The following is a 71,444-nucleotide window of genomic DNA, read 5'->3' on the forward strand; positions in this document are numbered from 1 at the left end:
TCGGGATAGCCCGCCTTGAAGAGAAAGACTCCTGGCCCTGCTAAAATATTTCCTTGTGTAGAAAACAGTGGCCCTGAGAGGGAGAAAGTGCGTTCTTCCAAGCCTGAGGGACTACAGCAGCTGCAGACCCTTACATTGTCCTAACTGGCTGTGGAGAAAAGTCCTGCCCCCCTCAAGCCTCCCAAGCTGCAGAGCAGGCGGCCTTCGGGCACCCGGACCACTGTGTGGGCGTTGTCTGTTTGGATCTCAGCTCTATTCCCTACGAAAGTGGTTTTCAAAAAACTTTTTGACTGCAACCCCAAATAAGAGTTACGTTTTACACTGTGAACCATCATCTAGGCAAATACACACACACCCACATGCAAGTCTGCAGTAAGATTAATGAACTTACACTTCTCCCTGCCATGCACGGGTATTCTGCCCTTTTCAATGTCATTTTCAAATAATGCTGCTTGCAACCCACCAAACTGACTCTGTGATCCTCAAATGAGCTTCAAAGCAAAGTTTAAAAACACTGTTCAAGCTGCTTGATACAGCCAAGGAGCTATCTGTAGTTGTTTTTTTTGTTTTTTGTTTTTTTTTTTTTGACTGTGAAATTCTCCCCAGTTATGAAGGGACAAAGTAGTTAATGAGTGACGACCCCCTGAGCTGAGGTTTGGGTTCATGGTGAGGCTGCTCCCTGGATCTCAGAGGAGCCGCAGCGGCTCCTGAACTCCTGTGGTCCGTGTCCTCAACAGAAAGCCGGCTTTGCCCAGCAGCGTCCACGTGGGCCCGAGCCTCACACTGGGAGGGGCTGTCTTGGGCCCTGAGGGGGAGAACATGTATCCAGAGCACTCACGGGGCTGGGTTCAGGTGCGCGGGGCTCTGTTCTCAGCCCGGGTCGCCCAGCACTTCTAAGCCGCCAGGGCCCTTCTGTCGAGTCCCCCGCCACCTCCCAGCCCCTAACACGGTGCCTGGCGTAATGCAGGTGCACATCATGGTGACTGCGGTTACTATCAGAACACGCTCCAGGTCCCTCGCCCAGCATCCACCCAGTCCCCTCACCCAGACAGTTACATTATTAAGGGGGCTGCTGAGTGGGGGGCAAAAAAGAAGTGAGATGGGGCTCAGTGTCACGGGAGCACAAACGCCGTGGTTTTCTCCGTTAGCATGAGAAGTTCTCAAAGCAGAAAAAAGAAGTAGAGAAAAGAGCATAAACAGCTCAAATGCAGCCTAGAAGTGTCTCCTGAATCCCAGGAAGCCGGACCCGAGGGAGAGTGAGCTCCCAACCCCTGGCCAGCACCCCCAGCTCTCAGTCGCCTGAGTCCAGGGCGATCTGCTCGCGGTGGGAAACCCTGCACAGGCTGTTCGCCCTCTGCAACCCCCAAAGGTCAACAAGGACGAGGCCGGGGTAGGAGCACACAGACCCTGGGGTTGGGTGGTCTGGGCTGAACTGTCACTTCCCCTTTTATGGTGCCCTTGGACAAATTTGACTTCACTGGTCTGGGCCTCAGTTTCTACATCTGTAAAATGGAGATAGCACCACTACTCTACAGGCTTGTTGGAGGAAGAAATGGAAACTGGCCTGCATTCTGGCTGCCGCAGACTCAGGGTGCCGAGCAGAGTCCTGTCACTGTTATTACTGTACTCGGCGGCGGAGGGCGGGTCTTACCAAATCTCCATGATGCCAGTGTTACTCTGCAACGCATCCGCCAGCTGGGCGAGCCCCTTGGCCGTGATCTGATTCTGGATAAGCCTGAAATAAGAGCACACCCATGTCACATACGTACTACTGGACCAAATCTGCCCTTTGTTAGGCAGTTGGGCGGATACGGTGGGAGAAGAGGCAGGGTGGTCACGGGGAAAACTGAATCCTGTGACTTTTCATCTGGCTCAATGCGTCTGGATCAGAGTCACCAGATAAAGGACAGCTTTAGACATTTTTAATTTTTTGTATATTTTTATAGTGAACATAATATATCTGTATATTCACATGAAGATAGTGTATTAGCATGAACTGGTGTGTGTGTGTTTGACATTTCTCATTGCAGAGGTTCCCAATCAAAAATGTTTGGAGACCACCAGTCTGATCAACAAATGCAAAGAAACACATCAGCAGGGGAACAGGCAGGCTGAGGTCTCTTCCAGGTAGATAGGAAAAGGCAAGGCAGTCTTTAAAATTAAGTAGCTACCAACTAATCGATCTGTTCTTTGGGGGACTCAAAAGCCTCTAGGATGGTATCATGTCCTCTGCAACACCCAAGGGGCAGGGAGGAGAAACGGTTCTCTTGCTGCCCTGAAACAATTCTCATGGGTCTCAGTGGAGAAGCATCGATAACGGGGCCCCTAAGAGTGTACCCCATGATGCTGGGTAGCAATGATGCAAATGAAGTGGAGGTTTCAGAGACAGCTGGGAAGGGGGGCATTCCTCTAACACCCTCCTGGGCAGCTACGCTTCTGCCCCAACCAGGAAACAAACACGGCAAGAGGCCGAGGTGCATCCAATGTCACCACAGGCTCACTCCCCACTCCTGGCTGTGTGCAGAGCAGGCTACTGCTAAACCTGACCCTTAGCATTCTTGGGCACTGACCCAAGAAGGAAGCCCTACCTATGCTGTGGTGATTGATGAAGTTATAGAAAATCAGCGTGAAGGGGCCTGCCCCCTGGGGAGGCAGTAGTGGGTAGGGGCTCCTCTTACAACCCCTACTCCCCACTTTTCAGCTACAGAACCTTGAAGAAATAAACTTATCTGTCTGTGCCTCAATTGCCTCATCTGTAAAACAGGAGTAACTATAAGAGTGCCCCTACACTGGGTGTGTGAGGTTTCAACAGGAGGATGTGTACTGGGCACAGTACCCACGGAAGGGAGCTCTTGTCACCGTTACTGCCCAAGCATACAGGACCACTGGCGGCTGGGCTGCAGCCAGGACCCAGTGCTCCCAGCCACAGCCTGCAGAGGTCAGGATCCCTGGGCTCCGTGGCAGAAGTGATGACCTTCCAGTGAGCACGACTACACGTGTAACTGGGCATTTTTGTGAAAGGAACAAAATAGAACCTGGAAGCGAACGCCAAGTTTTGCATTCAGTTCGACTCTGTCTTCTAGTCACCACCTTCACGGTGGCCGCCACTGCCACCGCCCACATCTTCTTGAGGGCAGAGCAGACTGCCTCCAACCAAGGCTTGGCAAGAGGCCAGGAAAGAGAAGCGCACCTAATGCCGCTAAAAAGCCTGGCAGTGTCAGGCACATCTGCCCACGGGGCTGCCTCCACTGGGGCCAGCGCAGGCTGTGCATGCACAAGGCAGCCATGACACTCTCTCTAGCCCCTGCGACTTCTGCTCTCCCTGGAGGGACTGGCCTGGCACCTAGGGAAGGGCATAAAAGAAGTCTGCAGGCTAAAAAGCAAAGAAAAACAGACGTAATGTACAAGTAGCACAGTCTGGGGTTTTTTTGTTTTGTTTTGTTTTGTTTTGTTTTAACAGAAATCGACAAGGTGATCCTGAACTCGTGGGAAATGCCAGGGACCCAGAATAGCCAAAACAATCTTGAGAAACAAGAACAAAGCTGGAGGACTCAGACTTCCTGATTTCAAAACTTCCTACAAAGCTCTGGCAATTAAGACAGCGTGGTCCTGGCATAAGGACAGACTTACAGATCAATGGACTAGAATAGAGAATCCAGAAATAAACCCATACACTTATGGTCAATTGATTTTTGACAAGGGTGCTAATGCCATTCAATAGGGAAAGATAGTCTTTCCAACACGTGGTGCTGGGCAGCTGCGTGTCCACGTGCACAGGCATGAGGTCAGACTCCTGCTTTACGCTGGCTACAAAAATTAACTTGGAATGGATTGTAGATGTGAGAGCAAAACTATAAAACTTAGAAAACTTAGGTGTAAATATTTGTGACCCTGGATTAGGCAATGATTTCTTAGATAAGACACCTAAAGCACAAGCAACCCAAGAAAAACACAGGCACATTGGATTTCATCAAATATTTTAAACTTTTGCGCTTCAAAGGTCACCATCAAGAAAAAGAAAAACCCCATGGAAAGAGAGAAAATATGTGCAAGTCCTGTATCTAGCAATCCTGGTCTAGCACCCAGGATATATAAAGAACTCCTACAACCCAGTAATAAAATGACAAATAACCCAATTTTAAAGTGGGCAAAGGCTGGGTGCAGAGGTCTCATACCTGCAATCCCAGCACTATGGGAGACCTTGGGGAGAGGATCACTGGAGGCCAGGAGTTGGGACCAGCCTGCGCAAGAGCAAGAACAAGAACAAGAGCAAGAGCAAGAGCAAGAACCTGTCTCTACAAAAACTAGAAAACTTAGCTGGGTGTGGTGTTATGCGCCTATAGTCCCAGGTACTCAAGAGGCTGAGGCAGGAGGATTGCTTGAGCCCAGGAGTTTGAGGCTGCAGTGAGCTATGATGATGCCACTGCACTCCAGCCTGAGTGACAGAGCAAGACCCCGTCTCAAAAACAGAAAATAAAAGGCAAAGGATATGGAGACATTTCCTTAAAAAACATATACAGATGGTCAGTAGGCACATAAAAAGACACTGAACATTGTTAGTCATCAGGAAAATGCAAATCAAAACCACAATGTGATGTTACTTCACACCCATTAGTATGGCTAGATTCAAAAAGATGGACAGTAACAAGTGTTGGTGAGGATATGGAGAAATTAGAACCCACATACATTGTTGGTGAGAATGCAAATAATGCCACCACTTTGGAAAATAGTTTGGTGGTTCCTCAAAAAGTTAAACAGAGTTGCCATATGACTCAGCAATCCTATTCCTAAGTATATACCCAAGAGAAATGAAAACATGTTCACACAAAAACATGTATGTGAATGTTCACAGTAGCCTTATTCATAATGGTCAAAAAGTAGAGGCTAGGTGCAGTGGTTCATGCCTGTAATCCTAGCACTGTGGGAGGCCGATGAGGGGAGGATTGCTTGAGCCCAGGAGTTCGAGACCAGCCTGAGCAAGAGCGAGACCCCATCTCTACTAAAAATAGAAAAAATTAGCCAGGTGTGGTTGTTTACACCTGTATTCCCAGCTACTCAGGAGGCTGAGGCAGGAGGATTGCTTGAGCCCAGGAGTTTGAGTTTGCTGTGAGCTAGGCTGACGCCACGGCACTCTCGCCTGGGCAACAGAGCAAGACTCTGTCTCAAGAAAACAATAAAAAAAGTAGAAAGGACCCAAATGTCTATCAACTGATGAATAAACAAAGGGTTAACTATCCACACAATGGATTATCATTTAGCCATAAAAAAGCCATGAAGTACTGATACATGCTACAATGCAGATGAACCCTGAAAGCTGTTAGTGAAAGAACATAGAGACAGAAGATCACATGTATGATACCATTTATATGAAATGCCCAGAGTAGGCAAATCCATAGAGACAGATTGCAGATTAGTGGTTGCCAGGTGCCATGCAAGGAGAAGGATGGGGAGTGACTGCTCAATGCTTACAGGGGTTCGGGGGGACAGTGAAAGTGTTCTAGAATTAAATGGTAGTTGTACAACCTTCACGCTAAAATTACACACTTTAAAAGGGTGAATTTTATGATATGTAAATTTTATCTCAAAAAATATTTTTGAAAAGCGGCACAGTCTGAAATTACCATAAATGTTTCAACGTCTGGTTGACTTTCAACATTTCTGCCATACTCTCTGCCACTTCATCGTTGAGTTCATTTTTGGTCAGCCTAGAAAAAAGAGAGGAAGCGTGTGCTCAGGAGAGCCTACTTGGCAGACACTGTTCAGTGAGTTCCCCGGAGCGGGTCCCAGCCAGGGCTGCCAGCTCTGCAGCTGGTCCCTTGCTGCGAGCCCAGCCAAGCCCAGCCTCCCACCCCCACAGAAGATAAATGCGGATTCATTTCCAGTGCAAATCCTGCACCCGAGCTCCTATTTCTTAGCCCCACTGCCTGCAGAGGAGCCCACTTTCCCGCCCCACCTTTGCTGAGCCTCCGATTTCACGGAAGCTGGGGGCCCACAGAAAACAAGGGGCCGATGCCTGATTCTCAGGGCTCTTCTGGTCCCCAGATCCCTTGAACACCACTGGCAGCCTGTTGTCCAAATCAGCGTGAAGACCTGGAACAGCCGCCAGCTGCATGTTAAATGTGTTCAGCGCTTTGCTCTGGGGCTAGTTGTGAAGGACTCAAGTCAAGTTACTGCAAGTTCAGGAAGTTTCTCAATTGTTCTTAAAACCAGAGTGGCCTAGATAAAGCCCCGAAACTCCTCAGCATACATAGGGTGGGAACCTCTTGTGCCAGCGGATAAAAGAATCATTAGGAAGAAGAATGGAACAGAAAGAACATTTTTAAAAATCATTCCTTGAAAGTCAAATTTCTTTTTTTTATTTGTATTTTAGACAATTAGACTTCTAGAAATTTAGCCTGCAGTGTGCAAAGATGTCATGTACACACTAGGATTTATACATTGCAACATACACCAGTGGTATTATCTGTTGTAATGTAAAATGTGAACAAATTTAAATATCAATGGAAAGTGATGAAACCAATTGTGACTGTCCATTCGAGGGGACGCCATGCAGCCCTTGAAGAGAATGAGGCAGGGAAAGAAAGAGGAAGAAGGGCACAGCCTCAAGGAGCCCTCTGTGTTTGTATCACTCACAAGCGGGGTGACCTCGGGCACAGGGTTTAACTTCCTCGGGTCTGAGTTGTCTCATCAGTGAGTGCGCAGAGTAATCGCACAGATCTTGCAGGGTGCTTGTGAGATTAAGTGAGCTGATACATTTGTAAAGGCTGAGAATGTCACGTGGCCTGCAGTCCACACTCAAGAAGTTCTGGGTGTTGTCATTGTTAACTATCCATGCGGAGCAGCGGTTATCAACCGGGGTGATCCGCCAGGTCTGGAGACATTTTTGATCGTCACAGGTGGGGGTGGCGGCCAGGGATGACACTGAACATCCCAGGATGCACAGGACAGCCCCTCACAAGCAAAGAATTCTTTGGATCAAAATGTCAACAGTGTCCAGACCGAGAAACCCTGACATAAAGGGACATGTAAAATATGTACGATGTGTGGTTGAGAAATATTTTAAGCCGCTTGCTAACTGCTGTCCTGTTTTGTATATATTTGCATATACATAGAACAAAAAGCTAGAAGGAAAAGGTTATTTTAGAAAACACGAAAGAGAAACTTTTACTTCCTACTTTTTAGACATGTGACTTACATTTTTTCAAAAAAGCATGTAGTTTCAAAATGTTAAAGACTTCTTGAGGGGAAAGAATTAAAAATGCCGGCCAGCAGGTCTAGTATCAGAATTCTCATAAAGATGACATTTGCATGATTTTCAGTACCTAATTTAGCAAAATCAAATGACCACTGAGCTATGAGTAGAAGATACAGAGGGGTGTAACACAACTCCCTCACCTGCAAGGAAGTTATGATACAGGTGAGTAAATAAAATGAAAATAAAGAAAAATGAAAAATTGAATGACAAAGAAAAATGAACACCAACAAAAAAACACCCTCAGAAGGCAACATCCTATTAATAAGGGCCCTGGAGCGCAGAGAGGGAGCGAGGACTGTGGGCTTCTGGTACAAGTGACAGGCGAGCTGGATGGAGCAAGAAGGCTAAATCCTTAGGTGGAGACCTGGGGAAGGTGGAGGCTGCGGGGGTGGGGGCAGTGGAAGAGGAGGAAGGAAGAAAATTTTGAGCCCAGCAAAGGAAAGCTGGCCTCGCCAAGCATCCGTGAGGGTGTTCCGAGGACACGCCTGACAGTCTGCGTGCCCAGCTCCTGGGTCCTCCTAGGGCAGCAAAGAAGTCTAACGCCTCAAACCTGTGCTCCCGGGGCCCACTTCCCCCTCCTGTACCTGTTTGTGCTTCTGGAAATAGCTGTTTCCTTCTCTAGGAGGAATTAAATTATCAACCCAGCTTTGAAAGGCCTAGAGTCTTTCCAGTCCAGAGGGACCTTTCCAAGTGAAGACGCCAGGCTGTGTGCAGCCCCTACAGTAATTCCTGAGACCCAACCCTGCAGGATGACCCTGGCTGTTACCAGAATATCTTCAGACACGCATTCTGCTGCAGGGCCCTCGCCAGGCTCTTTCCTCCTTCGGTGGTGATGCCGTTGAATGCAAGACTGAGAAGGAAAACGCTTGGGTGAATTATTAGAGACACGTCTACATTTGATCTTGGCTTCGACTCAGCCTGGATGCGGCGGCACCTGCTCGGCTGACTCGAGGCGGGAGGCAGCTGCCCGGGCGTTGTTGCTCCAGAGCTGGGAGCATAAGGGCAGGTGCCAGACCACTCAAAGACAGGCCAGACAGGAAACAGGACATCGGCGAGGCCTGCTCACAGTGCAGTGCACTGGGCTCAGGGCCTCTGGTTTTTATGTTCATACTGGAGGCTGAGGAGCCCTGGTGGGCTCTGCTTCAGAGGTCTGGCGTTTTCTGGCGCCTCATCAGCAAGACCCCATCAGATGCCCCATCAGCGAGACCCCGTCAGATGCCCCAGTATCTTGGACTCTCTTTCAGTAGCAAGATGGCCAGCAGCAGAGCCTTGGAGATACCAAGGCCGCGGGATTTGGCCAGAGCCCTAACGAAGGGCTGGGAAGGCACATCTCTGTTTACAGAGAGGGACAGTCCCCTCTGCTCCAGCACTGTCCCGAGAATGAGGAAGCAGCAGGAACCTGCTGCCCAGCATCCTGTTAAGCTTCATCTGGACTTAGGAATTGCTTCCCCAGCCTCCAACGGGCATGTGGAGACGACTGGGGGCTGGAAATGTCCTGTGTCTTGATCTGGGTGGTGGTCACACTGGTGTGCACACATGCAGCAGTCACTGAGCGGAACACTTTAGAATGACGTACTTCACTGTATGCTTGTGTGTCAATAAAACACTTTTTAAAAAGAAGAAAAATCACCGCCGGGCGTGGTGGCTCACGCCTGTAATCCTAGCACTCTGGGAGGTCGAGGTGGGTGGATCCCTAGAGGTCGGGAGTTCAAGACCAGCCTGAGCAAGAGCGAGACCCCGTCTCTACTGAAAATAGAAAGAAATTATCTGGCCACTAAAATATATATAGAAAAAAATTAGCCGGGCATGGTGGCACATGCCTGTAGTCCCAGCTACTCGGGAGGCTGAGGCAGGAGGATTGCTTAAGCCCAGGAGTTTGAGGTTGCTGTGAGCTAGGCTGACGCCTCGGCACTCACTCTAGCCCAGGCAACACGCGACACTCTGTCTCAAAAAAAAAAGAAAGAAAGAAAGAAAAAAGGAAAGAAGAAAGAAAGAAAAGAAAGAGAAAGAAAGAAAAGGAAGGAAGGAAGGAAGGAAGGAAGGAAGGAAGGAAGGAAGGAAGGAAGGAAGGAAGGAAGGAAGGAAGGAAAGAGAGAGAGAGAGAGAGAGAGAGAGAGAGAGAGACAAGAAGAGAGAGAGAGAGAGAGAGAGAGAGAGAGAGAGAGAGAGAGAGAGAGAGAGAGAGAGAGAGAGAGAGGAGAGAGAGAGAGAGAGAGAGAAGAGAAAGAAGAAAGAAAGAAAGAAAGAAAGAAAGAAAGAAAGAAAGAAGAAAGAAAGAAAGAAGAAGAAAGAGAAAGAAAGAAAGAAGAAGAAAGAAAGAAGAAGAAAGAAAGAAAGAAAGAAAGAAAGAAGAAGAAAGAAGAGAAGAAAGAAAGAAAGAAAGAAGAAGACCGTGTCTTCAGGAACGTCTCTGCCCCTGCCCGGAGGTGCACACATGCTGGGAGTCCCAGCACCTGCACATGGCCTTCTTTCAGGATGCCGCAGACCCCTGTGTTCTACAGGAGATACTCAGGCAGTGTCTTTCTGAGACGGCCACGGGCCCAGGCCCTCCGGCTGACAGCTCTCCCACAGCGCGCGTGAGGCTTGGTCTCCAGTTGTGCACCTCGCCCGTGCCTTCTGTTCACAGGTTTCTCTGCTCTTTCTCCTTACACTGCCCTCTGAATCTGAAATCCAGAGCTGCCAAGTGATGGGCCGGTGTGAGGAGTTAGTCTCTAGGCGACAGCTCCAGGGACTGAGCAGAAAATCTGCCTGCTGAGTATGAATCCAGAGGCGGCCGCCGGCAGAGAAAGAAAGAAAGAAAGAAAGAAGGAAAGATCACGCACACAAATCCCTCGCCTATTAGGAAAGCCAATCACCCCGTCCCCTCAGCTCCTCCCTGTCACCCCCTGGAGAAGCGCAGAGTGACCAGGTCCCGCCCTGGAGACAGCGGGGGATGTGACCAGTTCCCCCTGGAGACAGCAGGCCCCGGAAGGCAGCGGTTACCTCAGGTTGGTCAGGCTGGGGTGGTTCCTCAGGGCCTCTGCGAAGGCCTTTGCTCCTTCGTCCCCGAGTTGATTGCCCCAACATCCTGAGGGCAGAGGCAAGACAGTGAAAGTCAGCTCCCCGCGACAGCCAGCTCACCCCTTGGTCCCTGCCGGCGGCCGCCTCTGGATTCATACTCAGCAGGCAGATTTTCTGCTCAGTCCCTGGAGAGCTGTCGCCTAGAGACTAACTCCTCACACCGGCCCATCACTTGGCAGCTCTGGATTTCAGATTCAGAGGGCAGTGTAAGGAGAAAGAGCAGAGAAACCTGTGAACAGAAGGCACGGGCGAGGTGCACAACTGGAGACCAAGCCTCACGCGCGCTGTGGGAGAGCTGTCAGCCGGAGGGCCTGGGCCCGTGGCCGTCTCAGAAAGACACTGCCTGAGTATCTCCTGTAGAACACAGGGGTCTGCGGCATCCTGAAAGAAGGCCATGTGCAGGTGCTGGACTCCCAGCATGTGTGCACCTCCGGGCAGGGGCAGAGGACGTTCCTGAAGACACGGTCTTCATGAAGCAAAGATCAGGAAGCACATTCAGAAACCTTACCAGCAATCTTCCTTTTACATAAGACAACATTACCAAACCAAGCTCTGCAGACCATTGCAATCTTGGCGGACAGTTGCAACGGCAAAGCTGCATTCTCTCCCCCAGAGCAGAGCATCTGGGAGCATCTGGCTAAAGCAGTCTGCATGGTAAGATGGGGGCTCCTATCCTGGCTCTGCCATCTGCTACCTGGGTGAACTTGGGCCAATTACATAACTCCTTGGACCTCAGTCACCTCACCTATAAAATGGTATTGCCTCATAGAGCTGTCATGAGGATTCACTGAGTTAACAGATGCAAAGCACTTAGAACAGTGCCTGGCCTACAAAAGATGTCAGCTACTCCTAACAGAATGAGGGGCACAGTCTACACAGGGCAAAGCCAGCCTGGCTGGCCCTCTTGACAAAACCAGGGCAGCCTCAGCAGCACACTCAGGTCGAGCAAGCTACTGTCTCCCACCCTTCAGGGTACGGCTTGCTGGAACCAGAGTAAGAGTTTTCAGTGTCTTGCTAGGCACTATTCAACTGAATGGCACTAAATGTTTAATAAAGTGGAAAAATACTCATGAGACTAGTGGAAAAAGGAAGGGTAAAACTCTGTACCTATACAGTTTGACTTCTACTATATAATAATAGAGAGAGAGAGAGAGGAAGAGAGAAAGTGCAAGAGCTTAACTGACATCAAATGTTAACAATTATTTTCTGAGAAGATAATTTTTATTATTTTTCATATTTCCCATAGCTTCCAAAGTTACTTGTGTTCATTTTATGATCCAATAAAAAATTATAATGTATGAAAAGCTTTAAAGAGCCTTGAGAATCAAAACCACAATGAGATGCCACCTCACACCCATCGGGATGGCTACTATCAAAAACACAGAAAACAGCAAGTGTGGCTGAGGACACTTGGTGGAGAAACTGGAAACTTATGTGCCGTCGGTGGGAAGATAACATGGTGCCGGCTGCTATGGAAAACAGTACGAGGATTCCTCAAAAATGTAACCATAGAATTACCATTGCGTCTAGCCATTCCACTTCTGGGCATACGTCCAAAAGGATTGAAAGCAGGGCCCTAAAGATACATTTGCACACCCAAGTGCACGGCAGCGTTATTCACAACAGCTAAGACATGGAAGCAACCCAGTGTCCATCCACGGATGAACAGATAAGCAAAATGTGGTGTATATACACAGTGGAATACTATTTGGCCTTGAAAAGGTGAGAAATCCTATCACACATTACAGCATGGATGAACCTTGAGGACATCAGGCTAAGTGAAATAAGCCAGTCACGAAAAGACAAATATTGAATGATTCCACTTATATGAGGTAGTTAGAATACCCAAAACCATAGAAACAAAAAGTGTAATAGAAGAGTAGTTGCCAGGGGCTGGGGAGAGGGCATGTGAGGAGTTATTGTTTAATGGGTACCGAGTTTCAGTTTTGCAAGATGAAAAGAGTTTTGGAGAGGCCAAGGCAGAAGGATCACTTGGGGCCCAGAGCTCGAGACCAGCCTGAGCAACAGCAAGACCCCGTCTCTACTAAAAATAGAAAAACTTAGCCGCGCACAGTGGCGCGCGCCTGTAGTACCAGCTACGCAGGAGGCTGAGGCAGGAGGATCACTTGAGCCCAGGAGTTGGAGGCTGCAGTGAGCTATGATGACACCACTGCACTCTATCCAGGGTGACAGAGCAAGACTCTATCTCAAAAAAAAAAAAAAAAGGAAAGAAAAGAGTTTTGGAGATGAATGGTGGTGATGGTTGCATAATGATATGAACATACTTGATACCACTGAACTATACAATTAAAAATGATTAAGATGGTAAACTATGTGTTATGTACATTTTACCACACACACAAAAAAAAAACAAAAACAAAAAACCGAAAGAAAAGGCATCCAGAGGAGATATGAAGAACATCAGAAACTATATAGCGCTAGTACAGCTCCCTCCATTTGCTGGCGGTGAAAATACTGATTTTTGCATAACTTAAAAGTCTGCACAATCAAAGTCACAGTCAACCCTGGAACTTCTGCACCGGTTCCCATGCAGAAGCCCCTGGGGCGTCAGTGGTGGCCGAGCTCGCTGTCTCCCCCAAGGACACCCAGCGGTCCTCCGCTACACTGACTTGCGACAGACCAGCGGGAGCCCGCACGCACAGAGCAGGCTGAATGACACCCACGCACGTGCATCTTCTTCTACTCACCCGATCTCAAAGATTGATTTGCTGTTCTTCACAGCCAGGGCGAGGCACTTCCCTCCTTCGCTCGTTATTTTGTTTTTTCCCAGTCTGCAGAGAGAGTCATGTGCAGTCAGCCTCCAGCTGCGCGGGGACCCCAACATAGGCCACCCCCGTCCCCAGCACGGAGCCCCTCCCGGCCGCTCTTGGGAAGTGTGGTCTTTCTCCCGAGACCCACGAGAGCCATGTGCTGGGCCTGCTCTCAGGGGGGACCTGAAGCCCTGAGGCCAGTGGGCCAGGGTTCCTCTCCAGGACGTGGCCCACGGTCTGGGCAGGAACTCAGGGCCCCAGGCCCTCCCTGGGGTTCTCTAAGGGACCTCAGGAGCATCACTCGCTTCCATCAGCAGGCCGGGGAGTTCCCGCTCTGACTGCCAATGGACAAGGTGTGTGTTCCCAAGACCAGAAGCTCCAAGCTTGGCACCCTGTCACCCTTGGCAGGGCATTTCCAGGACAGCGCAAAGGATCAACTCTTGCTTATAACTAGACGGGAAATTCCCTTAGGGGAAGAAACCTTTTTCTCTAGTATTCCAGAAAGGGTCACAGGCCTTTCTTTCAGTCAGTAGTTAATAAAATCAAAATGCCAAGCTATCCCTCCGCCACTGACAAGTGGCCCCTCCAGAGTTCCAGCCTCACCCACGGGTCAGAATTCTTCAACGTGGCAGCTCACATCCCACACACAGGTCTCCTTAATTTGCCCAACATGGCCCTGGGGCAAGCAGAAGGCTTTAGGGTGGAAGCTCTATACAGTGACATTGATTCTCTGCACACAGAAGGGGGCACCAAGAGGAGCTACCAGGGGACCTGCGCACCTACCCCACTTACTTCAGGTGTGTGAGGCCTTTGCATTCATCCAGGATTTTGGAGATGTACCTCGCTCCAACATCAGTGATCTGGTTGTTGTATAAACTTTGAGAGAAAGCACAGTCATGAGACTTTATGACTCTCGATGTCATTTCAGCAACCCTGATTTTTTTAAGTATATGCTGTCTTCTGATTTCCAAAGTCTGGGTTCAAAGGAGAACACATGGAGACCAGAGTCGGGGGGGCGCTCTGGGGTCTCACAGCCTGGGTTCAAGATCAGCTCTACCTACTTCCCTGGACTTATGGCCTGGGACAAGTTACTTAACCTCCCCGTGCCTCAGTTTCTCCATCTGTAACACAGGGGTTATAATGATAGTGCCCTTGCAGGGTTGTTATGAGGGTTACATGACATAATGCAAAGCTCTGGCACAGAAGTGCTTCATAACCGGCAGGTGACAAGTATATTCAATTGCGATTACATTCAGCATCTTGAGGGGGAAGTTTCTCTCTGAATATCGAACCTGCTCAATGTCTACCTTTCAGCCATCTCACCCCTCAATGCCAACTTGACCACAACGCAGAGAGAGGTTGAAAGAAGTAACCAAACTGAGTTTCGAGGCCTCCCCGGTCACACAGACCTCCAGAGCTGAGGGCGGCCGGGGATCGCTGGCCCCCATGTCCTCATCCTACGGCGGAGGCAGCCGGGGCCCAACGCTGCTAAGCAGCTGCCACCGCTCACAGGGCCCCGGTGGCCACGTGGCTGGGGGACCAGCCCATAATCCCTCATCTCAAACTCCACAATCCCAAAGGCTCTGAAAACCCAAAGTTTTTCATGATTCTTTTGGCAACAGATAGGGAGCTACTTATGGTCTTCACACACCCCACTTGGTTTGAATATTCATATATTTTGGGCCGAAATATTAATGTATCTGAAAATGGGGTATTGCCCTGGACCCCACTATATAGCACGTACTCTGGATCCCGACTGTGTGTGGGTCAGGGGCTCAGGATGAGGGATTATGGACCCATAACGTAATAGTAAAGACTGATGCGTGAACAGTATTCTGACGTTCACTAAATAGTCCCCATCTGTGCTCTCTGCACCCCCAGTAACAGTCGTAACACCACTGGCCTCTGTTAGGGTCCCAGTGTTACAAGCGGGGAGGCCAAGGCGCGGGGAGGCTGAGGGACAGGGAGGCCGAGGCGCAGGGAGGCCGAGGCTCAGCAAGGCAAGGGCAGAACCCAGGACCCTGAGCTCCGGGTCGGGTCCCCTCCCCAGCCCTGGGCCGCCCGTTCTGTCATCAGGTCACCCACGTGACTGGCGATTCCCGCCGCTCTGTGGTATTGCTAGGTCCTTGGCCCAGAGTTCTTGAGAAACACGTACCCCAAATACGTCAGGATTCGGTACTTGGTCAGCTCCTCATACAGCACCTTTACGCCGTCGTCAGTGATCTGGTTTACACTGAGTCTGAAACAAAATGGCAAAGGTACTGAATCAGAGCAGCTGCCCTTGAGGGAGCATTAATCCCGCAGGGATCCAGAGGCCCACAGCCCCTGGTGTTTTCCCAGGTACAGGCGCCCCTGTGAGAACGGCTGTGGCAGCCAGACGGCCCCTGACAAGCCTGGCCACGGAGGGGCCACCAGACCTGGCCAGCACAGCCCTCAGCAAGGCTGTGGCGAAGCCCAGGCTTGTCCCCCGGCTCACCGCACGGGATACATGTGAGGCCGACCACCTCTACTACCGTGTGTGTGTGTGTGTGTGTGTGTGTGTGTGTGTGTGTGTGTGTGTGTGTGTGTGTGTCCCCGTGTCCCTATGTGGCTCCTGCTGCACAGCAGGGGTATGGGGTTTGGAAATGGGACTAGCTGCATTTAGTGGCTAGTGTGACAGGGGGAGAGGACGCCCGGTCATCTTGCAGGTGAGGCCAAGGATGTTAGGCAGGACAGGCCCCACCAGAACTGTCTCATCCAAACTGCCAACAGCCTCCCCCATCTGGAAACGCATGGGCTAAATGGGGTGGGGGGCGGCTCCTGTCAGAGGGTGGGAAAGTGCAAATGCAGAAACAGCCAGAAGCCTGAGCACAGAGGCAGAGGCAGAGCTTGGCAAGGCCACTCTCCAAGTCCTCTGTAATGCAGATGCCCCCTAGGAGGCCAGGCTCAGAGGGAGGGGCAGAGAAAGAAGGCCTTCAGGACTCTGGTCTCTCCTGGACAAAGGCCAGCCACACACTGGGATTTCTCTGGGAAATCCCTACACTAGCAGGATATTTTAATGTAGCCAAAATCCAAAATCATTTTTTTTTACCATCAAGTAATCTCTGTAACCAGCTACCCCGATCTTCCCAATCCTCTCCCCCATGGTTAGGTGAGGCTGGAGGGTAGAATATGGCACAGGGGTTGGGTGAGGTGATAACCAGGGGTCAGCAAACTTCTTCCGTGAAGTGGCAGAGAGCAAGTGTTTTAGGCTGTGGGGGTCTTTGCCTCCATCACAGCTACTCAGCTCTGTAGGGTGAAGCAGCCGATAAAGGGGTGTGGCTGTGTTCCAATAAAACTTTATTTACAAATACAAGCCATGGGCCGAACTTGGCCCACAAGCTGACTTTGTAATAAGCAAAAGGCTGAACAGGTAAAAGCTTGGTTTTTAGGCCACATGAAAATGAGGTCAGACAGTCTGGACTGCCCCCCTCAGCTTCACACTGAGGCAGAGTGTGTAATTACAGTGCATGGCCATCCCAGGATGGCAGAGGCAATTAGTTACTCCCGATATCTATGCTTTCTTAGCAATTAAATCCCCATTTTTTAGCTAGGCACATATGATTAAGTCCTTCCAATGAAATCTAAGTAGCAATATCATTGCCAAGAGCTGAGACGTCTTCTTAAAAGAATGGGTGTACCCTTCTTTGCCCTTCCTTCTTCCTGGCAGCTAGAATGTCAACTAGATGGTTGGAGCTTGAGCAGCCATATTGGGCCAAGAGGTGAAAGCCAGGCAGTGAGGACAGCAGAGCAGCAAAGCAGAAGAGAGCCTGGGCTCCTGATGGTCACGAGACACTGTACCAGTCCAGAACCACCTACCTCTGGACTTTTGCGTAAGAGAAACAAGCTTATAACTTATTTAAGCCACCAAGATTTTGAGTTTTCTCTAATTCTCAGATGAAAATAATCTTAACTGATGCCCTCACGGAGCTGAAAATGCTTCCCTGTGGTTGCCTGTATCCTGCTGCTTTCCTGTGAGCTGCGTTTTCTTTCACTGGTGTGGAGGAAAACTTCACCTGGGCACAGCAGGATGGTACAGTTTCCCCTTTATAAAATGGGCAGAGGGTGGCACTGGCTGTGAGACTGCAGAGGGCTGTGCAGGGAAAGTCCCAGGCTGAGAGTCCCAGGCCAGGGCGCCTCCCCATGCCCCAAGTCCCCGGCAATCCTCACGCTGGCACGGGAGTAACAGGCACCGAGAGTCCGTTCCAAATCCCTACTGCTCTGCAGAGCTGCATGAGCCAAGTAATGGAGACTTTAAAGCCCTGTCAAGATTTACAAGGTTTATCTTATACAGCAAGTACTAATAGAAGAAAACAAAGGGGCTTCCCTTTCCTCTAACCATCCAGCAGGAAAATTACCATGACTCAGCGTTTTGGCTGGGTCTCTGGCAGCACACAAGCCTGCTGGCCTTGATCACGGAAAGTAACCGACGTCAATTAGCATAAAGTCTGTTCTCTCTGCAATAATATAATAAAAGCTCTCGTGTGCCAGAAACTTTTTAAGGGCTATCTCTGAGCCTTAATCTCAACAGGTAGGTTCCTTATACATTCCGGCTCTACCATGTTGCAGCTGTGTGTCCTGGAGCAAGTTATTAACTTCTCTGTGCCTCCCCTTCCTTGTTTGCCAAAATGGAGACAATAACAGTACCTACCTTATAGGGTTGTTAAGGGCATTAAATTAGGTAATATTTGTAAGGCACTTTACCCATTCTCAATCAACACTGGTTATTATTAACACTATAATTGCTAGGATTACGAATACCTCTTTTTTCCACATGAAGATGCTGAGGCTCAGAGAAGTTAGTTTGTTCAAGGGCACCCACCTGGGGCTGCCTCAGGTGCACCTGACCGAAGCTTTGCTCCTTGCCATCTGCCTAGGGTAACGGCGGATCCAATGGATCCCGACCCACAATGCCCCGATCCTGGTGCCCCACAGCCTGGTCCCCTCCCCGCCACTCCCCTGCCTGGTGGCCTCACCTGATGACGGTGAGGCGGCTGAAGCAGGGCTGCAGTTCCCGCACGCCGTAGTCGTTGAGGTTGTTGTTGTCCAGGTCGAGGGCGAGCCGGTTGCGGATGTGGTGCAAGACGAAGGAGAGGGCGCTGCAGTCGGCCGAGCAGGCGTTGCAGTAGGTCAGCTTGAGGTAGTTGGCGCAGATGCCCCTGGCCGCCAGCTGCCCCACCTTCTGGCTCTGCGTCTCGTAGATGCAGCGCAGCATCCAGATGAAGGTGGGCATGGCCTGCACCTGGCTGAAGCGCTCGCTCTGGACCCGGGGCAGGCTCTTCAGGTAGGACCGCAGGCTGGCGAACAGGTGCGCCCACAGGGCCCTGCGCTTTCGCCTCAGGGCCGCCGCGGGCACCAGGTGCCGCAGGAGTTTCTGTTTGGCTTTGGACAGCAGCCCGCACAGGAAGAGGTTGGTGAACTGGAAATGATCCTTGTTCTTGAAAGGGTCTTCCCCTGCCAGGCCGCCGCCGCCGCCCAGGCACTGGAAAGGAGAGCAGGACACCGACGCCGCCGCGGCCTCCCCGGGAGGCGCCCACTCCCGGAAGAACCTGAGCAGCTCCTGAGTGCCCACCTTGTCGTCCACCACGAGGAAGAAGGCTGTGAAGAAGGCCTGGAGGGTGAGGTGGAAAAACTCGTAGGACTGCCGGTCCCCTCCGGGCCCCAGCTCCGGCAGGGCGCGCAGGAAGCCCAGCTGCAGGTCCCCCTCCTGCACCTCGGAGGCCTGCACCTCCTCCTGGCTGAAGACGAAGAGGCTCTTGTCCATGCCCCAGTGGGCCACCTGCCCCAGCGAGCACAGGGTGCCGCGGCCGGCGCGGAAGGTCTCCGCCTGGCTGCGTGTGTTCCGCTGCACCAGGCTGCTGGGCTGCATCCTGTTGAGGTGGACCTCGGTGACCAGCAGGAAGACGTCGGTCAGCGTCACCGTGCAGTCGGGCAGCTGTGGCGAGCCTTCGAAGGCGGCGTGGAAGTGCCGGAAGCACTGGAAGATGATCCAGCAGAAGAGGGGCACGGCGCACAGGCTGCAGAGGTTGGGGTTGGCCTCCAGCTGGTTCAACAGGCGGTCCTGCACCGCCCGCTCGGGGAACATCCTCCTGGCGTAGGTCCGCAGGTGGCAGGGCGAGAAGCCCCGGAGGAGCACCTTCTTCCGCAGGAGCCGGCGCGGGACCTCGACGCCCGTGCGGGCCGTGAGCACCTTGCTGGCGCCCTTGAGCAGCTTCCCGCTGAGCAGGTTGGCCAGCAGGACCAGCGGGTGCGCGGGCTCCCAGGGGCAGGAGCTGTCGGGCAGGCGGCTCAGGTCCAAGTCCGAGTGCAGCTCGTCCAGGCCGTCAAAGGTGAAGAGGGCCACGTGCGGAAAGCGCAGCAGGAAGGAGAACACCTCATCGGGGTCCTGCTCTGGGTAGCAGTAGTGCTTGAAGAGCAGGTCCTGCAGACACAGCGTGTCGCTTTCCTTGAAGCAGCTGAACATGCGGCAGCGGAAGTGGAAGAAGAACTTGACCCCCACGTCCAGCTGGCCGGTAGCCCAGAGGCTCTGCAGCCGCTGCAGCAGCATGGACTTGCCCACGCCAGCGTCCCCGCAGATGAAGACCGTCTCGCCCTGCTCGTCCAGGACGCCCGTGGCGTGGTCCAGGAGGCAGGCCAGGCCGCCCAGCCTGCCCAGGCTCTCGTTGTTGAAGTCGACCAGCTCCATGATGGTGTCCGTGTACGTCTCCTCCAGCAGCAGCTCCTCCTTCTGGCCATAGCACAACGTGAACTTGGAGTCTCGGCCCAGGTGGTGCCGCAGCTGCTGGGTGTACCTGCTCACTGGAGGGAGGGCCGGCCGGGCCCAGGTGAGAGATAGAGGCAGAAACCACATCAATCGGGAGGTCAAAGGGAGCAGAGGTGAGCACACAGACAAACCCCGCTCCTGGACCCTGAGGCCAGTACAGCCACTCCTCACATGCAGGCCCTGGGGGCTCGGAGCCAGCATCCCAGAATCTGAGGGTTCCCCCGGCTTCGACCCCTCTGCTTGACCTCGGATTAAGCCAGGCAGAAGGTGACAGGCTTCAACTGGGATCTGAGACAGGCCTCCCTTGTCCCTCTGCACAACATTGTCATTGAACTGCAGCTGACACCTGAAGCCCCTCACACCTGAGGGCCAGGCCAGGGGGCCTCGCTGCCCCCACCTCATCCCCAGGGCCCGATTCAAACAGCCTGAGCCAGTGCCCATGGAAAGTCTCACTGTTAAGGAAGAAATTTCCCTAACTGTTCTCTTGCTTATAACACTACACTTGAAACAACAGGTGGTCTCACAAAGCTGGATGCCAAAACCTTTGGTGATAAAATATGACACTGGACATTAACCTGGATCACAAGGGAGCTGTGCCTCCTCCCAAACACCACAGGACTGAGTACCCTAGGATGGCTCCCAGGGCGAGCGCCTCAGACCCCTGCCTGGTGCTTGGCACATGCCACAGGGTGAGCCCCACACTTCCCTCAAGGGGACGAGCTGCCCTAATGTCCACGGGGGCGCCACGCTCCCAGCAAACCTAGGTGATGAACATGGGACTTACACCAAAAGGGAGGTGGTTCCTCCCCAAATAAAACCATAAATTCCTTTAAAATAGCTTTTTAAATTTTAATTCTAATTCAATTAACAAAAATTAGACACCCACACACATTTCCAGATTCATCTATAACCCTTTCTCATCAATTTAGTCCAATTTGGATGTCTGATTAAAATTTATAAAGTAAACTGTAATTTTTTACAGCTTTATTGGAGCATAATTTATATACCATAAAATTCACTCATTGTGTTAGATACCACTACTCATCAATGATTTTTAGTCAATTCACAAAGCTGTGGAAACCTCACTACAGTCCAGTTCTAGAACATCTCCATCGTCCTCCCAGAGCTCTCTGGAGCTTCTCTGCAGCTCATCCCTGCCCCCACCCTGGGCCATAGGAACTACTGATCTGCTTTGTCAATTAATTTGCCTTTTCTGGACACTGCATATCAATGGAATCATGTTAATACAACATGCAGACTTGTGTGTGAGGCTTCTTATACAGTGAATAGTACTTTAAACAAAAGCTAGTAAAGTAGCTGGCTAAAGGAACCAATGGAGAGGTCTTTTGAAAGAACCATCATCATGGGAGTATTTTCCTTTTTTCACGGGGGAAGTAAGCTGGGTGAGCAGGAAGGGGCGTTGGAGTGAGACGCTGGCAGTGGCTGGCAGGTCCCTGCTGGGGCCACAGCAATTGGGGCGTGGCCCTGACACTGCCAGTTGGCTTTGTTTCTCCTAAACATACACTTCTCTGGGACAGTGTCCCTTGCTCCTGTTTCCAAGGACAAACTGGATTCTTTAAAAATCAGAGTTTGGGTCCTTGGTGCTGATATGTTGCCAACAGCTGTCTCCACATGGAGCAGGCCAAAGCCAGGAAAGCAGCCTCCCAGCGCCGGAGCAGATCCTGGCCCCAGTTACATGCTCCAACTGTCGCTGTCTGATCTCTGTCTGCAAGATGACATAGCGAGGATCTTCCTCCAGACTCAAAGCTCCCTGAGGGCAGGAGCCCTGTCTGTGCTGCTCAACACTGCCTCCCTCGCAGCCAGCACGTGGCCTTGGCATGTGGTAGGAACAGCAAGAATACTTGTTTCGCTAAGCAATTAACTAATGGGGTCTCCCACAGAGCTTTGCAAATAAGGGCTGGCACCCAGGGGTGATAGAAGAATACTTTGCCTAGAATCAAACCTGGAAAGATTTTTTTTTTTAAAGAAAAAAAAAATGCAACCTTGAATGTGTGCAACCATTAAAATATCTACATGTGTCAGAATAGGAAGTGGGAGGTCAGCACAGAGGCCATTCTCATACTTCCGAGGGCCCCTATATAAACCAGAGCAGGTTTGTCTGCTTTACATGTGTGGCCACATGAGGTCAGTTCAATCAGAGTCACCTGAGCTGCACCTGGGTGACAGAGACCAGCTCTTCCTTTCTAAAATCAATATAGCATTTGATTGGGCCTGCTTCCTGAGGTGGCCTACCGCTATGGCGTGTCCAGACCCCCAGGCATGGCTCACGCTGGTGCCTGCGGTCCTCCCGGGGCTGACTCGTACCTGGGTCGGTGTTGAGCACAGTTTTGCCCTGAATGAGCGGGGAAGGGGAGAAGCCGATCTCCGACAGCCAAGGCCTGAGGTCCACGTAAGCATCTGTGAGTTGCTGGAGCACGTGGAGGAAGAATTCAGACACTTCCTCGCCCTTGCTCTGTACCAGGTCCAGAATTTTGCGGACCTAGTGGCGGCACAAGCATGGGGTATGAGCTGATGTGAGGGGCATCCTCCTACCAGAAAGACCCCCAGGTAGGCTCAGGGCAGGGCTCTGAGCACTTACTACAGCCATAGCTTGACCATCCACCCATGACATGTGAAATGACCTCCTTAGCAAGAAATAAAACCACACAGCTCTAAGAAACCAGGCTTCCGTGCATCTGGAAAGAACAAAGTCAAACTAACAACTAGAGTCACGTCCACCCATAGAATTCGCTCTGTCTCCTTGTCCTTCTTAACCTAACACTACTGCTATCCCAGAGGGAGGGTGGAGAGGGAGAAGCCAGCCCCTGGGTACAATGAGGGGCACCCATGCCACACAGCAAGAGGGTGACAGGACCCCACATAAGTCATACATTACAAATGGCTTTTTTCTTATTAAAAATGCACGAAAACAAATCAAGAGAGGAGACTGAAGCACTTGTGTGCTACAAGGCTTCCCCCAGAAACCGCTCTGGTCTCTTCTGAGCCCAGCAGGGTCATGTCACAAATAGGTTCTGTTATCCCTCTAACCATGAAAGAGTTTCGATCCTGATTTTACTTTTCAGAAGGTGACACAAAGCTTAAGTGAAACTAAGGGCTGTAAGACTTCCCACAGTGGAGCATGGAGAATTCCTTATTGTGCCCGCACCTTGGGAAGTGGTCATTCCTGAACCGGAGGCGATGCCCACCTGAGTCTCACCCAGCAATGCAGCCTCCAGAGCTTAAAGAAACTAGTGAACATCTCTGCCAGTGCAATATGCTCATTTCCTTTTCCTTCCTACTAATTTAAAGTGGGTTTTAAAATGAGCTGTCTGGGCACAAGTACACGTAGCAACGAGAGCTCAGATTTAAGATTCTGCCCTAGACACAAACGCAAAAGTGAAACACTTGATTGTGAAATAAGCTGATAACTCGGGCATTTATGTTCCATCAAGACCCCAACGTGGGCCGGGTGCGGTGGCTCATGCCTGTAATCCTAGCACTCTGGGAGGCCGAGGCAGGTGGATTGCTCGAGGTCAGGAGTTCAAGACCAGCCTGAGCAAGAGCGAGACCCCCGTCTCTACTAAAAAAATAGAAAGAAATTATCTGGCCAACTAAAATATATATAGAAAAAATTAGCCAGGCATGGTGGCACATGCCTGTAGTCCCAGCTACTCGGGAGGCTGAGGCAGTAGGATCGCTTAAGCCCAGGAGTTTGAGGTTGCTGTGAGCTAGGCTGACGCCATGGCACTCACTCTAGCCAGGGCAACAAAGCGAGACTCTATCTCAAAAAAAAAAAAAAAAAAAAAAAAAAAAGACCCCAACGTGAAATTCTGCCCAATGCACTAAACTCCTGAAACCCTCCGCTCAGGTCAATGGGAAGAAGCCTCTTCCGGCTACCGGGGTTTGCATGCTGCCAATGCCAATCCCTGTCGTGGAGGCACCTTGTCCGGCTGGGTGGGGCAGGCACACACGATCTCCGCATCTTCGGCTGAGAAGTAGTCATTCTTCAGCAAGTTGTCCACCAGACACTGAGTGTTGTGGATGTGCGTGACCAGCAGTTCCCGGTTGATTTTCAACAATTTAATGTAGGAGTGAGAATCTGATGGGATTATTTCCATCTCACTGCGGCCTTGCTTTTCCATAGTTAAAGTAGCAAGTGGCTACTTTTCCCAAATTCATCTTCGGCTGCGTGTGTCCTCCCCGACAAAGGGCAAGCAGGATTTAGGGCCATCCCTCCAGGGACCCTCCTCTCGGTGCAGCCCCTGAAGAGATCAATAACATCATCAACAAGGCAAGAGCCATGGAAGTATTTCCTCCAACCCCCCACTGGTCCTGGGGTTTCTCTACTTAGAGCCAGAGGGAGCCATGCTTAAGACTTTTATCTGAGCTGCGTTAAAGAAAAAATCATAATTTCATTGCATCTGCTTATGGATTGCGTTGCTAAAGTAGGTGACCAGAGGTAGCCAATCCCTTCTGTTCAGCACAACTTCTTCATCATTATTATTACTTCTAAAAAGCAAAGTGTGCCTCGATCCTAGACTGGGATGGAGATGGGACAGTGTATTATTTTATATAATAAGGTGAATTGTGATTGGAGGTTTCTGCATCCCCTGAGCAGGGAGTGCACCCAGAACTGGGAACAGAGGAACTGTCGGGCATGGTAGAGAGAGGGCTGAGCACAAAGCGGGCTGAGGACGGAGACAGCAGCATGAAGTCGCCCGTGGTAGGCAGAGCCCAGGAACCCGGGGACAGTGATGTCTCCATCATATTCCCATTGTGGGTTGTGCTGTATCCCACCCCCACACCCACCACCCACAAACCCTCAGCAAAATCTCTTATACACAAGCCTCCTGGGGAAGGCAGGGGCCGCCGTGGCCGTGTGTACATGAGGGAGACAGAGGGAGGGTTGGCTCAGAATTCCCAGTGCTGGATGATCAACAGACGCATCTCCCTAGGAATCCTTGAAAACCTCGTGCCCCTGCTGAACTTCTGTCTGGGTAGGAACAGGGACCCAAGCTATTTTATTCAGGTGTTAAAAAATAACTTGAGTTCATCCTAGTTATCCCAAAATCTCACTGACTTGCTTTCTTGTAACAACAATAACAAAAAACACATAAAATCCTTCAGCCATGTCTTTTCCAGTCATCCTTGTATAAAATGAATCATAATCTTGTTTGTGGAAAGGCCTCAGACTGTCCCCTTTGTCCTTTGTCTAGGCAGGGAAAACCCACACATTTCAGAGATAGTATAAAAAAAATTTTTTGGTGGGTTCCAAAAAAAATTGTCACAGATCTTTTAACCCTGTCAACATCATTCATATGTTTCACAAGACACATCAGTTAACAATATGTTCACAAATTGTTTTCCACCAAGTCACACATGAGTCCTCTTTTTGAGACACTTCCTTTTTTCTGTTTTACCTATCAAATTGCTAAACACCGCAAGCCTAACAGAGATTCTCAGCCGGACTCCACCCAGTAACTTTCCTTTTAGAACCCGAATTAATGAGCAAGTAACAGCACAATTTAACATTCTAGCCACAGAGGGGCAAGAGATCCTGACCAAAAAGAATGCAAAGGGATGAAAGTGATTGGCTACTATTCCACTGAATGTGTGCAGATCTATGAGATGCTAATTCAGCCTTTTCTATTGTGGTCAATTCCGTGACCCACTTTAGGATCCATAGCTTTAAAAGTCGGTTCCCTTAAGGCATACAAGTTGATAATATTAAATTTAAATTAGTGGTCAATAATACCTTTTTAAGTTTCTGGCATCATTCTTTGAAGTAAGTCAGAATATTTTAAAACAACATCCTCTTCTTAACTCTTCAATTCCCAATTTCTTTCTGGAATCTGCAAAATCAAAGAAAAGATTTTTTTTGAAAATAGTATTGTACTTAATGGGGAATGAGTGACTGAAATCGGCAACGGGATAATTTTTAAATCCAGAACTTCCAGATCTTGAAATACTCTCTGTACCTTCTTTTAGGACAGTGTTTTCCAAATGTCAGACATTCCCCCGTAGTCACTTTTTTGTTGTTCTTGCCATAATGGAGTCTCATCTGCATTTAATTTGTTTAACTTTCTGCTTTAGGTTGAGTTTTTTTTTTTAATTCTAATACATTAATTTTAAAGGAAATTTCATGTCACCATTGGAACTGAAAAATAGCACTTGCAATACATAGAAAGTAACACAAAAATAAATTCACCAGAAATAAAACAATGTTATTTTAGTGATACGTGAAAAGGCTCTCAATTTGAGGTTTGTGGTTGGTTTTCTCTTACAGCATTTGAGCGATATTGAGGACACAGTAGAGATTTTCTCTTTAATCACAAGTGGGAGAGAAAGCTGGAAAGGAAGTTGCTTTCTCACTTTGTGATTCAGTGTTTTTTTAATTCCATGCTCCATTCTTTAGGAGGCTGGGAAAAGGTGTGACACTTCCTCACCCCACCTCTCTCATCCTCCTCCATCGACCACAAGGGTCCCATTTTACTCACTGCTTCTGTCTCTGCCAAGCCTGTGATTCCCATAAAAACAGTGATTCGCCTTCCCAGATCTTCCTGTAATAACCACCACGGGCATCTCTACCCCTGGCCATCAAAGGAAAAAACTTAAGGAAAAGTCTCCGAATTTACAGCCACCTAAACAAAGCAATACATTACATGTCAGCCACCTGGCAAGGAGGCTATTCTGTAATTTCCAGAGCCCTGGTCTGAGATTTAATGAGATGTACAGAATTAGCTCAATTCAGCAGGAATGTAACAAGGTATGGATGTCAGGAGGGGAAACAGAGAAACTGAACACTGCCCTGGTAGACAGAATCCGAGGGTAGACCAAATGCATAACATGGGACACTGTAGAGAAATACCGAAGTTCACGGGCATCTATTATCAGAAACACCAGAGAGCCAGGGAGCTCCTGGCCCTGAGAGGAGATCCTTTACTTTCTTTGCCTGGTAGAGGGTGGGTCCGGTGGGTGAAGATGGTCTGGTCTCCCAGGCAAAAGGAAGACCAAGGTTGGGCCAGAGTCAGGTGTCTAGGGGCCTGTTCTCATGGGTGGGACTCTCCCGGGCCAGTGGCGCAGAGCAGAGAGAACTGAAGTTGGAGATCCTGGTGAGGCCACCCCAGGGAACAACCAGAGAAAAATATCAAGCTAATGGAGGCATCCAGAAAAAAAGATTCACTGCAGAATAAAATATGGAACACCAAATGGAGAAACGAAGGAGAGGAGATGGCGGAGGGTGAGTCCACCATGGAAGGCCATCTCTTGAGGCATAGGCAGGCAGGGGTAGAGCCTGTCGGCAGGGAGGGAGCCCCTAAGAGAGCCAGGGGCTTGGACAGACATCTCCCCCCACACTCCTCTTCCCAACCTTCTGATCTGCCCTCAGAGGGGTTTAGTTCCTGGGTAAGGGAATCCCGGGGACACTTTGCCACTCCAGCTCTTCATGGAAATCTGTGCCCAGGTCCCACCTTGCAATGGGCTCTTCTGAACTAAATATAAAGTCTGAAGAGCCTCCAAGAGAAGATTCAGGGAAGCTGCTCTGATGAAAACGAAGCTGGGATTGGGGGAGGGCAGACATTCAAAGGGGAAAAGTAGACAGAAGAAGAGAATAATTCTATAAGACCATAGAGTAGCACTGTTGAGTTGCAAGGAAACATAAGCCTCATTGGTGATTTTAAATTTTCTAGTAGCCGCATTAACAAAAGTAAAAATAAACAGGTGAAATTAATTTTAATGATATATTTTATTTAACTCAATATGTTCAAAATATTATTTCAACATGTCATCAATATAAAATATATTAATGAAAGATTTTACATTCATTTTTTTCATCCCAAGGCTTTGGAATCTGGCGTGTGCTTTGCACTTACAGCACATCTCAGTTTGGACCAACCACATTTCAAGTGCTCAACAGCCACAGGCAGCCAGCGCTGGACACTGCAGCCCTGGAGCAATCCCTCAAGGCTGGGGTAGTGAGACATCGGAGTTGTGGCCACACCCGCCCTCCCACTTGAAATACTGATGCCAGGAATGATCTGAATTGGCTTTTCAGATCAGTTTCATCAGGAAGTTAGAGTGAGACCAGATGTTAAAGACAGGAAGTCATGATAATTCTGCAAACTCAGAAAGCAAGTAAGTACAGGACCTATTGGTTTATACACAAGGTAAAATTCCTTTCAACTATTGCCTGCAGTCCGGCAGCTTTGCAAACTTGCAAAGATTAGAAAGTAAGATACAAAAATGCTGTTGATGGTATGGTGAGACAGGGACTCTCACATACCGCTGGGGGGAATGTAAATCTGGGGAAAGCTCTGGAAAGCCATTTGACAGGATGCGTCAACAGCCTGTGAAAGGTTTCTATTTAGTAACTTCCCCTTCTAGAAATCCACCTTTTGAAAAGAATCAGAGGTCTGACAGTTTCTTTGTTTTAAAATAAGGGACTTCTGCTCCTAGCGATGACAGAGTAGCTTGTAGCTCCCACAGAGGACAACTATGGATGAATGGATCAACAAAGTGTGGTATATTCATATAGTAGGATACGATTCAATAAAAAGTACGAGTGAAATAAGAATACAACATGAATGGCACAGACACTATGGTAAGAGAAACCAGACTCCAGAGTGCACAGTGTATGATTCCAGGCATATGATGCTGAACATCTGATCTAAAAATCAGATCAGTGGTTTTCTGGGGCAGGGGGTAGATGGGAGTGGGGAAAAACTGACTGCAAAGAGGAAGAATAAGGAAAATTTCTGGGGGAGACAGAAATGTTCCATGTCTTGATTGCAGCATTCTTTCTTTCTCTCTCTCTCTCTCTCTCTCTCTCTCTCTATATATATATATATATATATATATATATACACACACACACACATATATATATGTATATATATATCACATATATGTGTGTATATATGTATATACATACATATATTTTCTATATACACATACAATTTGTCAAAAGTCAGCAATTCATATGCTTGAAATCTGTCAATGTTATCTTACGAAATTATACTTCAATGAAGTTGATTTTTTAAAAGTAGAGACAAAATAGGCCGGGCGCGGTGGCTCACGCCTGTAATCCTAGCCCTCTGGGAGGCCGAGGCGGATGGATCGCTCGAGGTCAGGAGTTCGAGACCAGCCTGAGCAAGACCCCGTCTCTACTAAAAATAGAAATAAAAATTATCTGGACACCTAAAAATATATATAGAAAAAATTAGCCAGGCATGGTGGCGCATGCCTGTAGTCCCAGCTACTAGGGAGGCTGAGGCAGGAGGATCGCTTGAGCCCAGGAGTCTGAGGTTGCTGTGAGCTAGGCTGACGCCACGGCACTCACTCTAGCCCGGGCAACAAAGTGAGACTCTGTCTCAAAAAAAAAAAAAAAAAAAAGTAGAGACAAAATAAAGGCATTTCCAGGTAAAAACTCAGAGACTTTGTTGCCAGCATATCTGCACCAAAATAAATACTAAACAGAGTTTTTCAAGTAGAAGAAAAACACCAAGACAAAAACAAAATGATGAGCAACGGAATGTGTTAATGTGTGGGTAAATATAAATGTGTATTGACTGAACAAAATAATATTAATATCTTGTGAGGTCACTGAGACCCATCAGAGGAATGATCGACCTAGAGAGGAGTGTCACCTGGCGAGCAACCAGGCTCACAGGCGGGCGGGGACTGATTTCTCTCCCTGTTTCTGTCCCTGAAACAGGGGAAGGCCCCAGAGAAACCACAGACACACACTCAGTATCGCTTCCACCCCAGGCTTCTTCCTCGCCTCTCCCTATCCCCAGGGACCCTGAGAAGAGATGGGCATTCCTTGTAACTGAGATGCTAAAACATTTTATAAAGATGTTCTTCAGATGTTCCTTGCTATGTTTTAGTAACTTTTCCCCTAAGTATAAAAACAATAACTGGTCACTGTAGAAAATCTGGGAAATTATTTTTTAAAAAGTTACCTATCACCCATAGGCAATTACCACTATTAGCATTTTAAAGTGTTTCCTTTCAGCTTTTCTCCATGTGCATTGATGCATATTTTGTACTGATTATGCATATTGATTGACACTGATTTTTGGCATGTTTTTGCATGTTTGGCATCACACTATACTGTTTTTGTTATACCCTCACTTACCATTATCTTGTGCTGCTTTCAAACTGCCAAGGGCCTCTTTTGAGCTGCAAAAGCTGGTTTCCAACTGACCTGGCTTCTAGAAAGAGAATGCTTTGCTTTCCCTGGTGTTTCTTTTATAAAGAGAAGAACTCACCTGCCACTCTGCTATCTTAAAGCTCAGCACCTGAGAAATCCCATGTGCCAAAGAGAGGCACAGAGATAATGCCAAATGGTAGCCCCTGCCTGCGCCCAGCCCTGCCTGCCTGAGCTGTGTGGCACACCTGGACGCCTTGCCCAGCAGCCTCCGCCAGCTGCCAAGGCATAGGAGAGTGTTCTGCCATCAGTGTGACCCGAGGAACGGCTGTCAGGGGGTGGGCAGGGCAGGGGAGTGGTGGAAAGACTCCACGAGGTTGCAGCCTTACTCATTCCTCTGCAGAGATCCACGGAGCCCTTCCGCATGCCCAGACCTGTGCTGTGCAAGGCCCCAGCAGGGCACAGTCTGGTCACAGCTAACACTGAGTAAGCACTTTACCAGGGCACCAGCCCTGACCTAACGCTTTGCACACACTGTGAGAGGCAGGGTAACTGACATGAGGGTTAGACACGTGATCTCCGGAGCTGGCCCCAGCTCAGTGCAAATTCTGACCCAGCTCCTGCTTCTAGAAGGAAGCTCCTGCTGAATGGACTGTGTTTGCTAGTGTTTCTCGGGCTCCAGGGGACAGGGGCACAGCGAGGTTATCTCTGTCTGTGGAGGTTTATTATAAGATCACTTTTTAGGAGGATGTCACTCATTAGTGAGTTAACCATCCCCTCTGTGCCTCAATTTCCTCAACGTGGGAGTCCCTACCTCAAAGTGTTGCTGCAAGAATTGAGTTAATGTGCACAAAGTGCTTAGACCAGAGCTGGCATATGGTAGATGCTCAGTAATTATCAAATTATTTCATCTTTTCTATTGTCTCACTCAATCCTTACAACAACCCTCAGTGGCAGAGCGCATCCTCACGTCCAGTTTACAAATGAGGAAACGGAGGCGCCAGAGGTTAAGTGGCTCCCTGCCCTTGAAGGAGGAATTACAAGCGTGGTGAGCGTGCGGAACAAGACATGAATGGGGAGAGGAGGAGAGGCGACAGCTCCCTCCAGGGCTTCCCTGGGCTCCAGCCACCACCATCTCAGAGTGTGTCTTCTCCTGCAGCCCTCTGTAGTGGAAGGTGACAGAAAGAAGTGGTTAGAGCTCCTCTCCCTTGGAGATTTGAATTTGAGACACCCAAAGAAACACCAAGTCCCAATAACCCACAGCACGTGAGTGATGAGTCAGGGCTACCCACTGCTGAGGCGTCAGGTGTGGCCTCCCTTATTTCGCGTATCCATAGAATAAACCCCCACGAACAGAGAGCACCTCCGTGTGCCCCTGCTCCCTGCAGCCTGAAAAACACGAGCAAACACGGTCTACTTCATTCTGTATGGAATCATCCAGCACCGCCTGGGTGCAGAGGTCACCCTGCCTACAATGTGACAGTGCGTGTTCACTCCCAGGACGAGCAGACAGAATGTGGCTTCCATGCCAACAGATGCAGGCTAGATGGAAAACAGAAACCTCAAGGAAATCATTTCCCATCACCCGCACCAGCCTATGACTTCACTCTTTTCCTAGAAACTCCATTGTTGGGAATATCATTCACTTTTTTTTTTTAATTTTTATATTTCCAAATAAATGACACAGCTTTCCACAAATTGGTGGTGCAACGCTAGCAGATAAGATTCTTAACAGATCTGAGTCCTAGTCAGTAAAACATTCTTTAACCATGTAGCAGATACTGACTTAGAGTTACAACCCAAAGGTTTTTTAAACAGTGAACTCTAGGTAGTCAGGCCATTCTACAAGTATTTCCGAGGCCCATACTTTCTGCATGTAGGTTGGAAACCAATACAAACATTAACAAAACCAAGGCCAGCTTTGCTGGCATCCAGGGAACACAGAATCCAGCCCATCAGCCTCTGCTCCTGTCCTGACCCTCCCTCTCTCCAGCCCTGTGCATTTTATTTCTTGAAATGTGAGTTCCCAAACAGCCCACCGCTCTCTGCAACCTTGGTGGACACAGGAAAAGGCCAATGATTTTATATACACAGAAAGGATTGGCTTATGGGATATGATTTTATGGACCATAGGATGGTTTTTGCAGACTTTCCCACCTCTTCCTTGAAAACCCACACAGTGGTAGAAGTATTCTGTTCATGAAATTGTTCATGTTCTTCTCCTAGGTGCTGGGTAGGATTACACTTCCCTACCCTCTTGAAGTTACTTGTTTAATTCATGAAATGTGGGCCAAGTGGAAGGAGTTATTTTGGGCAGGAAGCTTTAGGCATTAGCATAATTTATCAGGGTGTAGCTGTCCCTTTTGGCACTGTGACCAGCCCATTCAAGATAGGGGCTGCTCCATCAGCCCAGGCCCCAGACAACAGCAATGGGGACAGCCTCTTGCCAACTCACAATGGACACACAGCGAGAGCAAGAAATAAACCTTGGCTGTATGAGGTACTGAGATTTTGGAATTATCTGTTACTGCCCAATAATTTGACTGATAAAATAATTTGGGACAAGAAAAGCATTCAGCACATGAGGAAACTAAGGCCCAGAGGGCTGAGTGAGTTGTGTAAGGCCAGACAGCTGGTAGGAAGCAGAGCAGGACTGGTTAAGCTGTCTGGTCCCGGAAGCTTATCCCAGCCCTCTTCCCCAGACAGCAGCTTCTGCAGACAGAAACCCACTACATTAAAGGACCTCTCTTAACAAACATAAGCTACTACATTTTTTTTCAAATCCTGTAAAACTATTTATTGAATTATAGATTTAAGTTAAAATGCAACATCATTCTCTGCCTACCTCAGACTCAGAAGTAATCTATATAGGCCGGGCGCGGTGGCTCACGCCTGTAATCCTAGCACTCTGGGAGGCCGAGGTGGGAGGATTGCTTGAGCTCAGGAGTTCGAGACCAGCCTGAGCAAGAGCAAGACACCATCTCTACTAAAAATAAAAAGAAATTAGCCAAACAACCAAAAATAGAAAAAATTAGCCGGGCATAGTGGTGCGTGCCTGTAGTCCCAGCTACCCGGAAGGCTGAGGCAGGAGGATCACTTGAGCCCAGGAGTTTGAGGTTGCTGTGAGCTAGGCTGATGCCACGGCACTGTAGCCCAGGCAAGAGAGTAAGATTGTGTCTCAAAAAAAAAAAAAAAAAAAGTAATCTATATAAAGAAATATTAATTTACTCAAAATAAAAAATGGCAGCAGGAGATACAGACGGGTAAGCCATGCATCCTCTTGGTTTGTACTGAGGTTGCAGCATTGCCCACTCCCCCTCGAGTTGGGGTCCCAGGTCCTGCTGTCTCAGCCTAGACCACAGCCATCACTTGTGTCAGAATCATCAAATAGGTGCCCTTAAAAGCCAAGCAGATGGATGAGTGATGAAAAAGAGTGTGATGGAACTATATGTACTGACACATAAACTCACATGGATGTTAAGACTCTTTCTGTGCACGTATAGGTAAATAAAAAGCTCTTCCTGGCTTGCTGAAGTATTAACAGTAAATCTGATGGGTTTGCAAACAGTTTTGTTTTGACTTAAATAGGAGGCCGTCAACTTACGGTATTAGCATTAAGCATGGTTTGAAATAAGGAACATAAAGTGAAAAATCAATCCCCACAAAAATAGTTCAGAGCAAAAGAGTCAACAATACTGACTTTCATGTGGATTTTTTAAATCCCAGGACCTCAGGCAATACCATGCTGAAGACATGCTCAATGACTGCCAAACATTTCATTTCCTTTATCCTATATTTTCCCTTCTTTTCATGTAACTTGTTCCTCTGAATACTTTAACACACTATCAGCTCCACTGCCTTCTGTGACATTCTGACCCCGAGTGATGTTGCAATTTTGATTTCTCAGAAGCAAATGGATGATGCCAAAGGGACCTCACACTGTCCCACCCAACATCCATGGCCTATCCCAGATGGTTAGGAAACCATTTCAGATAGTTTTTCCCCTTTCTGTTAAAAGCACATCCTCAGGCTGGGTTCGGTGGCTCATGCCTGTAATCCTAGCACTCTGGCAGGCTGAGGCGGGAGGATCGCTTGAGCTCAGGAGTTCGAGACCAGCCTGAGTAAGAGCGAGCTCTCGTCTCTACCATTTAAAAAAAAAAGGAAAGAAAGAAATCAAATCCTTTCCCTAAAGTCTAACTGGCAAATACCACCTCTGGCAACGCCACAACCCACCCTACACAACGTGGGCTTCTAAACACCACTGTCCCAGACAATAGGAATAGATGGTTGCTATATATTTATTGAACTAAAATAAGGTAAAATAAAGCCATCACTCCCTGTCTACCTCAAGTAGGCACTTGCCTACCTCAGGGATGTTATTACCCAGATTGCGAAATGTCAATTAGAATAGGCTCCACCACCCTGACCACAACCCCCAGCATAAACTGAACACACATATCCACGAATGCTGAGGATAGTATCTGGATTCTCCCTCAAGAAGTTACTTCTCTCTTGAATAAGATTCATTTTGGTGAATTTAATACACAGCCTTCAAGTCTTACAAGTGAAAAAGTATTTGTTGACAGGCACTGCTTGGATATCTGGGGATGGAGCGATGACGTGAACAAGGCCCAACCATTCCTCAAGTTGCCCAGCAGTGAGGCGGGGGGACCAACCCACCCCCCCCCCAGCAGTCTTGCAGGAAGCCAAGACCAAGCGCATATTTATACAATATTGACAGAGCTGCACAGAGAATACACACAATGGGTCAACTCACACTGGGTCCTACTTTCCCTGCTGTATACACCACAAAAATCTGTGTTTCTGTTGTTGTCTATTTGTTTTTCTTGTTTTGTTTTCCATTTCCCAAGGAACTTAACCTGGGAAACAAGCCTCATCTTGGATGATTCTGCCATACCAGAAAGCTACTGACAGCCCTCTCTGGAGAAAATTTAGCAGATGGAGGAAGCTACAATTATTATTTGAAGCTTTCAGACACCATTAACACTCATTTACTTTTAAGTGTCTGAAAGCACTTAATCCCTCAGAATTTCAAAGCAGACAGAATTGGTCGGTCCTCTCCATAACTCCTGGCTTTCCCTCGGGCTTCCTTCTCCTCCCTTCTCCCTCCCTGTCTCTCTTTCATGCTGAAAGTGCCATACAGTGTGAAGCCCAGACACTGACTGCCACCCTGCCTACAAAGGAAGGAATGCAGACACACCAACGTCAGTGCTCGGGGTGGGACCACCGCGGAATGCAGACGTCCCTCATCCCTCCTGGGCCTTCTGGGAAGTCAAGCATCGCCCCCACATCCCTCAGGGCCAAACAACTCCTTCTTCTGGTCAAGAAACCCTGTGCAGAATGCACGGAGAGCCAGCCCATCCCCTCTCTGTTGAAACCCCGGATTCCTGGAGTCCAGCGGAATGCTATCCAACACGCCCATTTTAGAGATGAGGAAAATGAGGCCCTGGGCAGGGCAGAGACTTGTCTGCATCAACCAAAACTAGAACCCAGGTCTCCTGGCACTGAGGCAGTTGCTTCTTTTGTTTGCTTCTGGCTAGAGTAACCCCCTGAGGAGCCTCCCCCACACTCCCAGCAGGGACTGACACCCATGCAAATGGGAAAAGGGCAGGGCTCCCACCTCACCCTGTCCCTCCCCTAAGCCCATCTGGCTCCACTGGGAATTCCCATGGTACTTTAACCCCACCTCCCTCAGAGGACATGGTGCTTTCTTTCCCAAATGGAGTATTCTCCGTTCACATCAATTGGTAGTGGCAGTGAAGGACACAGACTAAAGCTAAGCTACCTGGTTCCGATCACTGGCTGTGTGATTTGGGCAAGTAACACTACCCCACCAGGTTTCGGTTTCCAGTTTTCTTATCTGTAAGTGCAGATAATAACAGCACTACCTCAAAGGGTCTCTGTGGGGATGCAACAAGTTAATTTACATATGGTGTTTAGAATAGCACCGATCACAAAGTAAGCACTGATGACCCACAAGTGGGTGGCCTGGGCCAGGACTTCTGTCTGGTCATCTTTGAGGCCCATCATCTGACAGGGAGGGATGGCTGTCCATCTGGTGAGTCACTGTATCTCTAGCACATGGAAGATGCTGGATAAAACTGTCGAATGAATGACTCTAGCCCAGTGCACTGCACACGGCCGGTGCTCCATCACGCCCGCCCATATGTGGATTTCCATAATTCACAGGCTCACTTAGGGAATGTCACTAAGTTTATTAGTGGATAGATTCAGATTTGCATCACTAATATTCTCTATTGCTCTAAGGCATTTATTTATATTAGCTGTGGCCTTTTAAAGGTTAACCAGAGCTCAGCTCTCAATGTCCAAAGCATTGTCGGTACAATCGATTGGTACTTAATCACCTACTGCTTGATGTTTTCCCAGTTTTATCCAGGCTTTGAAAAACAAAGTTCCAAAAACACCACGATTGATATTCATCTCTGAGGGGCCAGGGAATAAAAATATCTTAATAAAGAAAGCCAACAGAAAACAAAGGAATCTTGATTCTGAAACCAGTTCCAGTTCCTGGAACTCTGTAAGATAGTTGAAGTGTTTATGTAAAAGAAAGTGCCACAGAAGTGGCAGATCCGGAAGCCGGAGGACATCTGGAGGTGGCATTTAGGACTGACACAGAAAATGTCTAGGGCTTCTCAAATGAAAAGCACTCCACAAGAACAAAACATAGTAGTCACTACAGAAGCTGAGTTGAAACTTGGCCTTGAGCAAATTAACACTCTGCTGATTGCTGGCCAAAATGCTTAGCTGAAGACTTTTATTAACTGCACTTGAACATGTAACCACAGACAGCAAGCGTCTGGGACACAAATCTATCACAGAGCCAAGAAGGAGAGTACCTGGGGATGTACATACGGTCACTCTGAGGGGCATTAAGAGGTTGAGAAGATGACAAAACCATAACCCCTAAACTGTCCTCCCCAGAGACTGCACATCCTGGGCCAGCATTGCTCTCGTCCCCCAGTGAGGTCCTATCTCATCGGGAAGGCCCCGCCCAACCAACCAAGATACACTTGACCTACCAATACCTCTCTGCAACCACATGACAGCTCCAGGAGAGGGAGGAGAAACAGGGTCAGCGCCGAAGCGCAGGAGCAAGCTGGCCTGCCATGCTAAGGGCTTGGCCCCGCATGGTGGACGCTTTTCCTGTGAACTGAAAGCTCCAAATAAACAATTTCTTTTTTCCAAACCCTGTGCCTCCCAAGTGTATGCAAATTCCCAGTAGATGAATTCCAATTTTCAAAGCTGACCACCATGGGGAAAGCACCCTTTGCAGGACTTCTGGGCAACAGCCAGAGGAAGCAGAACAGACTAACATGAAAAACCGTCTGACAGCCCTTTCCTTAGCCAGGGGTTCCCGGCATTTTGTGCCTGTAAACCGTGACTCCCTGATACCTATACTCCCAGCCTCCCTCCACACTGGGGTCTTTTGTTCCTTCTACCAAGGAGCCAGGAAGGGCCGGACCTCACCAGAATCCATCCTTCGAGGCTCCTGACCAGGATGCTGGGCACCCAGGAGGACCACATCCATTTGTACCCCTCCGTCCCTGAAAACCACAGAACAGGTGCTATGGGCCAGGCAGACCTGGCTCCGAATACGGGTTCTGCCTTCTTTCCCTTTGTTCTGAGCCTCAGTTCCTGCACTTGGAAATTGAAAACTATAATGTCTATCTTCAGAATAGTTTCACACAGTAAGACAAAGTTTATAAGGCTTGATAAATTGAGGTTGTTAATTATCTTTTTCTTGTAGATTACTAATGATAGGCAAAAGGCAGGGGTGGGAATTCCTCAGTGGCTTGCCACTGCACTTTAGGATAAAATTCCAAGTCCTCACCCAGCCCAGGAGGCCCTGCTCAACCTGAGCTTGATTCATTCTTCAGTTCCTCTCGGTCCCCTCCTGGGCTCAGGCCTTACCACACAGGCTTCTCCCTTACTCTGCACACTCAGTTCAGCCCCACCTCTGAGCCTTTAATCATGCTGTTCCCTGCCTCCGGCACAATTTCACTCCTTTTTTTTTACCCCCAAGTCGCAGTGGAAAAGACTCATTCCTAGAGCAACATCCGCAGACTCCCATGGTCCTAGCACAGCTCTGATCTCTGTCTCATGACATGCTCTTGTTTTTGTTTAAAGCACTTTCCACAATTTATAAGTACGTATTTACTTGTGTGTTTAACCCCCTCCCCCGCCAACCTCCCCTTATGGACCAAATGTTTGTGTCCCCCTGGTGTTTGGAGGTGGAGCTTCCAGAGATGGTTAGGGTTAGATGAGGTCATGGAGGGGAAGCCCCCATGATGGGATTAGTGCCCTTGTAAGAAGGGGCAGGAGAGAGCTCTCTCGGCCATCACCACACCACACCACGCTGGCACCCTGATCTCACACTTTCAGCCTGCACAATGGTGAAAAAAAATGTTTGTTGCTTAAGCCACCCAAGCTATGAGAGTTTGCTTTAGCAGCTGGAGCTAAGACATCACCCAGTAGCCTGCAAACTCCATTTGGCCAGAGGCTGGGCCTGTGTTATTCATTGCTGTAATCCAAGTACTTAGACTCCTGGCACCAGCAAGATCTTCTGCTAATATCTGTTGAATCGATGTGGTGCAGAATTGAAGCCCCAAAGACCCAAGAGGAACCAGGAGCTACAAATAGCTTTCTCACAGAGCCAGTAAAGCGCTTCACACCCATGGGAAAGCGAGAAAAACTATTTCCACCTCATTATCAGAAATGCAAAAGCATCCACAACTCACTCAGTTGAGAATATGCCTTTCTCCCCCCACCTCCCCCGCCACCCCAGTTCCCTTGACCCAGGCCTCTGAAAAGATCACCAGGTCTTAAGAAAAGACAAAAGCCAGGGGAGCATAAAGGAGAGAAAAGATGAGTAAGGAATTTCAAAAAAGGTGGTGTACTTAGAACGGGCCACTGTACTTTTGGTGGAATATTGTTTTAAATACTGTTACTGTCCTGGGAACATGTAGGCCTGGTTTCTGTCCTCTGAAACACTCCACACACCTGTCTGGGTGAAGGCATGTTTTACTACACCCAGGTCAATGATCTCAGTGCCCTGAGCCTCACTTGTCTCATCTGTAAAATGGGGAGAAATGATAACTACTATATAGGGTTGGTGGGAAGATTCAATGGGCTAAAAACAAAAAACCTAAAGCCCTTATACCAATGTGGCACACAGTAAGTAGGTGTATGTAAATGCTATTATTATTTAGGGTCTACCAGATCAGACCCATCATCATTTCATTTAATCAAATCAAGCCTCAAACCAATCCTTCCAGATAGGTAGAGTTCATCTCCATTTTACAGATACAAAAGCTGAGGCTCAAGAGGATTAGGAACCTTATCCGAAGTCACACAACTAGGAGATGGCAAGACCAGCCCTGGAACCAAAGTTGTCATCAAAATCATTGTGACCATACTAATCACTACTCACTGAAAGCCAGTTGGTGTGCTGAGTGCTTTGCATAGATCAGCTCATCACATACTCAAAACCACCCTCCACGGAAACAATTATTATAACTATTTTACAAAGGAGGACACAGGGTTGGAGAGGTTAAATATCCTGCCTGAGGTCACACAGTTAGTGAAGGAGCAAAGAAGGGGCTTGATCTCACTTCTGACTCCCAAACCCTATGTTGCTTCCATTTAAGTCCTGCCTGCCTGGTATGCATCACAGATCTCATATCTCCACTTGGCATCATCAACATGCATGATTTCATGTTAAATATAAAACACTGCCTTCACAAAGGGAGTCTAGGACTGAATTGTCAGAAGTCAGGATATCCCCAAAGAAGAGCCTAGCTTTCCATCCAGTTCCTTCCAGGAGGTTTGGTTTTGAGGTCATAGACAGCAATTTGGGAATGTGCTACAACGAAGCATGGGAGGTTCTTAGTCATTAGACCTTTAATCTTTTGGGAATTAGAACAATGCAAATATTCTCCCAAGCAAATCATCATTTGCTCACAGCTCTTCCACCGTGTAAGGAATCCCCTTAGCAACATGAAACTGCCCTAGCCAGTCGCATGTGACTCTGAAAATATCCACCAAGTGACTACATCCTCCCGATTCATCTTGCCCTAATCTGCATGGTGGCAATGATACAACAAAGGGCAAGGGACATCAACAATCTGAAACAAATACAGAACAGTGGTGAATTTTTCACATTTTATTAAAATATCAATCTACCAAAATCTGGTGCTCACTTTACAGTTACCTGGGCCCTTATGTTGATCTATTTATTAGTTCTTTAAACTATAGTGTTCTATAATCTAGAGGAAAATGACCCCTCAGCAAGACAAATTCCAAAGTGGCACTGTATAGGAGAGTAACCTATCAATTTTAATGAAGTGTAACATAAAATTGCTTTGTTGCCTTGAAAGATGAGAATCCCTTCACAGGGAGCTCGGCCACATTAAAGGTCCCTCAGAGAGATAACATCCCCACTGGCTCAATGGCTCCAGAGACTGGGAGGATGGCATAGGGGAGGGGTGGTGGCCAGCTTGCCTTGGCCAGCCCTGCACAGTAATCTCTGCCCACAGTTTGGTCTGTGGCAGTTCCAGATAAAACATACATTTAAATAAGAGTTCAAGCCAGGAAGTCTTGCTTGAACAAACTTTCTAGCCCTCAGTAAAAACCATCAATTAATTAAAATGCCCATGACTGCTCACCTCTTACCACAAGAGTCAAGTTGGGAAGAAACACCTGCTCTCAATGAGCACTTGATGAGCTAAAGAGTTTCTCTAGAAACAAGCTCAGACTTTGTGGATATGTGAAACACGGCCCTTTGTGTGACATGCAACTGAGTTTCCCCAGAAAATAAAAGAAAACTTGCGAAATTATCTGCAGATTCTGCAGGACAAAAATTCAGCAAAAGTACAAATTTTAGCTTTTCTAATTTGTCTAAAGTCCCCCCCAAAAAAATGGTAAAAAAAAAATTAGTAACTTAACCTAAAATCCTATGTATATATCTTAGATTTTGAACAAATATATTGAACCCTTTCTTTAGATAACAGATAAGACTTGATATTCTTGTTTAAGCATATGTAAGTGATCACACATAAACTACAGAAACACTTGGTCTTTATGCCAACATCACTTCGCTGTTCACAGTGCTAATGTCTACTGTAAACAGAGTGCTGTTACTATCCAGGTGACTGTCCGTGATGCACAGAGGGGGTACCAGGTGAAAGTTTCAGCTGGGACGCAGACGTCAGCAATTGTAGAATTTGAGTTCTCCCATCCCCGGATTCCTGGCTGTCCCTGGTCATGAAAGAAAGATTGACTGTCCCTAGGCCAAGAGTCAGCAGCAAAACAGGAAGAGCAGGGGTGTGGTCTGAGGATGCTGCCAGCGGGGGAGCCACACGTGTGTGTCCACATCAATTCCGAGACCCTGTCCAGAGCACAGCTTTCTTGGGAGGCCACTTTCTGATATATGTGGTGATAGGGTGGAGGAAGTCTCAAGATTAAAGACAGCTTTCTTTTGTCAAAAAATTCACTCTATACATGGAGTAAAACTGTATTCCAGAGCCATTAATAAGCCCCGGGTGGTGGGGCTAGCAGCCTACGATCCCAGACCCCATAGCACCCAGAGGTCTGAGGGGCACAGAGCCCTCCCCTGAGCAGGACAGCAGGACAGCAGGGCAGGGGAAGAGCAGGGGATGGAGCTTTCAGGTGGACATTTTCAGGACAAACACCCTCCCCCATAGCGGCTGTATGAAATGAACAATTGTTGGAGACACATCGCCACTACTGCGGTAGCCAGTACCACCCACACTGCCAGGTGTTTGATATCTATTATCCCACTGAGCGATGTTAACCCAGAAGATAGTTAATGTTTTGTGCCTATTTCACACGTAAGAAAACAGGGGCTCAGAGAGGCCAAGGAATTCACCCAAAGTCACATATCATGGAATCTGAACTTAGACCCCCCTTTTGGACCCAAGCTTTCGGCTCCAAAGCTTGAACTTAATTCTCCATTCCACAAAAACAAAACCTACTCTTCTCACAACCTTTGAAAGACCCCTCTTCTACCTCTCTGCTGTGTGTTTTAAATACACCTTGCTTATCCGTCCAGCATATTCAGTAGAAGTCTGTCCCTTGTCAATGGCCCAGCTTGACTGTATTACAGCCACCTGCCCCTGGCATCTACCCCCAGGTAAGAACAAGGAACCCACTCCTCTCTAACGTGCATGGTGGAGTTACTCTTCCCTGAACATGATAGGTAAATCTCAAACAGGGGGCTTTTAGGGAGGACAAACCCCACCCTCTGGCAAGCACAGCTTCTGGCTTCAGCCTTAAAACAGAAAGCCCAAAAGTCATCAAGACCATGGGTTTACTGGCTTCCCCAGATTTACTTTCAAATATCAAACAATCGAGTCATTTCCCAGAAAGCAGAACCAGTGGGGCATCATAATCTGTCATTTCATAATGTTCTTCACAATGTGCCAAAAAACCGTGTGCACATCGGAGGCTTTTTCGAATATGATATTCAGGCGACCCTGCCAAGCATCCTCTCATCTGTCTACTTTGTGGCCCATGAAACCCACGGGAAGTTTTCACTATGTCCCCAGGACCAAGCAGGACACTGGAAGCAGCTGGCCACCTTTTGGTCTCTGGTCCCTAACCCTGGCTGCACCTTGGAATCACCCGGGGAGGTTTTAAATGGCACAGGGGCCTGGGTCCTACCGCTAGAGATTCTGATGGAGTTGATCTAGGTTGCGGGCCAGGAATCTGGATTTTAAAAGTTCCCCAGGTGATTCTAAGGTGCTGGAAAGATTGAGAACCCTTGCCTTAGACGGCCGTGGGACAAACGAGTCCGCTGACGCTGAAGTTCATCCCTCCGAACTTTGGCGGCACTTCTCAAACTGCCGGGTCTCCTCGCTTTGCTCCACGCCGCCCGCGCGGATCCCGCCTCCCCGCACCTCCGCGCTCGCGGCGCCCGGGACCCCAGAACATCTGCCCCGCGCGAACCCCAGTCGCTAGGACTTACCTGGCCGCCGGGTTTGCAGACTTCGCTGCAGCCAGAAGCGAGAGTGAGAGCCGGGGCCGGGGAGCGCCGCGGCGGGGGAGGGAGGGCTCAGCGCCCGCAACGGCGCCAGGCCAGGGCGGGAGCGGCCGCCTCGCAGGCCCGGAACGGGAACTGGCGGGAGGGCAGCCGCCGCCTCTGGCCGCGCCCGGAGCCCGCCGGCTGCTGGGAGAGGCCGAGGCGGGGCGGGGCGGACCAGGCAGGGTCCCACGGGGCCGCCGCTCGCGGAGAGTTGCCCCCTGCGACCCCAAGGGGCGCTCTGCGCGGGAGCACCAGCCGCCAGCGCCACCGCGCAGGGGCGAGTGGGCAGGCCGCGGAGTTTGCCCGGGGTGACACCCTTGGGAACCCGTCGTGCCAATTCTGACTCGGCCTCTGCGAGCCAGCCCGTTCCCCCTAAAAGTGCCAACCCAGCTCCTGCAACCAGAGCCGACGCCTGGACGTGATGGTAAAACTTGTTAAAACGTGACACGTAGTCCGGATGAAATCTAGCTAAAAGTAATCACCCTTTTGCTAACAGAGCATATTTATACTTTTTGAAATCTAAGCCTTTTCCTGGCCATAAATTTGTTCTTGGCAGCGTCCATTTTATATTCTATACATATGCTGTAATGACTTGCAAAGGGGTTTTTAACATGCTAATAAATTTCCCCAATAAAATATTTTTAAACGTTTTAATTGAGGAAGGTCTGCACAAGGCATGTTGATGCTATAATATAAAAGGTTGTCACCTATTCACACTAAAGTACATTTAATCATATGACCACTAATACTCATGAATATTAAAATTCTCATCAACAACTGCCTTCTGAGAAAAAGGAAAGTTATGTTCCTAAATCAAAAGTGAAAGTTTGCAAACATAAAATTGATGAGATACAATGTGCATTGTAAGCACCAAAATGAAGGCTAGGACGCTAATTCCTCCAGTTTATCCTTATATGAACCTCTGGTGGAAAAATTAGACAATTTTTTTCCTCTAGGATCCTGAACTTTATCTTCCATGTCTTTTAACCCCTCATTTATATTTGACATATCCTGTTTCTCTGGCTGCCTTCTTAGTACCTTCAGTTCTTTTGACTCAATAATTATTTTGTAGATGGTTAATTTGTTGTTTAACACATCTATGGCAGGCAGATTAGAGGTCCCCCAATGATGTCCATGTCCTAAACCTGGAACCTGTGAATATGACAAAGCAGAACTAAGGTTGCAGATGAATTTAAAGTTGCTAATTAGCAGACCTGGAGATAGAGAAATTATCGTGGATTACTGAGGTGGGCCCGATGTAATCACAAGGGTCTCAGTAAGTGGAAGAAGTGGGCAGAAGAGAGAGACAGAGAGATGACAGACTGAGAAGGTCTGTATTGCTGGCCTTGAAAATGGAGGGATGGGACTATACGCCATAGAATGCAGATAGCTTCTACCATAAAATAATACATTGTGTTATTTTAGGACACTAAATTTGTGATAATTTGTTATAGTAACAATAGGAAACTAATATACTATCCATTTAAGTTCTTGATTTTAACAATAATATATTAAGATTTTGGGGGTTCTATTTGTAGTTTTCTTGGTCATTTTTTAGTAGTCTCCTGATCTTTGCTGATTCCATCATGTAAAAAATATTTCATACACAGTTGTTTTTGGTTTGTTTTTAAACTTTTTATTTTGAGATCACTGTAAATTCAAATGCAGTTGTAAGAAATAATGCAGAGAGATCCATGTACCCTTAATCCAGTTTTCCCCAGTGGTAACATCTTGCAAAGCTATTGTATAATATTACAGCCAGGACATGAACATTAATACAGTCAAGATACGAACCATCTCCATCACCACAAAGATCCCTCATGCTGCCCTTTACACCACCTCACCGCCTTCTTAACCCCTGACAACCACTAACCTGTTACCCATTTCTATAATTTTGTCCTTTCAAGAATGTTATGTAAATCGAATCAAACATTATATAACATTTTGGGCTAGATTTTTTTTCACTCAGCATAGTTCTCTGAAGATTCATTCAGGTTGTTGCATGTATCAATAGTTCTTTCCTTTTTATTACTAAGTAGTATTGCATGGTATGGATTACCACAGTTTGTTTAAGCATTCACATGTTGAAGGGCATCTGGGTTGTTTCCAGTTTGGGGCTATTATAAATAAAGCTGCCATACACATTCATGTACAAGTTTATGTGTGAACATAAGTTTTCATTTCCCTGAGATAAATTCCCAGGAGTGCAACTGCTGGGTCAGTTTCTTAAGAAACTGCCAAACTATTTTCCAGAGTGACTGTACCATTTAACATTCCCACTAGCAATGTATGAGTAATCCAGTTTCATAACATGCTCACCAGCATTTGGTGCTGTCACAATTTTTTATTTTAGAAATTCTTATAGATTTATAGTACTAGTGATACATAATTGGGGTTTTACTTTGCTATTAATGTTGAACATCTTTTCATGTGCTTGTTTGCCATCTATATCTCCTCTTGGGTGAAATGTATTTTCATGTCTCTTCTTCATTTTCTGATTGAATTGTTTGCTTTTTAGCTGTTGACTTTTGAGTTCTGTATTTGATTTGAAAATATTTTCTCCCACTCCTAGCTTGTCCTTTTATTCTTTTATTAGGGTCTTTACCAGAACAAAGGCTTTTAATTTTGATGAAATCCAATTTACCATTTCTTCCTTTTATGGACCATGCTTTTGGTGTCATATCTAAGAACTCTTTGCCAAGCCCTAGATCACAAAGATTTTTTACTATGTTTTTTCTTTTTAACCTAAAAGTTTTATAGTTTTATGTCAGACATTTAAGCCCACGATCCACTTTGAGGTAATTTTTATATAAGGTGTGATACTTAGGTCAGGTTAATTTTCTTCTTTTCTTTTTCTTTTGCCTATGGATGTCCAATAACTGCTTCAACACATTCATTGAAAAGGCTGTTTCCTCTGTTAAACTACCTTTGCACGTTTGCCAAAAATCAGTAGGGTATATTTGTGTTAGTCTATTTCTGGGTTCTCTGTTCTGTTCCATTGATCTATGTGTCTATCCCTTTGGAAATAATACACAGTCTTAAAATTGGGTAGAGTGATTCCTTTCATTATATTCTTCTTTTTCAAAATTGTTTTACCTACTCTAATTTCCTTGATTTTCCATATAAATTTTAGAAAAATAATCATGCTGGGATTTTGATAGAAATTTTGTTAAAACTTTATATCAATTTAGGGCAGAGTTGACATCTTTACTATTGGAAGTTGAGTATTCCAATCCTTGAACATTGTATACCTTTCCATTTATTTAGATTTTCTTTGATTTCTTTCATCAGTGTTTTATAGTTGTCAGCTATATAGTCCTGCATATGTTTTGTAAAAGTAACACTTAAGTATTTCCTTTTTTCTTTTTTTAAGTGATTGTGTATATTGCTGGTAGAAATGTAAAATGGTTCAGCCAATATGGGAAACAGTTTGGGGATTCCTCAAAAAGTTAAATATAAAATTACCATATGAGCTAGGTATGACCCCATAATAATTGAAAAGAGATACTCAAACATATGTATACAAATGTCCGTGATAGCACTATTCACAATGGCCAAAGGGTGAAAATATTCCAAATGTCCATCAGTGGATGAATGGATAAACAAATTGTGGTATACTCATATGATAGAATATTATTCAAACCTAAAAAAGAATGAAGTACTGATACATGCTACAATGTGAACAAACTTTGAAGACATTAAGCTAAGTAAGAGAAGCCATACAAAAGATCACATATTTTATGGTTCCATTTATATTAAATATACAGAATACCTAAATCTACATAGACAGAAAGCTGATGGGTGGTTGCCAGGGGTTTAAAGGAGGGAGAAATGAGCAGTAACTGCTTAATGGGTATGTGGTTTTCTTTGGGAATGATGAAAATATTTTTGTAGTAGATAGTACGTGCATACATTGTGAATGTATTAAATGTCACTATATTGTTACTTTAAAATGGTGACATTTTGTTATATAAATTTCATCTCATAAATAAATTTACAGTTAAAAGAAGCAATTGTAAATGGTATTGCATTTTTAATTTCAATGTCCATTTCTAGTATATAGGTCTACAACTGATTTTTGTACGTTTCTGTTTTATCCTGTGACCTTGCTGATTAACTTATTGATTATAGATTTTTTTTTATTCATTGGGATTTTCTACATAGATAATCATGTCATTTATATATAGGGATGATTTCATTGATTCCTTTCTGATTTATGTTTCCTTTTCTTTTCTTGCTTTATGCCATTGGTTAGAACTTCCAGCACTATTTTGAATAAGATAGGTGAGAGCAGATATCCTTGCCTTGTTCCTAATATTATGGAGAAAACATTCAGTCTTTTACTATTAAGTTTAATGTTAGCTGTACATATTTTGTAGATCCTCTTAATAAAGTTGTTGAAGTTCCCCTCTATTCCTATTTTTCTGAGAATATTTATCATGAATAAATGGTGAACTGTGCCAAATGTTTTTTCTGCATCAATTGACACAATCATATAACTTTTCTTCTTTAGGTTATTAATACATTGGCTTACTTTGATTGATTTTCGATGTTGAATCTACATTGCAGCTGTGGAATGAACCCCACTTGATCATAGTGTGTAATTCTTTTTATGTCCTGCTGAATTCTTTGCTAATGTCTTGTTAAGCATTTTTGCATCTGTATTAATGAGTGATATTGGTCTGTAGACTTATTTATTGTACTGTCTTTGTCTGGTTTTGGTATTAGGTAATACTGGCTTCATAAAATGAAATGGTAAGGGCTACCACATGCCCCTATCTGTCTCTGGTAATTTTCTGTGCTCTGAAATCAATTTATTTAGTATTAATATAGCCACTTATTTTTTCCTTTGATTATTTGCATCATGTATCTTTTTCTATCATTTTACTTTCAAACTGCTTATATTATTATATTTCAAATAAGTTTCTTGTAGCCAGCATAATGTTAGGTCATGTTTTTAGTCTACTCTACCAATTTCTTTCAATTTGCATATTTAAATCATTTATATTTAATGTAATTATTGATATGTTAGGGCTTAAGGCTGCCATTTCATTTTTTGTTTTCTGTTTTGCATTTCTCTGTTTTCTTTTTCCTGTCTTCCTGTGGATTACTTGAACATTTTTTGGAATTCTACTTTGATTTATTTGTGATGTTTTGAGTGTATCTCTTATATACCTTTTTTAGTGGTTGCTCTAGCAACTAGATATACATAATTGTTCAGTCTACTGATGTCATCATTTTACCAGTTCAAATAAAGTGTAGAAACCTTACCTCCCTTTACTCTCATTTTATAATTATTTTAAATATTACCTCTACATATATTTAGAACCACATAAGGTGTGTTATAATTTCTGCTTCAACAATCAAACATAATTAAGGAAATGCAACAGAAAGAACATCTATTATTAATATATTTACCCATATTTTTGCTTACCATGATATTTGTTCCTTTCTGATTTTCTAAGGTTTCTATTTTTATCATTTTGTTTCTGTTTAGAGAACTTCCTTCAGTCATTCTTTTAGGGTAAGGCTACTGGCAACAAATTTTCTTCATTTTCCTTGATCTGAGAATGCCTTGATTTCCCCCTCATTCTCAAAGGCTATTTTATCTGGATTCTGGGTTGACAGTTATTTTCTTTCAGCATCTGAAAAATGTGCCATTTCCTTCAGGCCTCCATGGTTTTGATAAGAAATCTGTTGTTATTTGAATTGTTTTCCTCCTATAGGTAAGGAGTCATATCTCACTGCTCTCAAGAATTTTTCTTTATCTTTAGTTTTCATAAGTTTGACTGTCATGTGTATTGGTGTAGATTTCTTTAAGTTTATGTTTGGGGTTCTCTCAGTTTCTTCAATCTCTAGGTTTATGTCTTTTGCCAAATTTAGGATGTTTTAGTCATTACTTCAACCTGCCCTTTCTCTTCTCCTCTTGAGACTACCATGACACAAGTGTTAGATCTTCTATTATAGTCCCACAGGTCTATAGTTTTTTTGTTTTGTTTTGTTTTTCTGCAGTCTGTTTTCTCTCTGTTGTTTGGATTGGGTAATTTCTATTGTTCTATCTTCCAGTTCATGGATTCTTTCCTCTGTCCCCTCCATTCTGCTGTGGAGCCCATTTATTGAGTCTTTAATGTCAGTTATCGTATTTTTCAGTTCGAAAATTTCCATTTGGTTCTTCTTTATCTCTTCTATTTCCTTCCTGAGACTTTCCATATTTTCATTTATTTCAGGCATGTTATTAATTGCTCAATGAAGCATTTTTATGATGGCTGCTTTAAAATCTTTGTCAGATAATTCTAATATATCTGTCATCTTAGATTTGACATCTACTGATTGTCTTTTTACATTTAGTTTGAGATTCTCCTGGTTATTAGAATGAGTGATTTTTCTAGTGAAACCTAAATATTTTGGAGATTGTGAGACTCTAAATCTTATTTAAACTTTCTATTTTAGCTGGCTTACTCTGAAACTACTTCAGCAGGGGAAGAAGGTGAGAGGCACTGCCACAATACTGCCAAATAGGTGTAGTTTAGGTTCCCCATGTAGTCTCTATTGTCACCCAAGGGGAGGGTGCACCTTGTTACTCCTGAAGGCAGGGAGTGGGGTAGGAGTTGTATTTAATAATTCTCCATTGGGCCTCCACTGATACCTCCTTAGCTGGTAGGAGTAGGAGTGTCTTGTTACTGTTCCCACATGGCCTCCACTGACACCACAGGGAGGGATGGCTTGGTTATCACTGGGAAATAGTGAAAGTCCCGATATTCCACTTGGCCTCTGATACCACCCCAGGAGGAAGGGCAAAGGGCACCATTGCTGCAAGATAGGGGCTTAAGTCCAGGCTTCCCACATAGTTTCCACTGACAGCTTGAGGGAAGGAGGCTTGTTACTACCAGGAGGCTCCCTACTTGGCCTTTTTTGACACTACTGTGAGGTTAGGTGCCTTGTTACAGCCTGGTGAGTGTGGAAGTCTAGGCTCCCCTCTTGGCCTTTGCTGGCACGAGTAGAGGCAAGGGTCCACGGTTTTTTTCTGTAGTGTAACTGGAATACAGCATTTATTCTTTAAAAGTTTTCTGTCTTGCCAAACTGTCCTTTCCCTAGTCCTTTGACTAGAGAAAGTAGGCTTTTCTGCATATGTGCCTGTGCTCACTGGTGCTTTCAAGTTGTTGGCTTCTTCAGCTACAAGTATGAGATGTATGAGGCAAAAGAAAACCCAGGGAATTCAACACCATGTTGTGCCTTGGGTCCTGAGTCCTGGGTTGGTCTGTCCTCCCTCCACCTTTTAGTCTTCTTCTGTTTATTTTATATATAATGTTCAGGGATTTTAGTTGTACTTAACTAGATGAAAAGGGAAACATATGTCTACTCCATCATCATAGAAATCAAAGTCTCCATACATATTTATTTTGTATTCTTTTGGATAATTTCAGTATCTTAAAACTTTGAGGATCTAAATTTGTTTTTATTTATTTATATATTGTTTTTTATGCACCTTCCTCCTGAGATGGGTTAAATTTTTTTCTGTTCTCACTCATGATACATTGTCTTCCTTATTATCTTTTAAATTTTTAAGGGAAATCCTGAGGACCTAAATTAGAATTGCTTTCTCCAGAGAGGATTTGCTTCTGTTTTTGCTGGGAACCATTTCGGGTACCAGTTGGGGACCATTTTAGTCCTCTTCAAGGGCCTGGCTTCACACAGAACTCTAAAGTTCAGTTTTCCTGTCCTGTAGCAGGAGGCTCCAGGGTTAGCAGTCCAATTCAAGGGCTATAATTGGCATTTATACCCAAAGACATCAGGCTCATTTGTTTACCAGTACTGGTTGTCCTTTCAGCTCACAGTTCTTACTTCTTTCGTTTTGTGGGAGAGAGGTTGGTTCATCTTGAAGATTTTCCTCATTTTATTGCAAGTCCAGAAATGCTTTTCAAAAACTGTTTGTTATAGTTCATCCAGGATCTGGTGGTATTGTGGCTTCAAGGGCCAAATTCACTGGTAGAAAGGGAAACTCCTTACATATGATATCTGTATTTCAAGTATTACCTTGAAAACTAGAAAAACGGTATTCCTCATGATTATCAGATTTTTGTTAAAAGAACAGACATGAAGATTTTTATTGTTAGCATTTTAAATTCCTTAAGAGTTGTCATTTTAGTTAAGCAAGAGATTAGAATAATATTCCATTCTTATTACCTAGAGCAAAACTGAGCCTTGCTCACTATATTACCATAAAATGGGTTCTAGAAACTTGGTCTTTCTCCGGAGTTAAGAACTAGGAGAAAACTAGACTATTAGAGGGTATAGGAAAATGGTGAGTTGTGGCAGCTATGAAACATGGGCCAAACCCCTTAATAAAGGATCCCTTTTAATAAAGGGATTTGTTCTGTGAAGTTTGGATTCAGTCGAGGGGGCCGTCCTTGGGGATCTGGAGGGCCACATGTGGCCTTGATGTCGCAGGTTCCCCACCCCTGGATGGCTCAGCCTCACTACAGAATTGCAACTGTAGCCTGAAAACTCCTTTTGTTATTTTTCCCAAGAGAACAAAACAAATTTTTATTTTATGCTCCTGCAGCTAGTTCATTCTCATTCCAGTTTGGAAGGTACAGTTCACAGCATTTCAGAGAGACATAAGTGAATTTTTGAGAGTCAGTATTGCTTTATTCATGACTCTTCTTTCCTCCATTTATTCGGTAAATAAATTTAAGAAGTCTACCATTTCTTGATAAGCCAAGAATCAAAGTTCAGCTGCCTCCCTGCCCCCAATTTTCCCTTCATAATCTTGATTCTTCTACTTTAAAATCCTATTCCAAGGATGACCCTGTATAAACTTAATTCTTCAATAAAAATAATAATGATTATTACTTATACTCTGCCACATTCTGTTCTAAGCTCATTACATATATTTATTCATTTCATCTTCAAAACAATCCTAAGATATAGGTGTTTTAACTATTCTTACCTTACAGTTGAGAAAACTGAGGCAAAGAGAAACAAATAACCCAAAGCCTCACAGTTAGAAATTGGTGGCACTGACAATTGATCATAGGCTATTTGGCTCTGGAGTCTACACAATACTATTCTAGTATAGACTCTATAGGGCCAAGACCAGACCCTGTATGTGTGATGATTTGGGTCTAACAACATAATGAAATGGAGTACTTTAGTAGGGAAAACAGGTCAAACCACAAATACATTTATTCCTCTAAAAATGGTATACCATCTTTCCAGTTTTTAAGATTTTATTATCAACCATCTCTGCAATTTGCTTACTCTTATTAAGCTGATAAAAAAAATCCCATTAGCTCATTCATGTCAAGAAAAAAATTAAATTTAAAAATATATATATGTGTTAAAAAAAGAAATCCCACACAGAGCGGAGCAATTCACCAGCACCATCATCAAGCAAGCTGCAAATCTACCCTTTGCCAGAGGGCAAGAAGACACTTAAGATCAACTCAACATCGATTTGTCATGCGTTCCAGGGCCTCATAGCCCCCTTTTTAATTGTCTAACTCCTAATCCAGTTTCCTTTTATAATCTGGAAACAGGGAATTACCCAAGTTGAGAGGCCCCTTCAGAGCACTGATGAAAATGGATTAAACATGGAGATATCCCCATCCCTGTTCTCAAAGTTAAAAATATTGTATATTAGCACAGAGAGAGAATAGATAAATGCTGGTGTGTTCTAACGAGTTTGTATTTCCCCCTTTTTGATAATATCTTCAATTTCTTCTGAGACCTTTCCTTTATAGTCATTTGGTTGTATTGCTTTTAACTTTTCTTGATACTCCAGTGGCAAACCATTTTCTTTTGCACCCATGCAAATAACCTAGAAATGGATAAAACAAATTAGGAAAAAAAAAACCTGTTCATTAGGAACATAATTTAATTTAGCATACCACAGTTTTATTTGCATTGTCAGAGTATGAAATATTAGCTTTCACATAACTCTAGAATAAACAATTATAGAACAAAATACAGTCATTCCTCTCATACTGAGCACGAATGCTTAGGGAGTTTTCAAGCCACATAAAGCATCCTCATGGAATATCAATTTTACTCAATAGTATGATTCAAAATATTTTATACTAAAGACAAAAACATATCCTATTATATAAAATTTGCATGACCTTTTAAGAAAAAACATCATTCTTCAAAAAAATTTAAAGTTTATAGGGACAGTTTTGGTTTCAATCCCAGATTCTGCTCTTGGTCTGAATCAGACATGGAGGAATAAATGGCAGCTGGGTTCAAGTGGCACTTTGAAGATCCACACCAGGCTAATTTCTCTAGGCTTTATACCAGAAAATTCCAGATTAGGCCCAGGAACTGGGTTACCTACTACAGGTGCCATGTCCTGATTGGGCCTGACAACAAGTACCTAAGTTTGGGTTTCTGAGAAGGGATGTTGGGGTCTCTATCCCACATTCTTGTCTTGTGCTTGCAGGAGTGGTTTCCCTGATTCTGAAAGGCAGTGTGACTTGTCTTTCTCCATCTAGGGATGGAAAACATTTCAGCAGTAGGAAATATATTTCTTCCCCATAAAAATGAATTTTGATATTCATAAAATACTGCTTATGGAAAAGAAAATATTATAAAAGCATATATAGAGACTAAATCTATTAAACATACACTTATATTTGTTCTTTTCTACTTTAAGAAAGAAGATACATGTCTAGAATTCTGACTCATGTAAATTTCTAAAAGCTTTTTTTTAATTTAATTTTTTTTTTTAAGAGACAGGGTCTTGTTTTGTTGCCCAGGCTGGAGTACAGTGGTGTGATCATAGCTCACTATAACCTTGAACTCCTGGGTTCAAGCAATCCTTCTGCCTCAGCCTCCTAAAATAATGGAATTATAGGTGTGAGCCACAATGCCCAGCCTCTAAAAGTTTTTTTTAATAAACAAAGTTTTATTAATGTAATTCTATCATTACACATAAATCTGAACAATTTTTTGAATTTGTACTTTAGGTAAATGCCTATTGTTTCTGTACTTAAAAACATTTTGGTTAAAATGATTTAGTCATGTGGAATTTAAAACACACAAAGCCTTTTAAAAAGATATTCTTTATCTTATTTCAGTGAAAATTAAAAAGTAATCGCAGAAAGTCTTTGCAAATAGCTTACCTTTTTATACTGCGGTGATGGGGGAGCACTCTCATAATTTGTCATCAGATAACTTCGACAGGTTATTTCTCTTCCTTCTTGAGTTGTAACCTTAACTTCTACTACAACATATGTTCCACTTTTAACCCCTTCTTGCCTGAAACCAGAACAGCTCAATTTTAACCATATTTGACCTAGCCAATTTAGTTTACTGGATAAGGTCTTTTAGTCAGGTAAAAGAGGTATAGGATTAAAAATCTAACTATATATGGACATAGTTGCTCCCTTTGTATTTTGGGATATAGTAGAACATAAAAATACCATCACATCAAATGTAAGTTTAGCATTTCAGTTAGAAAGTCTGAGACTTAATATTACTTGGTATATTCCTAACACATCTTCTCTATCCTGTCTGAAAACATGCTTCAATATAGTTATTTCCATCTTTATACCCCAAAACATTGTTCTTCAGGCTACAAAAATAGACTATGTGTTGTGACAGCAAGAGAACATCCACCCAGAGAAAAGCAGAGAGGATGGTTCGTTCTTGTTCACAAGTGTCAGGCATCTGCTCTTCTCAAGGCCTTCTCTTTTCTACCCACTTTCTGTGTAGGAAATACTCTGCCACACAACTCTGAGAGTTCTAGATATGAAAAGTGTCAGCGCATCTCTAACATGTTATTAAATGCTTTTACAAATTATTAGTTATTTACTGATCCAACTGCCATCTTAAATAATTGTTCTTTAAAAACTTAAAGTGCTTTTAAAATCAATAAAAATATGTAACAATTACAAAAATCTTTATGCCTTTTCATAATATGAAACTATAAAGAGAAATTTTTATAAAAGACAGATAAAACAAAAATTAAGGACTTTGATCTTTTACATAAGAGATTATAAACATCCTCCCAAATCTCAATCAGAAAGTGTGGCCTTTCTAGACTTTTTAGCAATTTCACATGATTATACCTTTAATATGTTGACTCTAAAGTATAAAGAATATGTCTATAGTATATGGTTTTGAAAAACTAACATACATGTATACATGCTTGCATATAATCCAATTTCTGAATTAGTTATTTTTTAACTTATAATTAGAAGCTACCTACTCATCCAGAGAATTTAAATTGCTTTTGTTCATTTTCCATACTACTCCCCACACTTCATCGCCAGGACTTTGAAAAATGGTGGCTATACCTCCATGCCAAGTCGGACTTGTTTTGCCTTGGGAATTGCCAAAGTCAAGTTTAAAATCCTACAAAGGAAATCAAAGTGATATGATCAATATCCACTTGAACCCCGATTTCCCTCCTTAAAATAAAAAGGATTTACTTTGAACTCCATGCAATTAAAACATTCAATAAACTGTGAATTCCTTCTATGGGTATGAAGCTGTAGAAAATACAGAATTAAACAAACAAGGACCCATATCTCAACGACTATGTATTTTTAAATATTTTTCTTTCAAGTGAAACAAACAGTGAATACGTACAGACATCTTAATAAAAACAAAAGGCTTAAGGCAAAAAAAAAATCCCTTAGCCCCAATGCCTTAACACAATTGCTTTCATTTTTGCAAATTACTTCCTAGTCTTCTTACATATGCATATTTTTACTAAGAGACAAGCTAGGTGATAGCTATATGGGGGTTATAATATTCTGTCTACTTTTATGTCTGTACAGTATCCTACCAGCATATATCACCATATTTGCCCTAAGGGAGCTGGCATTTGAGGATGGATGATTTGTATACTTATGAACATTAATATTCACGAATTGTACTAATTTACCTACAATAATAAGAGCAGCTAACACTTACTGAAAAATGATTGGGTGTGATACACTGTGCTATTAGCGGTATATGGACTATCTCTTTTTATCCTGCTAGAAACTTTATTATACCCATTTTACAGCAAGAAAAACAGGCTTAGAAAGATTAAGCAACTTGCCTAAAGGTCTCACAACTAATGAGTAATGGAACCAGGTTTCTAGTTTAGCCTCTTTCCTCACAGAGGTGGGCAATAGGAGATAGAGTCTGGGGAATATTAAAAATCCTTACTTGGCTTGTTTGGTCTAGGAAGCTTTCCATCTTTTTGGATCTTAGTTTCCTTACTAGTAAAATAAAAAAAAGTTGGATTAAATGATAACTCTAAGGTCCTTTCCAGGTTTACATTTTATCCCTGTCACTTATAGCTTCTCAAAAACCTTGTCAGATGTTCAGGAATAAAGTTGGTTTGAGTGACCACTACCTTTAGCCAGCATATTGGATGTTTTAGGACCAAGTATCCCTGGCAGGACATCAGTAGATCTGATAAAGTTACAACACACACCAGGGACCGGTTGTCTGTTGCTAAAGTCAACAGACAATTTTCATTCCTTATCTTGCTCCACTTCTCAGTTGCTGGTGACATAGATAACTATCCTCTTGGTCTGCCTCTTGCCTAACTTTCAGGTTGTTCCCTAATCTCTTCAATTCCTTTTGACAACTCCTCCCCTGCTACCTTATCTTGAAATATTGGTTTTTCAGGGCTCAGTCTAGGCCATTTTCTTAATTCAATTTGCAGTTTGCCCAAGACAATCTCATTTTGCCTCCAATGGCTTCAAATACCATCTAATACTCCCATCATCTTTAAACCAGCCCAGATTTCTCTTCTGAGCTTCAAAAGTGCTTAGAACAGGGCCTAGCACACAGTAAGCACTTAATAAATGTTCACTGATATTTTTCTGTTCACTTGACTGTCTAGCAAGCATTTCAAATTCAGAATGTTCAAAGTGAACTTACGATTTTTCCCCCTAAAACTGGATTCGCTTCTTCTCTCTGTAAACGTTACCATCATCTACCTTGTGCCAAAAATGTGAGTCATCTCTGATATTTGCCTTCACACTTAATCACCAAGCTTTCACAATGGCACCTCCTAAATATCTCTCAAATTCATCTATCCACCCCTGCCACCACGTAGTATAAGGGTCATTACCTTTAACATGAATTGCTGCAAAAACTTCCTAACTTGGCTCCCCACATCCACTCTTGCCCCCTTTTAAATCCATTTTCCATAGTGATGAGAATGAACTTTCAAAGATGTAAATCTGATATTTCATTTACTTCAATTCTGCAATGGGTCTTCTCATTGCTTTTGAGATAAAGTCCAAAGTCTTATTTGGCCTCTGTGGTCCTATAAGATGTGGCTCTTCCCTATCTCCCCAGTCTTCATGCCACATCCCCTTTCCACAATGGCTAGAAGATCCAGCTTCCTCTTTCCTCAGATCCTTTGCAGATGCTATTCCCTGTTTTGTTTACTCCTCAGTTATTCAGGTCTCAGCTTAAAAGTCACATTTTCAAGGAGAGTGTTCCTGAATATCCTGATTGGGTCAGGTCCCTGGGTCATATACCCCATTGCACCTTACATAGCTCCTTTTTGAGATTGACTATACCTGTAACTAAATAATCATTTGTTTGGTATCTCTTCCCCCTGCCCTGACCATAAGCATTTGAACTCTCTTTCTACATTTGGAAAATTCCCTACCTTACAAGTTTGGGGATAGGGAGTACCAGAGCCTCACTCCCATTTTTGAAGCTTCAAAGGCCAGAAGTTGGTTCCTGTTTGCAGTCAGGGCATGGGTACATGGCCAAGACTTAGCCAATCAGGACCCCCTGGGCTTTGAATTAGAAACTAATGCCCAAGGACAGCAGGGACTCCACCTTGGTAGTAGCCGACACATCTGGGTTTCAGAAACTGCAGGGATATAGTACAGTGGCAGGCAGAGTCCCGCACAGGTGGTGCTGGTGATGCACAACACAGCATCCATGTTTGCCAGGTTCAACAGCGGTGCAGCAGAGGCTCCGTGGGCTGGTTCTGTTGCGTGATGCTGGCTGTGATAGGGTTGCTGCGCCTCCCTTTATGCCTGCCTGTTTTGTCAGCTTTGTACTCCTGCCTTCCTGGTCATTCTGTGAGCTATCCAATAAGCTTTCAAACATTCTTTTTTTTTCTTTTTTCTGCTTAAATCAGCCAGTTTCTGTTGCTTGCAACTAAGAACTCTGACGAGGTTAGCAGAGATCATGTTTGTCTAGTTCAACGCTGTCAAAAGGTTTTGTACATAATCTGTCTGCACATCTCTTCTATAGACTGGGAGGGCCTCAAAACAGCAGCTTTACTCAATCATCTTTGTAGCCTCAGTGTTACATGCCAGAAGAATATGTACTAAATGAATGAATGTATGGGACCGAAGTGCAATGATTTATGGCTGGTTATAACGGTTCATCCAGCGGCTTGACCTAACTAAGCACTGCCATTATATGGGTAAGACACACTTCCAGCTTTCAGGACCTCTCAGATCCGGAGTGAGAGACAGATAAACGGAGTTTTACAATGCCAGGTGACAAGTCCTGTAACAAAGGTATCTACAGAACAGAAAGCAACTAATTCTCTGACTTGGGTGGGAGAAGGCTTCTCAAGATGTACCAACTGAATGGGACCTGTGAGGATGTCCCTAAGTTAGTGGACAAGAGAGAGAAGGCCAAATCTGTGCAGAACGCGCCGCAGGTGGACGTGTCAGGAGGGGAAAGCTCCGGGTAGCCTGGGAGGGCCCGGGGCCGGGAAGCGCAGCTCAGCAGGGGTCAGGAATGGGGAAGTGAGAGCAGTGGGGGTGGTGGACTCGCCCAGGAGGCAGAAGCCGTATCACCAAGAACCCCGGTGTACTCTCACCAGGAAGAGCTGCACTCCGGCCCAGTGCGCCCGCGCGTGCCCCCGAGGAAGTGACTTCTGGGAACCCGGCCTGCCCGACGCCGCGGGGGCCGGCCCGGGGACACTCACCTTCAGGCGGGCCACGCAGCAGAACGCGGCCGAGGGGTTTCGGAGGTGGATCCTCTCCGTTAGCAGGTTGCTGCCGTAGGCGAAGTACAAAAAAGTCTCCTCCTCCTGACCTCGGCCGTCCTCGAAGCCCGAGTTCGCCATGTCCCGCACAGCCCTGGGGTCCGAAGCAGAGGTGTCAGGAGCAGACTGAGAGTCCGGCCCAGTGACAGCCGCACCGGCGCCTCGGGGTTAGAGGACCGGCGGGAAGCGTGGGCCGGGCCAGTCGGGAGCCAGCGCTGTTCTGATTGGCTCCCAGCCCCACGGGCGTGAGTCGCCCCCTTTGATTGGCCAAGCCTCACTATCTCCTCCGCTGAGACTTTGAAACTCTCTGTTCTGAGGCAACCCGGGGCTGATTCCTCATTGAACACGCCGCTCTGATGTCCCGCCCCCTGGCTCACGGCTCCCTCTGATTGGCTTGTGGGCGGGCACTACGCGGCGGCGGTCAGGTCCAGTGGGTGGGCTTTGGCTGAGGGTTGCTGTGCGCGGCTGGTTTCTGCCCTTTGGACTGCGCGCGTGTGGGTCTTTGTTGGTTTCTGCGCTTTAGAAGCTGTGGTCAGATCTGAGGCGAAACAGCGGCCCTGGCTACGCCGGAGACGGTTCCCCCCTCACCCAAGTAACTCGGCCCGTCCTGCCCTCCCCGGTCAAATAGTCGTCGGGACGGGTCTGTTCGCCCCACCTGCTGGTTTCCACACCCCTAGACTTGATCATCAACCCGACACCTTTCTAAGGACTCCGGCTTCTACTGAAGTCCCTCTGAATTCCTGGGGCTCTCTTCCCCGAGGAAAGTGGCGTGCGCGGGTTCAAATCCCGGCGCTGCCGTTACTAGCCACGCAACCTGGGGCACCTCTGGTCTCCGTTTCCTCCTTTTAGATAGAAAGATATTGTTAACTTGGGGGCGAAAATTGGAATATGAACTCAGGGCCAAGAAGCAATGATTATCCTTGGCACCCAGATGCTGATCTCTAAATACTACTCCCCTCTAAAAAGTACCAGGGCTCCTCGGAGGGATGGCTGATGCCAAGTCAGGAGTCGAGAATGAATAAGGACGGACTGGAATATTTTGTGCCAGAAAGTCAGGACGCATCCCCAGAAAAACGAGATCCTTTCAAAAGAACACGGGAGACGGATCAAAGTATCTACCGTCCACTGGCCAAAATTAGAATAATCTGAGCATCAAAAATAACAATGACTGCAAACTGCAAAATGATTGAAAACATTAAACATAAAAAAGTCATTTTCCCAAAAAGAGTAATCCAAATTTTTTTTAAAAAAATTTTATCTCATTTGCCACACTATTGGTGGTGACTACTACACCAACTCTTTACTCTGAGAAATGGTAACTTAAGAAAATAAATCAAACATTTATTCTGCCTTTCTAATAGCAGTTGTATCTCAGGGTAACCAAGTAGCACCAGTTGATGAGTAAACAGTTCTCTTTACAAAAGTACGCCAGCTAAATAATGTAAAATGAATGATAGAATTAGAAAAAAAAAAAATCACCATTTTGTAGCCGCTAATGAACTAATTAATGCCAGATCATCAAAGTACCCATTTGGTGAAAGGGTGTTAGAAAACAGGATATTCACTTGGTGCCAAATTATCCCCCAGGGATTGCTGCTGGTCATCAGGGTAAAAAGGTAACCACACAGGAAAATCTTGCCCCTCCCACCTTAACCCAAATCAATCTTATCACCACTAAAAGTAGGCAAACTTGATATTAAGCATCTCCCAATGCAATGCAAGATGAAGCTCCAGCATCATCTATGAAGAATTGTTTCCAAAAATCTTTAACCTCAAGATAATCATGCTTTTAAATCTATCTTCCTGACTCAGGAACAAGGACAGAAGAATAAAATGACATCAAGAGGAAACAATCAGAAAAACCCAGAACAAATTGGTGGGACATCCTACTGAACAAATGGCACAGTCTCTTTAAATAAGTCGGTGTCATTTTTTTTTTTAAAGGCATACTGAGGGAGGGCTGTTCTATTAATAGATTAAAAGAAATTTAGGAGACATAATAACCAAATGTGTGGTTTCTTCTCAGTTGATTCTGGTTAAATAGGGCAGATATAAAAGATATCTTGGGGACTATTGAAGAAATTTGAATTTGGACTGGGGTATTAGATGATATTAGACAATTGTTATTAGGTGTGCTAATGGTATTGTGCTTATATGGAAAAATGTCTCTATTTTTAGACATGCATTCTGGCGTATTTAGGGGTGAAATATTTGATATCTATATTTTAAAATAATTTAGAAATAAAAATACAGAAAGTGTTAAATGTTAAATGGAGTGATACATATGTGGATGTTCATTATATTATTCTATCAATTCTTTCCATATGTTTGAATATTTTCATGTTAGAAAAAGAAAAAGAAAAAAGGTGACATGGAAAGCACTTGCCATAGAGTGAGCACCCAATATGCAATAGCACTGTCATTACAGAATCTGCAAATAGCAAGATCATACCTCCTCCCATCCGCCAAACATTAAGGCAGAACTTGAAATACATATTTGGTCATTTCAGGGAGCAAGTTGCTTTATTGGCAAATCATGCTGTATTGCACCATAAATTTTCAAGGGCTCTACTTCAGAGCACTACCATTTAAAATGTCCTGCTTTAAAATTTTTTAAAACATCTAAAATGTATTAATTAATTAAACAGATATTTAATTTATTTTCCTATATTCCTCACTAATTGCTTAATTTCATGACAATTTTTCTCAACACTATTTTGCAAAAATTTTCTAAGGTTAAGCATTGTTTCCTTAAACACTGAAAATCTTTCCTTACTCCAACCATTTATGTTTATGTAGCTTCCCTGTGCAGATTGCAGTGTACTGACCCATGTTGGCCAGCAAGCGGCAGTAGGTAGCAAGGCTAGTTTTGTTTTTGTGTTTGTTTTTCCCAATTTAACCAAAGCCAGGTTAGTATTAGTTAACATTAACTGAGCACTTGTTAAATGCCAGGCACTGGTCTAAATTCTTGTACATAATATCTCATTTAATCCTTAAAATATCCGTATGTAATAAGTACTAGTATTATCTTTGTTTTACAGTGAGGAAACTTAGGCACAATAGATTGACTAACTTGCCCTAGTGGTGTACTGCTTCCCAAATTGTAAAATCCTGGTGCTCTACATATAACTATTTATTAATAACCCACTTTCCAGTACAATTGCTATTCTATGTATAAGGATATTATGAAATGATTCTAGCTTTCAATTACTTAATAAAGATAATGATAAAGATAATAAAGATAATGAGGTGAGATTTCATCCAAATGCCATCTCTTAAGCAAGTTGTCTTTAAAGTTTTTTGATTGTATCATTAAAAGTTTTTAAGCACACACACACAATTACATATGTATATTAATATTAATATATAGTTATAATAGCATATAATTATAACATATATAACTATATAAAATATATAGTATCCACAAAATAGAAATTTAAAAATAAAAAAACCATTTTAACTGTCATGTTAATTGTAGTAGTTTCATTCAATTGTTGGCCAATCTCAAAGCAAATATACATGTAGGTCAAAGTTAATTATAAATAATAGTGGATGGAAATCCACATTGCAAATAGTCCTCCTGTGAATTTCCATTTTTTGGCTGACCTTGTTAGATCTTACTAGACCATCATTATTTTTACACCATAATGAATGTGAAGCTTGTACCAGAACTTGAGAAATGGCAGCTCTCTTTCTTTTTTCTTTTCTTGTGCCCACAATTTTAGTAAGAACTCAAGTCTAGTTCTTTGCAGAAATCTTTTTAATCATGTTTCCATTTTGTGAGAATTAGTTAATTCTCCATAAATCTATTTAACCAAGCTTGGGTAAATGTCAGTAAATCCCAAGACACCGGGAAGTGAATGAACGATGGCCAGTGCCACCATCAGTAGTGGCATTCCTCTTCCTCCCCCAGGACAGCTCACAGCTTTTATGTGACAGATGACTGTCTGACTGAATGAGGGTTCTGCTGTTATATATAATAAAGCAAAATTCTTATTTTAGTATATAAGTATATTTACTAAATATAGTAAAGTAAATGTTAAGTATAGGAAAGCAAAATTCTAATATTTTAGGTTAAAAATAAATAAAAATAGAATTGTATTAGTTTTCACACCTCAGCAGATCAACTTGTGCACCCACTTTGAATACCATTGTTGTAATCAATTTTAGCATTTACCATTTACCACACTTCAAGGGAAAACATTTGCACCCCATAGCAAGTTGGAAGCTGTGTGTCTGCTGGGGAAGGCTGTGCAGCCAAGGCCATTCAGGGGCAGTGGTACTCTAGTGGGATAGACAAGGTCCAGGTCTCACGAGTCTGTCCCTTAGCTCTGTGGGCTGAGAAATATAATCTTGTCTGTACTGCCAAAGGGAGCAAATTCACACTAGCCAGACTCATAAGAGATGAATGAATGCCAATTTGTTGATGTACAATGAGAACTGTAACAGAAAAACCAGGTACTTGTGTTCACTGATCAATGCATTTTCTGTCACTGGGGAAATAAATCCTTGTAAGTCACAAGCTTAGCATGTTTGAGCTACAACAGGAGGTCAGGTGGCTAGAGTGGAAGACCAGGAGCGATAGGAGATGAGGTAGAGAGATAGTCAGGAGCCAAGTCATATAGGCTCTTAGAGGCTATGTGAAGGGGTTTGAATGTTATTCTAAGAGATCAAAAGCTATTGGGGTATTTAGGTAGAAATATGATCTGAGTTACACCGCAACACGGTAATTCTGGGTGCTGACTGGATGATCAATCTTAAGGAGATTTTTTTTTTTAAATGATAGTTAAGAAACGAGTAAAAAAGCTACTGCAGAAATTTTGACAAGAGTGCATGGTGGCTTTGGACTAGGTGAAACTGGAAAGAGAACTGATTTGGAATTTTTTTTTTTTTGAGACAGGGTCTTGCTCTGTTGCCCAGGCTAGAGTGCAGTGGCATCAGCCTAGCTCACTGCAACCTTAAACTCCTGGGATCAAGCAATCCTCCTGCTTCAGCCTCTCAAGTAGCTGGGACTACAGGTGCATGCCACCCAACTAGGGTCTCGCTATGTTGCCTGGGCTGGTCTCGAACTCCTGGCCTCAAGTGAGCCTCCTGCCTTGGCCTCCCAAAGTGCTAGGATTACAGGTGTGAGTGGTAGAACAGACAAGACTTGGTGAGGGATTGGCTATGTGATTCCATGTTTACCAAACAACCTTCTAATTATAATTTGCCTTCTTAGTACATTTTCCTTCAGAGAAGGAAGCGCTGATTAGGAAACACAGGTGTCTGATTTTCCTGCTAATCCTAGTTTTCTTCCCTGAGATTTCATACCTATATCTAAGAGGGTTGGGTCACTTTTTCACTGAGCGCCTAAGACTATATCTTGAAACACTCTGAGCTGGTCTCAGCCCTGTTTTGACATGTGGGCTGAGAAGTGGAGGAAGAGGATCTGAGCAACACAGAAGAAGAAAGCAGACCACAGCCAAAGCAGAGAAGGGAGGTAGAGAAAAAGTCCTGAACACATTCCAGTGCCTGCTCCAACTGCTACCAAGACCCAGTCGAATTTCTTACGATTCACAGACACTTTCCTAAGTCTTATACTCCAGACCATACTGGTAATGAAATAAAGGATTCTTATTAAATGCATATAGTTTATGTGGAAAGCAGGGTATTTAATCCCAAACAATATTTTAGAGTGTGTCTTCTAGCTCTCAAAGTATTTTGTTAAGCCTGCAGTAAAGTCAATATATATTGCATATATATATGATCTAGAATATAGAGAAATGATCATTTATTATATATGGTCCCAGGTTATACAAGCAGTATGAAATAATATTAACCTTCAGCAAATACCAGGATGAGGAATAAACAGCTATTGAGAAAGAATTCTATTCACTGCCTAAAACCTGAAATGAGTTACCTTTGACTCATCTCTCCTGACACCCTATCTGCGGTCAGTCAGCGAGGTGTGCGCCACTCCCTCTGCCCCACCCTCCTCCCATCGCTCCCCTCCCCACCCTCTCCCTGCCAGGTCGTCTCACACTTGGATTGCGGCCACTGCTCCCCATGGTGGTCTCTCTGACCCTGCTTTTCTGTGGGGCTGGGGGAAGAGGTGCAGGGGGTACAAGGAGAGGGCGCGAATCACATGAGGACGGCACAGAGGTGGCTTTGGGGAATGGCTTCAATTTCAGCAGAGCAAGGGGTTGATATTAGGAAATGGGAGATGAGTCTGGAAGGAAACTAGCACAGTTTATGGGAGGGCCTTACATTTTGCGTCAAAAAGTTCAGACTATTTGGTGGTCGAAGGATCAGAATTTTTGACTTTTGAGCAGGGGGTCCCCTTCTGCACCTTTGGAAAATCAACCTTGTGACTGTGTTTAGGATGGCTTGAAGAGAGGGCAGGATGGGGAGACAGCAGAGTGCTGGATACAAACAAGTTCATTGCAATAGGCAAGATCTTAAAAGCCCGAGCCAGGGATGGAAGCAAAGAGATGGAAGGGAGTGAAGACATACTATTTAAATTTGATTTTATCATCTCACTCTAATTGGTAAAAACCTGTAGAGGCTGTCTTTTGTTCATTACTTTATTCAGTCTCTGGGCAAGCACTATGTTATCTGATTCTACTCTGTCTGGCCAGTCTGATTACTCAGTAGATGGTAAATCTCAGGGACCACACCTTCTATTTCTATATATCTACAGTGCTTACCACAGCATAGATGAATAATAAATATCTGCTGATCAATTGAGCCAGACTCAGAATCTCCCCTACATCACACAGGCTCCCAAATCCTTTTTTGTCTATGATTTTCCGGAGTTCCTTGATTTACTAAGAGACACTTGGTTCTGATTAAAGGTTTAGAAATTTATGCTAATGCTTTAGCATATTACCAGCACATTTTGTTAGCCATGGTAGTATTCACATATACATCTCCTGCCAGGTTATGGTCTGCCACGTGGCAGGGAAGCATGCCAAAATATATGGAATCAGGAATGTTCTGGGGGAAAAATGATGTACTAAAATTCCAGTAGGCAATAATTTCTCAGGATGTTTGACAGATAATCTGTATTCTTGTTTTGAGAATAACCTCGAAAAGTAGTTCCAATGTAGTTTATTGTTTAGTGCTTAATAAATGGTCTCCTTTGCTATATCTATATCTATATTTCCATTTATATCTGTAACTACATACTTCGTTTTGTTTTTGTTTTTGTTTTTGTTTGAGACAGGGTCTCACTCTCTCCCCCAGGCTAGAGTGTAGTGGTGCCATCATAGCTCACTATAACCTCAAACTCCTGGGCTCGAGCAAGCCTCCTGCTTCAGCCACCCAAGTAGCGGGGACTACAGGTATGTACCACCACACCCAGCTAATTTTTCTATTTTTTTGTAGAGATGGAGTCTAGCTATGTTGCCCAGGCTGGTCTCGAACTCCTGGCCTCAAGTGGTCCTCCTGCCTTGGCCTCCCAAAGTGCTAGGATTACAGGAATGAGCCACTGCACCTGGCCTATAACTATACACTTTGGAAAGGCATATACTTGTCATCCAAAAGACCACCAGGGTAGCTAAATAATACAAAGGAGAGATTTATTGGTGATACCAGTTTGCAAACTGAGAAGAAACAGTCTCCAGCATGTGTCAAATGTGCTCTCTCTTTGAAGAGGGGAAGAACAGGCTGGGTTCTGTGCCTTACAAGGCCTGCATCACTCAATAGTCATATGTAATCAGCAGGTTTGGCAGAAAGCTATACATATTTATGAGGGGAGCCGAGGACATGTGCAATGGGTAAACATATATGTAATATACATCGCATGTTCAATCTGGGGTGTGGTTTTAGCATTAAAATGAAGTGGAATTTGGCTTCTTACATCAAAAGGTGAACCATAGGACACAAAGACAGTTTGTGCCAGCCTTTGTAAGCTGGCTGGAACTGGCTTAATGTCTACAGCTGCTTATCAGAAAAGAATGTATGGCTAGTCCCCTGTCCAATCAGAGTTGTAGTGGTCTGGGTTGTAAATAAGCCTGATAGCTCCTATTGTTAGGGAGGTTAGAGCTGTAGGAATTTAGAAATTTGCCATGCCAGCCAGGCCCTGAAACCTGACCCATAGGTAATTTTGTTTCCTTAACCTTAGGCTAAATCTTAGTTGATAAAGGAATGTCTATTTTGGTCTCTCAGATCACAAACTAAACTACTAACGATGATTGTCTGTGGGAAGGGAAATGGGATTGGAGAGGTGGGAAGAAGGGGAGGAGGTGGAACAAAAAGCTTTCATTTTAAATTCTGTATTCTTTAGTATTTTTTTGCACTTATGAGCATGCATTCTTATATTACTTTCATCACTTTACAATCCTCATACTATTAAAATACATATATTATTAACATTTGGAACAAAAATTCCTATCTTATGGAATTTTGGGTCAATATCTAGAGATCTCATGACAGGAGAATAAAAAGAGGGTGATGACTAAATAAATTCCCCGAAGAGAAATCAGACACAGCAAATACATTCTCAAGTAGTCCTGCCTCTCAACACATCAATCAGATAATTAGGCCAGATCAAATCAATCTTGCTGCATGGAAAAATATAATCTCACCCTGAGAGGCCTGAAGCTACAGAGCCTCCCGGTGCCTTTGTGGCTGTTTCCTCTTTACTCGCTCAGGTGTCAGCAAATACAAGAAGAGGAATTTTCCCAGTCTGGTTTAGAAGGCCACACATGTGTTCTAGGACAATGACCTGCTAGATCCCACTGCCAACCTTAATAGTCACTTCTGGAAAGTTCTGGAAATACAATCCAGCAATCTAGATCTATGTCATTTACCGTAGCTATATTAAATTGAGATGTATCAATCCCAAGATTTACTACTGTTAATGTTAAAGTCTGACAAACTGCATCATAGTTAATATGTTCATTTCCTTAGCTTATTATATTCACGGTATCTACAACACCTTAAATGTAGTTGAAATTAAAATGGAAAAGAAAAACCTCGCTGCTTGTATCTACTGCCAGTAATAGCAGTCGTAACATTTTGAACTAGAAGGTAGATTTACTTAAAGGAAAACACCAATGTTTCCCTTGGGTATAGACCTCATTCTTTTCTTCCTAGAAAGAAATTTAAACTCAGTAAATTCTTAATATCATGTATAATAATTAGATGAGAACCAAGAGTTCTCTTAATGCCCGTCGTAAAAATAATGGCTTTGGCACGAAGCCTAGTTCAAGCATTAGGAAACATTTATGGAAAGTGATAACTATGCTTGAGTTCTCTGCTTAATTAACATACTTGGATTTCATGTTTTCAATATGTTCAACAACATTTAATCAATTATTAACTCTTCTTAGAGACATACACTCAAATGAAGAACTTTAATTAACTATTAAAAAAAAAAAACCTCTGAATGTTTCAAAATCTTTTCAGAAGAGCTGCCCTAGTGCTGGTATCAACCTTTTTATTGTTATTATTATTATTATTATTTTCTTCCTTCACATGAATATAACACCTACCAATAATAGAGCTACCAAAAGGCATCTCTACTTATCATCTTTGTTAAACTTTATTGGCTGAAAAGACAACAGAAACTCTGTAAACCTGAGTAACAGAAACTAAATGGCTCACTAAAAATGAACAGTAATTCGCAGGAGAAATAGGTATGTTTTGTGTATAGAAAAGAAACTTACTTCGGCAAGTCATTCTCTATAAACTTCCCGAGGGCAATGCATTTTATATGCACCTTTTTCCAAATGCATTAAAAATTATGTCTCAAGCTAGCTAAATCATATGAACTCTTGATTTGCCTTAGGATGCCACAAAATTATAGTGGCAAACTTTATTTCTGTACCCAGCAATTCCACTCCTAGGTTTAACCTCAAATAAATTGAAAACAACATAGTTGGCTATGAATCTCCATGGCAGCACTATTCACAATGGCTAAAAGGTAAAAAAAAGGCCGAATGTCCATCAGTGGATGAATGGACAAATTGTGGTTTATACATACAATGGAATATGAATCAGCCATTCGAAAGAATGAAGTGTGAATGCAATGTGGATGAACCTAAAAAAAATTATACTATTTGAAAGAAGCCAGACACAAAAGGTCACATATCGGATGATTCCATTTATATGAAATATCCGGAATAGGTAAAGCCATAGAAACAGAAAGCTGATTGAGAGGTACCAGGGGCTGAGGAAGGAGGGAATGTTAGGGACAGATACAGGTTGACAGCGCTCCAAAAACAAACTTTCACTTTATATACTTACCACCTACAATAAAAGCTGCTTGTGTAGAAGTACTAGGTGTCTGTCATCACTCTGTCACACCCTACTTGTGATTTTCCCAAACAAAGAGCCAACAAACTGAGACAACACCTCCCCAAAATCACACCTGACAGGAGGAGGGAGTTAGCTACTTAATGGGTGTGGGACTTTGTTTGGGGAGAGGAAAATGTTCTAAAACTAGAAAGAAGTGGTGGTTGTACAGCATTGTGAATGTGCTGTGTGCCTGTCAATTGTTCACATTAAAATGAATAATTTTGTTATGTGCATTTCACCTCAATAAAAACCAAATCTTTTATTTTCAAGGGTTTCTGATTAGTGGTTGTGAGAAATAACAGAAGAGTGTTGGTAGGTAACTAGGATATCAAGTTCCTTTGATTTGAAGCGAGGGTGATGAGTTCAAAAGATCTGACGTGTCTCCCTGACAGTCCCCATAAATGCTGCCCTCAATAAATACGAGGCCCTTATTGTTTTGAAAGGGACGGTGCCAGAAGCCTTGCCCCCAGGAGGTGCTTGGTGGATGTGGTGGGAAGGGAAAATCAGCCATCACTAACATGCTGCTCCTTGCCTGGACTGTTCTTGCAGTGTCCAGCGCTCCATTAGCAATCTGAGGTGTCCAAGGCCTGGCACAGTGGCTCACACCTATAATCCTAGCATTTTGGGAGGCTGAGGTGGGAGGATGGCTTGAGGCCAGGAGTTCGAGACCAGCCTGGCAACATAGCAAGACCCTATCTCTACAAAAAACTAGAAAAATCAGCCATATGTGATGGCACACATCTGTAGTCCCAGCTACTCAGGAGGCTGAGGCAGGAAGATCAAATGGGCCCAGGAGTTTGAGGTTGCAGTGAGCTGTGATGATACCACTGCACTCTAGCCTGGGCAACAAAGTGAGACCAGGTCTCAAAAAAAAAACAAAACAAAAAAAAACAAAAATCAAAACCCAAAAAACCAATTTGGGTGTTCAAGAATAACGATTATACTCAGACAACAATATTTTCCAAAGTATAATCTGTGGGACACTGGTCCCACTGAATGGCCCTCAAACACAGCTTCTGAGTTCAAATGAGCTGGAAAACACTACATCCTATATTTCCCCTTGGAGATTCATCATGTACATTACCATAGGAAGAAACCCGAGAGTGCCTATAATAAGAAAACCTATGGGGCTCTGTTTAGCGTTTAGCCCTGAGTTTCCCAAGCCTCTTTGGTCACTGAAACCCTTTGATGCGCGAAGCACATTACTGAGAGTGTGGGAAATGCTGCTCTGTGCTGACAACTGGCCTTGGTTTGTTTAGAATGATTGTTCAGTTCTTGAAGAATCAGATTCAGTAAAATCCTAAGTTATCCAGAAAATTGAAAACAAACAGTGTGTTAGCTAGAAAGGGAAGAGTTCCAAATCTTTGGAATGTTCTAGTGTGCCACTGACTGGCGTGGTGGGTGGTAACCTTTTATTACAGGGTAGATGCATGGAAATGTTGCGTGGCTTTGCCGATTAACACTTGATAATCAGTTTGAAACTGCAGAGCTATGTATAGTATAAAAAATACCTATCAGCCTCTATTAAATGCAATAAGAGTTGCAACCTGGCGAAAATAAGAATCTGATTGCAAGGCCAAGAGCAAATGTGATAGAGCCCAGAATTCTTGATTAAACTGGAAAAACATTTGGTGCCTTGGCACTCTATTTCCCATCCATCTTACTTTGCTCCTTTTTGTTTCCTTTACGATTGTCAAAGTAGTTTACGGGCTTAATAGAACAGGTTAGACAACTTCACAGAAACTACCTAATTGGCATTGACAACAGTGGCAGGTCTTGCTAGGCCGGTAGCTTCTTGAAACAAAATGCTTCAGCTAATTCATTAAAACATGTTAGTAAGTGTCAGTACTGATCCATGTTTCTTGCTGCAAATAAAAGTTCTTTCTAAATTCCAATTTAGAGAAATTTGGTGGCCTAGCAGACTCTACTCCCTAGTATAATGTGATTTTCCATGCTGTCATGCAATTAAGAGTTTTCTCAGTATTTTTAATCACTAGTGAATTAATAACGACAAATTAGATTACTGCATTTGGCTGTTCCAAGTCCTTTTGCCATTTTAGTTTAGTGTGTACAATATCTGATGGTCCCCTGGACT

At 44.7% G+C, this 71,444-nt stretch overlaps 2 protein-coding genes across 3 annotated transcripts; both read right to left on the reverse strand.

Annotated features, from left to right (window-relative positions):
* Positions 1-1,651: 1,651 nt before the first annotated feature.
* NOD1 (nucleotide binding oligomerization domain containing 1) lies at positions 1,652-43,196 on the reverse strand. 2 transcript variants are annotated; one of them, XM_045564231.1, is made up of 12 exons: positions 43,042-43,196; positions 25,623-25,719; positions 23,809-24,129; positions 22,193-22,367; positions 18,081-19,902; positions 15,242-15,325; positions 13,879-13,962; positions 13,024-13,107; positions 10,238-10,322; positions 8,022-8,105; positions 5,622-5,705; positions 1,652-1,735 (listed from the first exon to the last, which is right to left on the reverse strand). In XM_045564231.1, the coding sequence occupies exons 3-11, from the start codon at positions 24,007-24,009 to the stop codon at positions 5,691-5,693; spliced, it is 2,634 nt and encodes an 877-aa protein (XP_045420187.1). In that variant the 5' UTR covers positions 24,010-24,129; positions 25,623-25,719; positions 43,042-43,196; the 3' UTR covers positions 1,652-1,735; positions 5,622-5,690. The 2 variants fall into 2 exon arrangements, with proteins under 2 accessions (XP_045420187.1, XP_045420188.1); XM_045564232.1 differs by lacking the exons at positions 23,809-24,129; positions 25,623-25,719; positions 43,042-43,196 and adding an exon at positions 22,467-23,122.
* A 9,114-nt stretch (positions 43,197-52,310) lies between these two features.
* GGCT (gamma-glutamylcyclotransferase) lies at positions 52,311-59,255 on the reverse strand. Its single transcript, XM_045564233.1, has 4 exons — positions 59,009-59,255; positions 55,307-55,452; positions 54,219-54,354; positions 52,311-52,918 (listed from the first exon to the last, which is right to left on the reverse strand). The coding sequence occupies exons 1-4, from the start codon at positions 59,147-59,149 to the stop codon at positions 52,775-52,777; spliced, it is 567 nt and encodes a 188-aa protein (XP_045420189.1). The 5' UTR covers positions 59,150-59,255; the 3' UTR covers positions 52,311-52,774.
* Between the last annotated feature and the right edge of the window lie 12,189 nt (positions 59,256-71,444).

This window comes from Lemur catta, chromosome 11, assembly GCF_020740605.2.
Source record: "Lemur catta isolate mLemCat1 chromosome 11, mLemCat1.pri, whole genome shotgun sequence".
NCBI lineage: Eukaryota > Metazoa > Chordata > Mammalia > Primates > Lemuridae > Lemur > Lemur catta.

Excerpts from the sequence above, each read along its gene's own strand:
- NOD1 (XM_045564231.1), bottom strand. The coding sequence starts at position 24,009 with ATGGAAAAGCAAGGCCGCAGTGAGATGGAAATAATCCCATCAGATTCT. Across the intron at positions 13,963-15,241 it reads CGAATCCTGACGTATTTGGG|TTTATACAACAACCAGATCA; the intron begins GTACGTGTTTCT and ends TTTCTCTCAAAG. Across the intron at positions 8,106-10,237 it reads CCCAGCCTGACCAACCTGAG|TCTTGCATTCAACGGCATCA; the intron begins GTAACCGCTGCC and ends TTTCCTTCTCAG.
- GGCT (XM_045564233.1), bottom strand. The coding sequence starts at position 59,149 with ATGGCGAACTCGGGCTTCGAGGACGGCCGAGGTCAGGAGGAGGAGACT. Across the intron at positions 55,453-59,008 it reads GCTGCGTGGCCCGCCTGAAG|GATTTTAAACTTGACTTTGG; the intron begins GTGAGTGTCCCC and ends TTTCCTTTGTAG. Across the intron at positions 54,355-55,306 it reads AATTTAAATTCTCTGGATGA|GCAAGAAGGGGTTAAAAGTG; the intron begins GTAGGTAGCTTC and ends TTCTGGTTTCAG.